The sequence below is a fragment of the Lactuca saligna genome, chromosome 4 (genome assembly GCF_052625555.1).
Source record: "Lactuca saligna cultivar CGN05327 chromosome 4, ASM5262555v1, whole genome shotgun sequence".
Classification (NCBI taxonomy): Eukaryota; Viridiplantae; Streptophyta; class Magnoliopsida; order Asterales; family Asteraceae; genus Lactuca; species Lactuca saligna.
The window spans coordinates 324,885,439-324,957,527 of NC_136420.1; positions in this window are offsets into that span (position 1 = coordinate 324,885,439).

Genomic DNA, 72,089 nt, shown 5'->3' on the forward strand with positions numbered 1-72,089 from the left:
TTTGGTTTCGGTTCCGATTTCTTACTTTATTTTTGAAGAATGAATCTTAGTTACAATTCCAATGGATACTATTCTAGCTTATGTAAAGCTGGAGGGAAGATCAATAATTCCGAAAGTGGTGAATCTGAAAAATACCTTATCTTTGTAATGGAACATTTAAATCATGGTGCATCTTTTGAATTTCTCTGACATCAGCGTGTCTGTTATAACGGTCACTGATAGTAGAATGTTGAGCTGTCATATTTTTATTGGCTAATTTTTTCGCGCTATGGTAATGTGAAATGCTGGTTTCTCTCTCCAGTCATCATCTTTGATATAAAAGCATCTCAAACAGTTTATTTTCTCTTACCGCAAACACTGCCCACAAATTTTCAAGTGAAAACAAAGTTATCTACTATTCATCATCTTCTTCTTCACTATACCATGGTTTCCTCAGAGAATGTTTTTTTGTTGATCAATCTGCCTCTGTGATCATGTTGAACGTCAAACCCAACCAGAATCTTATCATTGACCTTGATGATTCTTTCTACAATGCTCTAATCAGAACTTTGATCACGTGTTTGAAGTTTTCACCATTGATGAAGGCATTGACATTGTCTGAAGCTATTCCTCTTGTTTATCTGTCCAAAGATTTCTCAACTATGATCTACAACAAGTCTAAAAAAGTCATCAATTTTGAAGTTTCAAGCCACAAAACAGCAATCTCGAAAGCCAATTTCTTCAAACATCTAGGGATCGTTTATTTTGATTTAGTTGTTGATCCTAAGTTAATTCCTTCCACAAGCTTGATCGAGATGTTCTTTCAAATGGGCTACACTGGTGAATATCCTTAATGTTGAAGTTCACGAAATCATTTTTACCTCTAATGTGGAATAGATTGTTTACTCTACTATTAAAAAGCTTGTTAGAAAGGGTTCCAGGTTCTGACACTGCAAGAAAGCTCTTCTACACATTGATCTATGGGTTATACGATGGTATCAACTTAGATTTTAGGTCTGTCATTTGGGATCAATTTTTTCAAAGAACTAGTTCATCCACTCGTCATAAGGAGATTTCATGTGCTCGTTTTTCGCTGATCATTTTCAAAAGAGCCCTTCTTCACTATAAGGTTTCTCAGATGAAATATTCTCTTATTGATGAAATTATGACGCTCCAGACTACTACTTTTGTTATGTCGGATCCCAGGAATTTTAACTTTGTTGGATCAATTGTGAAAGTATTGCAGGAGAAAGTTCCATTGGACAATTCCATTATTAGGCCTTTTCGAAAATTTCCCTCTTCTGGTGTTCGCCCAATCCCTACGTAGTTAAAGAAGTCATTGATGAGGGTGATAAACCAAAGCGAGGTAGTAAAAGGAAAGCCAAGGCTGTTCCTTCCGAAAGCATCGCTGTTACAAAGAAATCGAAGAAGCCTATTACCAAACCAAGGTCACCATCTCCGGTGCTTCAAGATGAATATGAAGAACGAGCTATAAAAGAATTTCAGGAGGATAATATTTTTAGAAACGATGAAGAAGATTCAAATCATACTTCCAACCCCCCCTATCAAAACATTTCCGAATCTATCTTCTACTCTATCCTCTTCCGTTCCAGAATCTGATATTTTTGAAATTATCATGAAGGAACCATTTCTGAGTCTCACCACTCCTCCTTCTCCACCTCCATTCAATCCACCAACTTTACCCTTGTCAACCTCGCCCATTACAACTTCCATTCCAATATCATCCATTCCTTACCCACCAATGATGAGTTCTGTTGAAACATCTCAACCAAGATATCTATCCTATTTTCAACTCCCATTTTCACATACTCAACCATTCCTACAACAACCACTATCACAACTTCACCAGATCTTCCTATTATCAAATTTGTTTTAGAGGAGATTAGGACTTCAGGAATCTCTGGTAACACATCTAGAGTGGGGCCAAATGCCAATATTGGTGTGTTATCATAACCATCTTCTTCGGTTCTACCAACTTTTTGTGAGGATGCTAATATTATATTTGGGGATGATCACGAACCTCTTGCCGATTTTGTCTTCCACCCATTCATCGTCAATATTGATAGTGATAATGATGATGCCACTATGAATAAACATCAATTCAAGGAACTGAATAAAAAGATTGTGTGACAATAGTTAATTTCGGGTCAAGTCAAAGTCAAACAAAGTCAACAAGTCAAACCAGATGACTCAATTAGCCCTTGTATATTAGGGTTTACATTGTGTAATTACAAAACAACTCGCTATTTTAATGAGAAAACATCATTTGGAAGATTCGGCTGTTTGAATTTCCATAGCCGTGATACTGCTAAACATTGAACCAAAGCGATAAAACACTATTACACACTCATAGGGAGTGTGTAGGACACTAAAACATGGCTTAATGGGGTTTACGGACCTTGCATTGAGAAGCTGGACACTCAAAAATGCCATAAACGAAACGTCTCTCGATCACTTTGACGGTATCTTTCTCTCTATATTACAAATCTCCCCCAAATCTCTCTCAAAAGTTCCTGTAACTTTTTGTAATCATTCGGGTCATCCTGACCCTTAACCGGGTCAAAAACAGATTGAAATGGGGTCAAAATGAGAAAAATAGGCTCAAGGATCCGAAACCTGAGCCTTAGATCCGAAGCTTAGGCCCCAAAACCGAAGCCCGAAGCCTCTAGCCTCAGATCCGAAGCCCGATGCCCCATAACCGTAGCCCGAAGCCTCTAGCCTTAGATCCGAAGCACGAAGCCTCAGGACCCGAAGCCCAAAGCCTCTAGCCTCAGATCCAAAGCCCGAAGCCTCAGGACCCAAAGCCTCTATGGCCAAATCCGCAGGGCTTCACAGGAGAAACCCATTTTTCCCGGTTTTCGACTACGACTTGATTTTAAGCCTGTTTTTCATCATTTTAAAGTAGGATTTTCACCCAAAACTTTATTTTAAAATATTAAGACCCATATGTCTTAATTAATCACATTTTAATGCAAAACTTATCCAAAAAGAGTGGGGGAAGTGCAAGAGGTGGAGTGTTGATTTTTCTTTAGTTTATGACACAAGCAACCTCCCATACAAATTCCATGACTAACCTACACACCTTCGCACCATACCTTGTCACTACCTTGTACCTTCCCACTTAATTTTCAGCCTCTCCTACATTCTTATATCTGGAAACTCATCCTCTCTCCTCATTCTCACTCACATGCTCTCATTTCACCAAAGATCAAACTCAACTTTTCTCTCTAACTTTCCCCATCAATTTCGAGATTCCAAGGCTGATCATCAAGACTCCTTACACTCTTGGTAAGTATAATTCTTCCTCCTTGTTATAATTACACTTCATTTTACTCAAATCATTGATTGCTTACAAAAACTCCATCATTATTGTGTTAGATTCTTGAATCTTCAAAGTAATCCTTCAAGTGTTCTTGAGTTGAAAACTTCTCTTCTCCAACATCCATTCACCAAAAATCACTCAATGTGAGTTCATACCCCTAAATTTTCATATTTTATTAGGTTTTAAGGGGTGGGGGGGAATACAAGTTAAACCACCAAGAACACAACTAAATGCTTCTAACAGCTTTCCTCAGAAAAGTTGGACTCCCTTCACGGACTGTTTTGGTCAACTAAAACATTTTATTTTCAGAAACTGTACAAGGTAGAAGTAGTTCAAGTTCGTAGCTTTAAAATGGCTACTTGCATATTTGCATACGATGTTTCTACAATTTATGGTGATTTTTACAAAACTGCCTATCATTTGAAGAACCAATCTGGACCAGTCTGTGTTTATGGACGTTTTCACCTAAGTTGAAGGTAACTAAAAATCATGGGAAATTTTATGAACAAACTAGACTCATTTTCCAAGCTCCCAGAATTTATGGATTTTGATTTGGATCTGTTATAAATTTTCTAAGAACAGTAATAGAAACTGTTAATAATAGAAAAATGATAACAATTTCATTTCACCTTGTAACATGTTGAGCAAGGTGTATATCTTTATGTGAATATATATTATTGCAAATAAATGAAATTTTGTCTTGGTATATAGACATGCATCAGTTAATAAATGGATTTTGATATATATATATATATATATATATATATATATATATATATATATATGGAATATAAAGGATAACAAAATTGTTATAATCAAAGTACACCCATTTCATACAAACATTTAAATAAACTATGTTAAATATAGTTTACGTATATTACCACTACTACCCTTGTTTTGATAAACTATAATTGGTATAGTTTATGATACCTTGCATAACACACTGATACAAAAAGGGTACATTTATACGAAAAGGGATTTTCATTACATTACACGTAAATTCGTTAATGACTTTGTGAAACATTCGCTTCACATTTACCAATAAGCCCTGTATTGTAACCAGAGTCTCCTGGAGGGAGAGCGTTATAGTTGTATATAGATCTATATCGGGTTTGACAAATCCACACTTTAACTGCATGCAACAGTTAGACCGGCAGGTCTGGGGTGACAAATGTCATAACATTTCCGACGCCTGAAGAACGTCGTTTCAAGCTAACTAGGTCATAGCATGGTTATTATAACTCACAAAAAGCATTAACAAACATAAGAATTTATGGGAATTTCATTGAAACCAAACGCGTTTATGTCGATTTAAACTTACATTATTTTCTATAAGTAAGAAATGTTACTTATACATTTCGGTCTTTGGATATAAGACTGCATTACAAATTTTAAGGAAAATATTGGATTTTTCTCGAACAAACATGACATTTACAAGAGAAAGGATTTTATCAAGTTTAAAACAAAAGCTTATGAACTCACCAACCTTTGTGTTGACACTTTTTCAAACAACTTGTATTCTCAGGAAATCACTATACAGGTAACCAAGTGCATTTTGAGGATGGGACGTTAAGGCGTCAACATTTCATATTTTGTCAACATATTGTAATTGATTAGGAAATATGTAATTTATACAATTACATAACTCTTTCAATTATATATATGTTGGTGGTGTTTGCTTAAATTACTATTGCAATTGTGGTTATGATACTATACATGAAGTCCTCCACCCCCAAACGTTTCCGCCATCCTTGGTTTGGGGGTGTGATAGATTGAATCCATTATAGAATACTCAAATCCCTTTTCTTCTACCAAATGGGATCTCAAAGGTTCTTGTGCGGTGGATGATCCGATATCAACAATGGCATTATCTTGCTCCACATTAACAATTTGAATGTGAGGATGATGCTCCTCCTGAACTTTTAAACTAGATATGTCAGCATCCACATTGTTTGGAGAGTCAAAGAAGTTGACATTATCTTCATTGTTGTTCAGAATAGGATCAATGTTAGCAAATTGATCTGTTGCATCTTAAAATCCATCAATAATTGATTCGATGATTGAATTACTATTCTCCCCCTTAACCTGAGAAGGCCTAAGTGCATTAGAACCAATCGGAGGAAAGTATGGGGTTGGACCAGAGACATATTGAGATACCGGAGTGGCCGATGAGGACAATCTTGATCGAGATTTTGAATCAAAAGCAGTTTCTATTGGTTAGAGTTTGGAATCAACTTTACATATAATTTGAAGATTCGGAGACCTAACTGGTTGAGCACCAGAATCCATGATATATGTTGTAACATAGTAGCAACTGAGTTTTGAACAAAATTATCATCAAAAGTGTTATCAAAACATTCCTCAATTACACGAGTTCTAAAATTTAGAGCCATGTATGCTTTAGATTTAGTTGAGTATCCCATAAATATGGATTCATTTGATTTAGATTAAAACTTGGTGAGTTGATCAAGATTGTTTTTGATAAATCATCTACATCCAAAAATGCGCAAGAATGTGATACTCGGCTTCCGACCATTCATTGCTTCATATGGTGTTTTGTTAAGATGACGGTTGATGATGCTTCAATTTTGAGTGAACTAGGATGTGGAGATGGCTTTGGCCCAGAGATATACAGGAGGGTTTGCAAAGTTCAACATCGACCAAGCGACTTGAACAGGAGTTTGAATTCTTCTTTCAACAACACCGTTTTCCGAGGAGTGTAGGGATCTGAAAAGTAGTTTTCAATGCCTTTGTCGATAAGTAATTTTTTAATGGTGGCATTTGAGAATTCGGATCCATTGTCACTTCAAATTTTTCTGTCAAGAAGTTTAGTCAAGACTTCAATGCCTTTGATGAAGTTAATGAGCTCGTAGGCAGTTTATGACTTTAGTCTTAAGAAAACCCATGTGAACCTTGTGTAGTCATCAACAATCACAAGAATATATTTTTTGTGATGTAAGTGTCGTATAGTAGATGGTCCATAAGGATCGATGTGAAGAAGTTCAAGTGGTACCGAAATAGATTTTTTAATAAGAATAGGATGTCCTTTCTTTAACTGCTCCTCACAATCACATGCAACACATATGTGATTATTTTCAAATTTGAGGATTGGCAGACCTCAGACTATTTCCACAGAAACTAGATGTTTCTTATATTGGAAGTTGCAATGAGCAAGCCGCCGATGCCATAGCCAACTTACATCAGGAACAACTTCTACGAAAAGACAAAGTTGAGGCCTTTCGATGATCATGTTGATGTCTAAAGGATACATATTCTTGATGCGATTTGATTTGATAAGACATTCTTTCTGGTGTTAGGCCACACTGATAAGATTATGCTAAAGATCAACTACATAAGCCACATTAGAGACATTGAAATTTCCGTTCGTCAAGACATCATAACCTCAAATTTGAGAATTTGAATTGTTGCTATAAGTAACATATTTGTCATTCGGAGCAGTCTTTAGATCACACATAAAATCTTTTTTCCCACTCATGTGTATGGAACAAGCACTATCAGTATACCATATTATACCTTTTTCCATAGCACAAAAGGCTATAAAATCACTGAGTTTTGGAGTTTTTTAGGCTCCGAGTTAGATTTAGGGACTTTAGCATGGGCTTTAAACATGATTTGTGATTTTTGAATAGCTGTTATCTCGAAAAGCTTTATCTAAGATTCTTTTGGAAAGATGCAGAATGCCATGATCTTTTCATTTATCTAAAAATCATATTCAACCATTGGTTGTTTGGGCACTGTTTTCCTTGGAGGAACAATTCTATGAGATGTGGCTTGAAAAATTGTCTTCAGAGGTGTTTCAATTGACTTTTCAAAATTTCTAACTTTCCTTTCAAATTGTTGTTTTGAACCTTTAAAAGGTTTTTGATCAATAGTGTTTTGGTTATCTTTTCCTTTGTTTACTTCATTCATAGGCACATTTGGTTTCGGAAAATTGTTTTAGTTTTAAAAATCATGCCATCCGAGGTAGCAATAAACATAAAAGTAGCTACTTTTCGAGGAGAGTTAGTTTACTTAGATAAAGTCTCAATAGTAGCATTTTTCATACAAGTATTAACGATATGTTATGAACATCTGAGCTAACAGGAATAAAAGGTCTCTTAAGAATCTTAACAGGAATGAAGTTGTTGTGCTTCCTTGAAGTTGGACTGACTATTTGAGGCACTTTCCTCTCAGATCTCTCAAGGAACTTAGAGCATTGGCTAGACCTAGTTTCTTTTTTGAGAGATTTCTTAGCTTCTATCTTTCGGTGAACAATGTCTTTCTTGTTCAACCAAGTTTTCTTCAAAGAGTCAGATGATAACTTGGAAGTTTATCCAATCGATGGATTGTCGAAGGAAGGCATAAATGGCACTATTGTTGAGATTCAAAAACTCTTTGATCGATTAGATCTTTGTAACAGGTAAATAATGAAAGTAAAACAATGAAACAATACTCAAGAATGGATCTAAATGAGTCGAATGATTAGAACGTTCAATCCTCAGCAGAGCTCGATTAAGAACTTCCGATGTAGAGGATTTTAGGGTTACAAAAGAGATCTTCTAAATCACACGTAAAAAACGATCTATCAGTTATGAAAAAGATGCATGCAAGCATCTATTAATACACAAACCCTAACAAAACAAGTCATGGATGGACAGGCCCATACCGGATACAATATGGGCTAAGAGACGAGCCGAAGACGCAACACCAAATACCCAAAAATCTCCCCCTTTGCGTCAATAGGGGCGAGACCTCACTCCAGCTTGCTTACTCCTGCGGCACTGGCTTTCTTCACAGTTTTGAATAGGCAGGGAATGATAGAAAGAAGTGTTTGTCGGAAGTGAATGTACCAATTGATCATATCGTTGAAGTACTTCTTATCACTCTCCGAGTTCTATTGGCATCGATTGATGATACCCAGAACATGCTCCAAGCAGGAAGTGGTGTAAAGATGTTTGTCAGCCAAAGCAAATAAGCATTTCTGACCTTCTGCCCTGGTGAACATGACTGAGTTTTGTTTCGGATCAATATTTCCCATCTTCATTTTGTTTAAATTGCTTGCAGAACCGACTGGAGTGATGATGGGCTTCTTCCTGAGAACATTGGCAACTTCTTGATCCAGCTTAGCAACCTCCAAAATATAACACACCAACATTCTCTTGAAATGGTCTATGATCGGACCATATTCAATTTCATTAACAAGAAAAATGTTGTGCAAGATTATCCAGTCATGAGGGTTTAAGTTGGGAAGATAAGCTAGAGAGATGGAATGCTCGGTTTTGTCAGATCCCCTTAAGACCTTGAAACTGACATTGGTGAAGTTGCCTTCCCGAACAGGTTTGAGAACCTGAACGTTGATGATCTTCTGTGCGCTCCACGTCTGATACTGAGGTTGAGCGGTCCTCAGATAAAAGTCTACAAGCTCGTTATCAACCTTCGGGTGAGGATGAGGAACTTCAGCTATGTGGGCGAATGCATGGAAGATGAAAGCTTTTCTGGTCAGGGGCATGTTAAATTGGGAATCTACCGAATTAATCCAGTCCAAGGAGATCACTGGTTCGAGCCAAAGAGTGCAGGGGGACTCGATAGCTTCTTTGACAAGCACTTCGAGAGTCCAAGGAGGAAATAGAGTTTTTCTGCTTTCAAGGAGATCATGAGCCTCCTTTATCTTCCTCTCCTCGGCTTCAGCCTCTCTGACAATGCGAGCTTTTTCGTCAAGCTCCTTCTCTCTTGCCTGTTTCCTCAGTAGGCTGACAATCGGTTCTTGATCATCACTTTCATCACTGTCATCGATGATATGTTTGTCTTTGCTTTGAACACTCAAACCTGATGCAGGAACAGTTGTTGGTTTGGGTGCTTTCGGAGGGACAAGTGATGAAACTGGAAGTGATTGAGCTTTGGAAATTGGATGGGGTTTTGATTGAGTTGTGGGCTTCCCTTCTCCCCCTTGTTTTAGAAGTTCCTCCTGCTCAGGAATCCCTTCAATGCGGCTAAGCAGGTCAAGGGCAGGAGCGAGCTTCTCTGCAAGAGTACGACTCACCGAATAGTTAAGAATCGGATCATGGGTTTCGATAATGTTGGACAGAGCCCCATGGACATCTGAAACACAACTCCGGACCACAGCTTTCTCAGACCGAAGAGAATCGATCTCCTTCTCGGCTTGGGAGAGCTGATGAGTTGCAAGAGTAAGCTCGGAAGATTTACGAGCAAGCTCGTCCTTGGTAGTAGACTCGGCTGCAAGAGTGGCTTGAAAGGTAAGAAGATGATCCGCAACAGAAGATTGAAAAGACTGATTGTCTTCTTTGAGGTTCTGACGGAAGCTGGCAAAGTGGTCTTTTTCGGTTTCGAAAGAATGGACCAGCTTCTCCACAACGGTGCGAATCTTCTTGGTATTTGTTTCTGATGCTGCCTGCAAAGACTCTAGCCAAATCTGGGCATCTTGAAATAGTTTTTCGACTTTTTCGGTTGCAGCAGTACTAGCCTTGGTCGATTTGTCAATAGCAGCAGCAGCTGAGCTAATGGAGGCTTCATGTGATTTGGAGAGAGATTCCACCATCCCCTGAATGGCAGCCTCCGAAAAGTGAGATTTTGAGGAAGAGGAAGAAGCCACAAGATTATCAATCTTCTCGTGGAGTTCCTTGATGTGCTTTTTGGTAACTGGAGCATCATCGTCATCATCACTTTGGAGTTGGTAGGGGCTGTAGTAGATGGAATCAAAGACCATATCCTCCCCTCCCAAAAAGGTTTCGGTTTCAGCAGATGGAGTGGGAGATAAGGGTGTGGTGGATGGTTCGGTAGTGGAAGTGGGTTCGGGAAAGGAAGTAGGTTCGGGTTGTGAAGTTCGAACCCCGTATCAGATACGTTGGTTGGAATCTCACTGGTGGTGGTTTTGGTGGCTTCTGTGAAGATTGGTGGTGGTATGGAAGTAGTTGTGGGTGAAATGGTAGTAGAGGTAGTTATGGGGGGAATAGAAATAGGGTTAGATATGGAGGGAATGGAAATAGAGGAGTTTATGGTGGGAATGGAGGATATGGGGATAGGAGAAGGGGAAGGAGGTTTTGATGAAACTGGTACCTCATGAGCAGGCGAGTGAGGAGGAGTTTCGCCTCTAGCCGACTCGTCTGAGTCAGATTGGTTATCTTCTGAACCGCTGGATGAAGAAGAGAGAATAAGTTTCCTCTTTGGCTGTGCTTTCTTCTTCTTCGCTGGGGGGGGGGGGAAGATCTGTCTTTGAGGGTTTTTGCTTCTTAGGAGAAGGACCCTTTGCTCCCTTTGCTGCTTTCTTGATCTTCCCTTTCTCGGGTTTCTTCCCTCTAGCAGCTGGTTTATCTGCATCATTAATGGACTAAATCATTTCCTTAGAAAGTTCCCGTGGACCCGAAGGACGAAAGTCCTTGTAGGCCTTCATTATAATGCTATCCTTGGACACACCAGTGGACATGGAATCCGGAATGGATTCGACGAAGGAGAACTTGGTCAGATCAGTAACGATGATCTTGGTGGTGTGGAAGACAATGATGGAGGAGAGGAGGGAATCGGCAACAATTGGAAGATGAAGCTTATCCATGGCCCACTTGGTGATCAGCGTCCAAAATCTGGCATAGGACACTTCAGTGTGGCGAGAAAAGGAGGCTAGGCTCTGAATGAGTTATTGCCAGAGAACTGAGCCGTAGTCGAGGTTGATGCCATTGTATAGACCATAGAGAATGGTCATGAACAATTTACTGGCCCCATCAAAACCAGAACTTCGCTCAGAGAGCCCTTTGAACAGAATGGTGAAGAAGCCATTCCATGGAGGAGGAAGACACGACTTCTTGAACTTGGTGACTGTCGTGAGAGTTTCGATTCTGGGAAAGACATACCATGGGCACAATCTCGACCTTTGAATGGGCTAGAACCAATGGAGAGTATTTGAGACACTCCACCATGGGATACATATAAGTCTCATAGGCTTTAGGGTTTAAATCGATCACCAAACTTTGTTGAGCGCGAATGGGAAGAATGTTGGTGCGGGAAGACGTTTCCTGAACTGAGGAAGAGTTCGCCATTGTTGAATGTTGAAGATGATGAACAGTAGAGTATAAATCGCTTGATTTTGCTGGTTTAATTTTTTTTAGTGTTGTAAGTGTGGAATGAATCAGAAGTGTTCCTTTTATACTGTGGGTAGAGGAGAGAGAAGAATCATCCCCCAAATCTTCTTGATACATGAAACGGTTTCGGATGTGACAGAAGCGCGACGGTTGGCAACCCCAATGATTACGCATGAGAGAGAAAAACTGTTCCGTTTTGCACGCGTGCCCGTCAACTCACTATTGAAGCCGTTACTCTGTCGGCTGAGTCAGCATCTTATCTGTTAAATAGCTGTCATCCAAACACAAGATTATGATAGAACCGAACTAGATTTTTGGAAAATCAAAGATTTTCGTGCATAGAGTTTCAAAGATAAGGAAATAAAGTGATATTTATGTGGGAATTTGTGATGTCAGTATAGACACAAAATAGTTGATCCCGGGCACGAATCACTTTCTTCAAGGTCAAGAGAGACCTTAAAGTGTCTGTATGGATTCACGTTGAATTACGATCAATCACTTATTAAGAAGTGTTGAAAGGCATCTTTTGATAAGGCTTAAAGGGTGGCTTTCGCTTCAGTTTAGAATCCCGGACCTTGACATAAGACCGAGACTAAATGAAGTACCTGTGAGACCGATGTGGTCTGTTGAACAAGTAGGTTGGAATATGTATGTAGTGACTTATTGAAGATGTGTGATTGTGAAATCTCAAAAAAAATTTAAAACTGGATTCTAAGGGAAGAAATGTTAAGGTAAATAACAGTTTCATAAGAATCTCACAACGAAAAGAGATTTCATGTTTACCGTCAATTCATGTTAGGTATTGAATTTAGGGTTTCACTTAGTACGTAGTGACACGAGGTTAAGATCATAAACACAGAGATTGTGTAACCATAAACCTCAGTGGTTAATTCTGAGAGTCTCAAGGGTTACGATATGGGACCGAAATATGATGGAAAAAAAATATTGAGGTGGTGAAGAGAAACTAAAGTACCTCTGCTGAAAATAGTGACCAAGCAGTAAACTCTTAACCCATATGAGAAAAGAGTAAGGTAGCTCAGGACTCGACTAAATGGAGCAGCTTTATTGGGAAGACAAGGTGTGTATATACCTAGTCATTAAGGCTTTTAATCAAAATCAGTTGAGGCTTTGGACAACATGCAGCAGGATGCTGCTAGGGACGCTTAACTAGTATTAAGTGTGAGAACGAAACCTATCCCATCGATATTTAAACAAGAATGAAAGAAAAAGAAAAAAATATCTTTGGAGATTTTAAGTTTTTGAAAAGAGAAAAACCAAACAGAATAAAAAAAATTGAACCGAACCCGAAATGGACCAAACGCTCGGTTCATTTCGGTTCCATTTTTTTTTTTTTTTTTTTTTTTTTTTTTTTTTTTTTTTTTTTGGATTTTTGGAAAACAACTTTTACAAAAGGATACAACCATAGAAAACACCTTTTTGAGATTGAGCGAAAATATGTGCAATGGGACCAAACCCGAAATAGACCGAGCGTTCGGTTCATTTCGGTTCCCATGTGAACCGAACCCGAAATAGACCGAGCGTTCGGTTCATTTCACTTCCAACTTTTAACTTTGAGATGGTGTTTTTGGTACCGATTCTGATTCCATTATTCCTAGTCCTTGAAGGATCTTATTGAAACTTGCTTCAGGTAGGGCTTTGGTGAAAATATCGGCCAGTTGATCAGTGGTTCGAACAAAGTGAATTTCGACATTTCCATCCTCCACAAGATCCTTAATGAAGTGATACCTCAGTGCTATATGCTTGGTCTTAGAGTGTTGCACTGGGTTATGACAGATCCTAATTGCACTTTCTGAATCGCAATATAGTGGGATCTTTTTCATGTTGAGTCCATAATCTCTAAGCTGGCTTTGGATCCAAATGACTTGAGATGTACAAGAAGCGGCTGCGATGTACTCTGCTTCGGCTGTAGAAAGGGAAACGCAGGTTTGCTTCTTTGACTGCCAACTGACCAACTTCCCATCAAGGAATTGGCAACCTCCTATGGTGCTTTTCCTATCTAAACCGCATCCTCCAAGGTCTGCATCTGAGAAGGCTTGAACGAAGAAGCCTGAGTTTGATGGATACCATAGACCGAGAGAGGTGGTTCGCTTCAGATACCTGAGTATATTTTTCACTGCAAGCATATGTGGTTCTCGAGGATTCGCCTAAAACCTAGCACAATAACATACAGAAAACATGATATCAGGCCTGCTAGTAGTAAGATACATTAAGGACCCAATCATCTGGCGGTATAGCGTAATGTCAACTGCGGGTTTCTCCAGGGAAGGTGTGAGTTTGGTGCTGAATGGCATTGGAACTTTGACCTTTGAGTCTCCCATCATACCAAATTTGGCAAGAAGAGTTTTGGTGTATGCTTCCTGGTTGATAAATATGCCTTCGCGTCCCTATCTAATATTTAAACCAAGGAAAAAGTTAATCGGACCCATGGAGCTCATTTCAAATTTAGTCTCCATCAGATTTCTGAATTCAGCTGTTAAGCTGGGATTCGTTGAGCCAAAGATGATATCATCGACATAGATTTGTACAATCATAAGGTGGTTACCTTCCTTCTTACGAAAGAAGGTTGGGTCAACCGATCCTTGTTTGAATTTGGACATCTTTAAAAACTTAGTTAGCGTTTCATACCAGGCCCTAGGTGCTTGTTTCAGGCCGTAAACTGCCTTGTCTAAAATATAGCAGTGATTTGGGAACTTCTCATTGACAAAACCAGGAGGTTGCTCCATGTAGACCATTTCTTTAAGTTCACCATTCAGAAAAGCGCATTTTACGTCCATTTGGTAGACCTCGAAGTTTTTGTGCGCTGCATAGGCAAGAAATATTCGAACAGATTCCAGCCTTGCAACTGGAGCGAATGTCTCTTTGTACTCAATTCCTTCTTCCTACCAGTATCCTTTCACCACTAAACGAGCTTTGTTCCTTATTACATTTCCTTCCTTGTCCATTTTATTTCTAAAGACCCATTTGAGACCAACAACGGAGGCATCTTGAGGAGTTGGAATGAGACGCCAAACTTTATTTCTTTCGAACTCATTAAGTTTGTCTTGCATAGCTTGAACCCAATCAGAGTGATCAAGAGCGGTGTTTACTGTCTTTGGTTCAACCTTTGAGACGAAAGAGTTAAACATGCAGAACACTACTTTGGAAAATAAAGAAGTTTGTTTGCCTTTAGTTGAGATCTGGTCAACACCTTTTCAGAGACATTACCCACAACCTGTGAAACAGGATGATCTCTAGTCCATTTGACAAGAGGAGGGTAATTTGGATCATAGGAAGGATCCAATTCAGCGTTCACCAATTCTTCCAATTCTGATTGACTATCTTTGTCATAAAACGTATCGGCATTCTCCCCCTCGAATGATGAGCTTTCTGATGTAGCAGGGCTTTCAGGTGTAGTTGTGCTCTATGATGGTGTAAAGTTCTCTGACAGTTTTGAGCTTTCAGTTGCTACAGTACTTTCGGGTGCTGTGGAGCATTCAGGTGCTACAGTACCTTCGGGTGCTACACGACTAGATTACTCCCCCTCAACTAGTAAGCTTGACTATTTTGAAGAGGATGAATCCTCCCCCTCAACTGATGCATTGTGCTGAGAATTTTTATTTGGAGCTGATTCTCCGTCACCCAGTCGTTTGGCGGCTTCATCGACGATTTGCTTTAGATGGTTGATTTTGTTGTCTGCTGCCTTGGCTTCCGAGAGAGTAGCTGCCTCAGGTGCATCGAATAACTCCCCAAACAGCTCAAACAAATTGGCAATCGAGGCCGTAACATGACCTGTTTGAGTGAAAATTTCTCCAATTGCTTCTTCTGTAGCCTTTATCCTTTTGACGAAGCTGTCATCGAAAGTCACATAATATGTCTCCTCAATCTTCCTTGAACGCTTGTTTAAGACCCGATATGCTTTTGAAGTTAGAGAGTATCCCAGAAAAATCCCTTCATCGGCTTTTACGTCGAACTTGTTACGATGTTCTTTAGAATTGAAGATAAAGCATCGTGAGCCGAACATGTGGAAGAATTTGACATTTGGTTTTCTGTTGTTGATGATCTCATAAGGGGTGAGAGTGAAACGCTTATTGAGATAGGACCTGTTCTGCATAAAACAAGCTTCAGAAATAGCATCAGCCCAGAAATATAATGGTAAGGAAGCGAAACTTAACATGGTTCTGTCCGTCTCACACAAAGATTGGTTTCGTCTTTTGACAATTCCATTTTGTTGAGGGGTGTAGGGAGCTGAGAAGTTTTGACTGGTTCCTTTTTCCGCTAGAAAGTCTTCAAATTCTTTATTTTTGAACTCCAACCCGTTGTCGCTTCTGATGTTGTGTACAACTTGCCTCAGCTGCACTTCAACTTGCTTAATAAACAGCTTCAGCTTGAGAGTTGCCTCAGATTTGTGCTTCAGAAAGAACACCCATGTAAAACGTGAAAAGTCATCGACAATAACAAGAATATACTTGCTACTGCCTATGCTTTCAATAGAAGATGGACCACACAAGTCAATGTGAATTAACTCAAGTGGTTCAACAACCTTTGTGTTTATGATGGATGGGTGACTTTGACGACTTTGCTTCCCCATTTCACACGCAGCACACAAATGTTTCCTCTCAATCTCAAACCTATCAAAGGAAACCTAGTTATTTGTCTGTTATCCAGAGCACATTCTGATGAAAGCTGGTTGTGGCACCGAAGGCTCTCCCATCTCAATTTCAAGGATATTAATAAACTCGTCAAAGGAGGTCATGTTAATTGAGAGGAAACATTTCGCCTTTGCGCTACAATTTGAGAAATACCCTTTTTGTCTTCTTCAGTAAAATTTCCGAACCCTCATCATCAAATGAAACTTTAAGACCGGTACCTCCAACAAGCTGAGACACATTGATGAGATTGTGTTGCAGTCCTTCAACGTATGCAACCTTTCTAATTGTGAAGTCTCAATTCGTTATCATCCCATAACCTTTAATCATGCCATACGAGTTGTTCCCAAACTTGACATTCCCACCATTTGAAAGTGATCGAAATTCCCTCAGCTCTTCTTTCCTTCCTGTCATGTGACGCGAGCAGCCACTGTCAATATACCATTCTTCGTCGAACTTCTCGTCACTGATAACCTGCAAAAGTTAAGCAGATTTAGGAACCCAAAGTTTCTTGGGTCCACGTGAGCCTTTCACAGGAATAGGAATAGTGAGAGAAATATCAACGAAATATGTTCTTTTTATTAACGTTGTTTCATCTTTCTTCTGAATGGTGTAAACTTTAATTTTATTGGGATTTTTTGCAGTTGGTTTGAATTCAGGTTCAGGTGTTTGGACTTTGGAATTCTTTTGATCACCCTTGACCGAGGAAATCTTCGATTTTCCTTTCAAATCTGTTGAAGATTTTGGATTTTGAGTTTGAACAGAATTGGATTCAGAATGGGGTTGAGAAGAATTAGAATGAGAGAATTTAGATTGAGAAGTTTCCTTGACTTGATATTCTAGGTGACCCTTTTGGTGGTAGTCATGGGAGAGACCGAACCTTGAACCTTGGTAACCTGTACTCTTGGAACCGAACCTATGCTTTCGGTAGCTTGTATGCTCTGAACCGAACCTATGCTTTCGGTTTCTTGTGTGATCTAAGCCGAACCTATGCTTTCGGTAGCTTGTGTGCTCTGAACCGAACCTATGCTTTCGGTTGCTTGTGTGCTCTGAGCCGAACCTATGCTTTCGGTTGCTTGTGTGCTCTGAGCCGAACCTATGCTTTCGGTTGTTAATACCTTCTTGCGGTCTGACTTCCCTTTTTTTTTCTGACTTCCTATTATGATCAGAAAAACAAGCGTTTTGGATTGCCAGAACTGTTTTCGCTCTGAGAGATTCTTCTTGTATCTCAGATTCCTCTTTTTCTTTTGGTTTTTCACTTGTTTGGGTTGCCTGTGAATATTCGCCTTTTGTTTTGGCTTTTGAACAATAGGTTCGCTTGTTGTAGATGAGGTTTCGGTTGTGGAGGTGACTTCATCTAATGGAATTTCTTTAGTGCCACTAGTACTTGGCACGTCAAAGTTATCAGGCTTGTTCAGCGGCTCTGGAATATATCTTCCTTTTGTTTTCCATGATGTTCGCTCTGATAAACCAACTGTTTCATCAGCATTGTCGATAGTGGCAGACCAGAAAAACTCATCACAACCATCAACATTATCTTCGTTTACAATGGCTGTGAGTTCGGCTGTCTGCTGTTCGGTTACACCTGTGACCTTATACACCTGATTTGGAGTTGTCCTTACCTTTTGGTATACAACAGCCTTTTCTTCAAGGATCGGGGACTTTTTTTGGGACAGACGAGAAAACCTCACAAAATTTTCTGAATTAAGATTTTTGTGATTTTTGGGTTCGCTCTTGACAAACTCAGAACAGTCAACTTCATCCTCTACAGAAATTTCACTCATATCATCATCCTCATTAAGCTCAGATGCATTTTCAGCATTAATTTTATTTTCTGAGCTCAAGTTGGCATTCAATGAGACAAACTTTTAAATGGTTTTGGTCCTTAGATTCAGTTTATCATTTTCATCCAAAAGATTTTTCAGCATGTCCTAATGGTCCTTGGACTTTATCAAAGATTCGATTTTGTCTAGGCCATACAGATAAGTCGGATTTACATCCTCAGACGAAACTACACTTTCGCAATTGTATGCTTCAGCGTCGATTTCATCTTCCTGAAAATCAAGGAAGGGCAAAATCATGGGATGAATTTTCTGTCCTATTTCGCAGTTAAGATGAAGTTGAGTAATGTTAGAATAAAGACGCTTAGTAATCAAACAAAACACATTTCTTTGTTTCAAAAGTTTTAAATTGTCTCTTTGTAAATAAATGTTTTCGTCTTTGGATTTGATCAGCTCCGACTCCTTCAGCTCTATCCACATCCTCTGTTCCTCACTCTTTGAAGACACCCTGCTTATTTGGTCAGTTAGGTTAGAATTGGTGACCCGTGTTTGAGTTAAACTGCTATCTAGATGAGAGATTCTTGAATTTACATTTTTTAATTCTTTTTCATATGAGTTTTGTGGGACTTTGAATGAAATAAAAATAGATTGTACCTTCTTGATTAATTCATCAAGCTCATTAAATTGCACGCTGAGAGGTTTTGCTGTGAAACACAAGTCCTCTCGCTCCTTCGTGTCTCTATTCCCACTGTCTGTGTTGCATCCCCTCATTTGAGATACATCCGACACCATCAAGCACTTTCCACCGCTTCCTTCATCTTTTGCAACATAAGCCTTTCCATGAGATGGCTTCCTAACTTCATCATCCTCAGAGTCGGTTGACCAAACCTCCATGCCACCGAACTCATCATCCGCTACCAAACCCTGTACTATTAAAGCATTCATTGAAGGGTTAGTGATAGTTTTCTTTCTCTTTATCTCTTCCAGCTTTTTCATTAACATAGCTTCTTCATCTTTCTCCTCATCCTTTTCTGCCATTTTCTTTAGGACACAGTGTTTGGCATAGTGGTTCTTTCCTCCACAATAGTAGCAGTTCACTCCCGAATCTCCTTCAGCTTTTGGTTCTTTCTTTGGTTCTTCTGCCTTTGGTTCTTCCCTGACCTTTTTAAAACTATAACTTCCCTGCCAATTTCGGTTCTTATTGGTAGGGAACCTTTTCTTGATGAACCTCTTCGGGTTTGACACCATCATTGCATAGTCTTCAGAGGTAAGGTCGTAGTCTACTAAGTTAAGGTCTTCATCTTCCACCACACCTTTGCTTTTGGATAGAAGGGCCAATGATCCCAAGCTCGAAACCACATTTTTCTCCTACAAGACAATCTTTTCTTGGGATTTCAAAATCCCTACCAGCTTTGCCAATGAGTAAGATTTGAATTGCTCATGTGCTTTAACAGTGGACACAACCGCTCTCCACTCAGATCTAAGACCGTTTAAAAATGTAACCTTTTTTTTCAATCAACTTCCTTTCAATATCGTGTTTAATCATCTTACTAAGAAGATGATTGAAGAGATCGAACGTCTGAGTAACAGTTTCTTTAGGATTCTGCTTAAATTCACCAAACTCTGACAAAAGTAAGGTTTGAATTGAATGCTCGAGATCTTCCTCTGTGGAATATAGCTCTCACAGCCTATCCCATATTTCTTTAGCAGTGCTGCACGAACTCACTAGCCTGAAAGTATCAGATTGAAGAGCGAATCTGATTAGTCTCAATGCTTTAATATTGCACTGAAATTTATCCTTTTCGTCTTGGGCAATATCTTTTATGTCTTTCAACAGATCATTATACTCTTTCTGAGTTTTAATGATTCTTGACGTTGCTGAATGAGCGAATGGTCCACACACGATTGCTTCCCAAATAGCATATCCATTGTCTTCAGATCCAATGACATAATCTTCAAAGTGATGTGCCCAGACTTCGTAATCCTGGGTGTAAAGGATAGGAATCTTTGTTGTTGATCCAATACTGTTTGAGATGTTGATAGGATTTGATTGAGAATCGTCCATGCTTGATCGTTTAACCTGTTTGAAAGATCAGACTTGTAATATATAACATTAGGGTAAAACGAATAAGTAATGAGATACGTCAATTATGGAGTGACAGCTCAATAAATATCAGTTAATGGGGAATAAACCCTAATAACTTCTTTCACAGAAGAGATGTGTATGAATTACACAACCTCCTGCTCCGATACCAATTGTTGAGATTCAAAAACTCTTTGATCGATTAGATCTTTGTAATAGGTAGATAATGAAAGTAAACCAATGAAACAATACTCAAGAATGGATTTGAATGAGTCGAATGATTAGAACGTTCAATCCTCAGCAGAGCTCGATTAAGAACTTCCGCTGTAGAGGATTTTAGGGTTACAAAAGATATCTTCTAAATCACACGTAAAAATGATCTATCAGTTATGAAAAAGATGCATGCAAGAATCTATAAATACACAAACCCTAACAAAACAACTCACGGATGGACAGGCCCATACCGGATACAAAATGGGCTAAGAGACGAGCCCAAGACGCAACACCAAATACCCAACAGAGTCGATTTAGAAATCACATTACAGTTGGAGACATAGGAATGAGAAGATGTTTCACCATCACTCTTAAGTTCTATATAACTATCAAGAGACGCCAAAAATGAATTGGATTGGTTTGAGTCATTTCTATTTGTTTCAGGAATGATTTCCTCAATAACCATATTGTTTGGAGGACCAGAGTTCAAAATGACAAATCCAATACTACCTATGCTAAGTGAAAGTTCCAAAGATAGATTCAAGTCCAAGGATATTAGAGGCAGAAGTTGTATGGAATAAGGACATGTAACAATGTTTGGTTTGAACTCAGGAGTTAAGGATTGATATTTGTCTGAGGTATCTTGAAGGGAGGAAAATGGTGAGACTGGGTATCCGAAGAAGTGTGGTTCGGAACACCTCCCATGAACGTTAAGTTTTGAAGTTCCTTGAAGGGACGAGAAAAAGGTTTCATAAACTCGCTTCCGAGACCTGGTTCTATGGACCAAGGGTGATGAAAATTATGTGTCATTCTTTCATTAGCTTCAAGAACATCAATCAAATTATGCAAAGCATCAATTTAGGCATTAAGAAGTTTTTTATCTGTTACCAGAATGTTTCTTTCACTAATTGAAATTTCACATTTGTCATTTAGAATGATATATTCATCTGTATCCATTACAAGTTCTCTTTTTAATGATTTTATCTTAAGCTTGCAGTCTTCAAATCGCAATTTAAGATAGGTCAACTCACTATCCAACTTCTCACTAACTTTTATAGAAGACTCATAGGCTTTATGAATAACTATCATATATGATTAAATTTGAGTTAGACAAGGTTCATAAAAAGACAAATAAAAACTATTGTTAGTGATCATGGATTTTACCTACTGGATGATGGTTAGGCAAGGTTGATCATTTGTTGCCATTTAGCAATAGTTTGGCTTAGCATCGTCACCAGTAGCTTCCAAACCAGAAGATCGGTAACCTTGATCATACTTAATTGATTGTCTAGCCATAACACACATGTTCTTGTAAAATTTTCTTTACCCTCATCACTAGATGACCAATACCCATAAGCATTCCTTGAAACCATGGTGACAAAAGTCTTTTCACTTCAAGAAAGTTCTTGTGCTCTATGAGTATAGTAGGAAGAGTCTTTCACCTTTGGGTTTTAGGGAACTTCATCCAAACAATACTTCGCAAAGTGGTTTTTGAGACCATATTTGTGATATACAATCTTGGGCTTGGTAGGGTTCGAAACTTCCTGAGATTCCGAGGAGCGATTCGGAATGTTGGGTCGATATGCTGGTGGATTCTTGGCAGGTTTAGGATAAGGTTGAGGATCTCTTGGGTGAGGTGCTTAAAATCTGTTTTGCGAAGGTTTTTGATTTAGATTCCAAGGATGTTTGTAGTTTCTAGATAGAAGTGTATACTCTTGCTAGAAATGATGTTTGGAATCAACTGCTTCTAGATCAAAGTCTTGATCGTACGTGTATCAAAATTGGAGGAACAAGCGCGACAGGTGGGGTGGGTCCTGTAGGTTGAATAAATGCAATGGCTCCAAAAGAGTCCAAAATTGATGGATTCGAAATCATTGGATTGACCGAGTTTAATAATTCGAGAGGACCTCTAGAAATTTAAATCAAAGTACGAGCAATGTTGGATTCATGACCTTGTAGTTCGTCAAACAACTAATAAATCTTATTTTTCTTTAGAGATCCATTACTCCGAAGGAAATACTTAACATTTCCTCATCCTTTTCCAAGAATGTTGATGAACTTGAGATTATACTTAAATGGTATTTAGACTACTCCATGTGTTGTCATGTTGTTCACCATGATCCTATAATGATTTGATGAAGAGGCTACAAATTCCCCAACAGTTGTCGTGAAGGTGTCAAGGTCATTTACAATAGATGTCAAACAATTATCCTTCATGTTATTTGACCCTTCGAACAAGTCTTGAAGTGTATCCTAAATCTTTTTGGCATATTTGCATAACTTAATGTGCTCAAAGAGAGAAGGGGAATACGGAACAGCATTTATGAGAAAGTGATTTGATATGCATAAAGTTTCTTAATTTGGGTTGCAATTATTGGTGTAGTTCGAGTCTCTTCTTGAACCATGAAAGTTGAAACAACATCTCTAACAACTTATCTTATAGGAACATGATGACCCTCTTTCAATGACTTCCATTATTCTTCACCTTTTTCCTTACTAAGAAAAAATCTCTCCATTCTAACTTTCCAGTGATCATACTCTTCAATAACTAGCGATTGGGCACAAGTTGTGCAACACATGTTATTTGTTATTTGCATTAAATACATTTGTTGAGAATGATTATAAGTAGCCGTTGAAGTTAAGATATTAGAGCTGAAATGGTATATAGAAGAAATTTTATCTTGAAAATAGAAATTATTGAGATACCAAGGTAATCTTCAAACAACTATAATTTGTGCTTATGGATTCAAAGGGAAACCGCTTAGGCTTCGATACCAACTGTGAATGCTTAAAAAAGATATGAGGACAAGTTTTAAGAACTCAAACCTTGAAATAACTTAAGATCAATGTCTACTAATCATAAGGATCAATTCAAGTATGGCAAACCAATCTTGTCTCAGAGTTAAGATATTCAACAGAGTGCTCAAACTGAATATAATAATAAGTATGAATAATGTAAAGTGATTCAAGAACAATAAGAATGTTGTAGATAATGATTCACTGAATGATTCTTGATATTATTGAAAAAGTGTGTGTCCCACTTACTTAATACAAAAGTGATAGCTCCATAAATAATCTAAGGACTAACTAAAAGACAAACAGAAAAAGTAAGCATGGACTATCAGACATCTGACGATCAATAGGCCGACACAATTGTTGTTCTTGATCTTTTCTACTATACTACAATAAAAAACAATAGAAATAATACAAAATAGTACTTGTATTAATAATTGCGCATTATAGAATCAAAATACTTCAACACAAAGACGCTTCTCGAAATGATCTTTGACTTCGGAACAGACACCACTTCAGAATGCTCTCACCTCAAACATGTTTCATCTTGGATTGCTAAAGGATCACTTTTCATATATTAACACGTAGCGGTAGGCAAGAGTACATGATATGGGCACAAGTTTCATCACCTATAGGTTATAAACACTCTTGTTTTCCACGAGAATGTCATCAAATAGTCCAGTGGTCGTCACATATACTCTGTTAGGTAACTACATCATTGGTACACTAGTACCGTTTCCACCTCATGAGTACACTAGTACCATTAAAATCGTGACATCCTATTGGCATCTTCATCATTCATCATACTATGGAATGTTATTAGCCTCATCTCTCATCATAATATGGCATCTTAACCCTCCTTAATCTTCTCATTACCCTTTATTAACCAATGTAATATATTTATTAAAATAAATATACAAAATAATTCATATAAAATTTATATTTATAATATTTCATCTATCACATAAAATTCTTTGGACATAAGCACATATATAATTAATATATCTAAATACTTCATATCTATGTATAAGATGAAACTAACTATGCACTCCGTTGTTAAAGTGGATGACCAAAAAGCTGGACAGTGCTTAGTTTCATTAGTTAGTTATTCCTTCGATATATCCTAGGTTCATATCACTTTGTCTAAGTATTATATAACTGGCGACTAATGATACTCTAGATTCCTCAAAAATCCCAATGTCTACATTAAGATCTATCAAGTAAAGAAGAACCATGTAAGATCATATGACATGTAGGTTATGTTTAGTACATAGGGTATGCTATTTGGAAATCCCACTTTAAACACTTCACGAAATCCAGCCTAGACATCATCCCCATAAGTAGATCAATCAATATAATGACCTGCAAACACTGATAAATTTTATTTATAGGTTCATAATAACGACTACAAACATAAATATAAGTTACAAGTGAAATAAAATACGTGTAGCTGAACTTACACATATTTTAATGAAAACCTAGAAATTTCATGGACAAAATCACGACCTGAATAATTCTTTTGGTAGGGCTCATAACTACTCCATAGCAATGCTAAAAAGTTCGGGAGTTTAGAAAAATCAGACTCAAAGTATGCTATGCAAGAAGACTAGAAATATATGGGTTTGAGTTTTGGGAATATGAAACCGGAAGCGAACAAATTTATAGGCCTGGGGAGTATGCACTCCATACACAGTATTCAAAGAGGTGACATGGCAGATTCTTGGCCTGACACGTTTCAAAAACTTGTGGTATGTCGGAGGCATGTCGTGCACCTTGAGTGCACGCCCCTTTGCACGTGAAAAATTATATTTTGCTTAACAATTGTTATTTTTTCCATACAAGATCTGTTATCAAAGTATTTTATATCCTTGGGTAGCTATCAACGAGATCTACAAGTTTTATTTAGACTTCATTGGATAATTTTGACTTTATTTTTGAAGTTATATTTTAACAAGCTTAGACTATTAAAAGGCTATTAAAAAATCATAACTCTCTTGTCCGACATCCGTTATTGAATTTTTTTTTATGTGTGTGCTCTCTGTTTTTATATGTGCCCATGCTAATAACCATCTATCAAAAATTTACTTTTTACGACATGCATAGTCATGTTGGTTTAATGGCGAAACTTCGAAGAAGTTTACGTTCTTCATACGAAGTCAAATTTCAACGCTCTTTTTATGTATGGAATCCTTGTCATATATATTACCACTTTGTTTAATATTATTTATCTAAAATAATCTTCTAACAAAAAGTTGTTTTGTTACTTTTTATATATTAGTCGTCCAGCCCAAATCTGCGAACGTTACAAGTACTAGGACATTGATCCTTATTCAATATTATCCCATGTTTCATGCATAGAAACCGTTTCTTGAAATCTTTCATCCTGAACCCCTTCAGCATCTTATAAAAGTATGTTCTTTGGATAACTTCTATTAGACACTTAGATCTATATCTATAGATCTTTATACAAAGTATGTATGCACCATGTCCAAGATCCGTCATAACAAAACAATTCCCTAGACAAGTCTTCACACTTTACAATGTTGGGATGTTGTTTCCTATAAGATGTATCTCATTAACATACAATAGTACTATTACTATAATACCCCCACTAGATTTGACATAAACATATGACTTGACTTTACCTTTTGAAAATCCAAACTCTTTGACCTTTTCATGGAAGAGAAGATTCTAGCTATGTAATGTTTGTTTCAATCCATAGATAGACCCCTCAAGCTTACACACTCTATTTGGATATTTAGGATCTATGAAACCGTCATTATGTACGATATACGCATCCTCTATGAGTCATCTGTTAAGGAAACTCTTCATCACATTCATTTACCATACTTCATAATCATAGTAAGAAACTCTGGTAAGTAACATCCTCAAAGACTTAATCTTAGCTATTGATGAGAAGGTTTACTCATGATCAACCCCTTGTGTTTGAGTATAACCCTTTATCACTAGCCTAGCCTTGAATTAGTACTTTCTTATGAAAGCATGACTATAGTTTAGGGCTTACTCTGTTAGGTTTAGGTATATCCCTTAGCCTATAATAAAAAAGTATTATTAATTATTCTACTGAAGGACTACTTACGGGAGCCGTGACAGAATAGACATGTCGATTTGGGTTGTTGGATTTCAGAACGGCTATATGCTAAAATGATCCTGCCCTTTGACTGTCCTGACTGGCCGGTGCCTTATCAGCTAGACATGAAGTAACAAACAATAATTCATAGAGCATGAATACAACAAATAATAAATATAGAATCATGTATGAAGACTCAGACCCGCGATGAGAATGCACCTAATGAGAGAGTAGTTAGATACCCGCGATGGGTATAGTTGCTTGAGTTCGGTGATATCTTTTCAGTGTGAGTAGAGCAAGTGGAGTTGTAACCTAGAGTGGTTTTACGTGTTGGTATAGATTACTCGATGCCCAAATGCTGCTTCCTTCATGCTTTGTAGAACTCTTAATGATGGGAGTCAGCTACCAAGTGAATATGATGATATTCAGTAGGTAGATGGCTGGTGTCATAAGGAGTTCTTCAGCAACTGATGGTAGAGAAGTGAGAGAACCTAGGACGAGCCTAGGGGTGACCTTAGTCAGTTGAGTATGCTGATAGAGTAGAGTAGTTGCTGGGGAGCATCCGGGTTTAACGTGATTGGTGATCGAGAAGGTTGGATAGCTACATAGGAAATCTAGGACAATCCATTTGGAAAGTATGGTTAGATGTGGCAGGTAGTATGGGCCCGTACTACTAAAAGCAGAGGACAGGTACTCGAGACAGGCAGAATTCCAGAGGTTCTTAGTAGCAGATTGAGAGGAATTAACATGGCTCGAATACCATGATTCGTAGTAGATTGAAAGGAGATAACATGATTCGAGTACCATGATTTGTAGCAGATTGAGAGGTGATCACATGGTTCGAGTACCATGGTTCGTGTCGGTTAGTGCTTTTAGTTCTACCAGTTATCCCGTTGGGATTGATTAGATTGATATCAGGTGTGATAGAGTGTGGGGCCAGAGGGCCCTCTTGAACGAGTTTCAATGGAGCATACCTTGAGAGGGAAAAATCAAGTTGGTTTCTGAGAGATTTTTCGGTGCGATGCCAGATGGAGTCGCAAGACTTAAGGATGAGTGGAGATGATGCTTATTGGAGGATCGCGGTCAGAGTTGAGAAATTGATCGGTAGATAAGACATGACATTATGTGACAAGAGTGGTGTTGTCCCCGTTTTCTGGGAGAAGCAAAAGAGATAACGAGTTTCCAGTTTTAGAGTTTAGAGGTAAACCCTATGGGGTAGCATAGGGTTGCAACCTTTTCGCTAGAGTATTTGGGTAGTATGTTTGCTGCAAGGTATTTTCATACCATGAGCGAGTCATTAGTAGGACTAAGATAGAAGAGAACAAGGAGGTGTAACGTCGGCGGAAACACCGGGCGGTGTAACGTCATTTTTCGTATCATAGTTATCAACATCCTAAAAACACATGCATTTTAAAATACATCAACAGAAAGTTCGTGAGTCCACAGGTTTTGTCTCCATATAAAAATAATACATTTTCCATGTTGAAAAGTATAGTTTTGAAAGTATTATTTTGATTTTCCAATGTTTAGTATATATGTCCTAGGTATAAAAATTTACTTACCAAATAAGTAGTTTACCTATAACTCTCATATGCTATGAATATAAGTGTCTGTAATTCCATACAAACGAAAGTTGTTACGTATAAATCTTATTTCAATTCTTTACGAGTAAAACCGCTATGTATAAATCTATTTCAATTCTATACGAGTATGTGTGTTAGGTATAATTATCTACTTAATATACAAGTAGTATACCTACCAGTTTCTTGTACCTAGAGTATAAATGTTTGGGAAACTTATACTTAACATTAATACTTGTATAACAACAAAGTATTATGCTTCTAACAAGTTGATACTATGAGTCTGTAGCCGTGGCTATATGACTAGTTTCAAACCTCTGCTTGATGCTACAAGTTTCGCATCTTGAGATAGGTTCCACATGCTTCATCAACGTCGGAAAAATAAACAAACAAAAGGATAGTTCATCACTCGCACACGTTTTGTTGTAGCTAGCAACCACGAGTGGGGTTGTCAACTCGTATCTTATTCATACACGACTTTCTCGCTCACACGGGATTAACGGTTACAGGTTAGAGGATTTTCCCTAAGATTTCCAATCTTAGTTGATAAATACAATAGCTCATGTAGACTTGTCGAGTTCCATTATTTCTAGTAGTAAAATCATATCCGTGTCTAAAACCCTAAGTTATTAGACTATGCTTTTAACATTACTCCTAATATTTATAATACGTAGGTAGTACAACAACTATAATTAGAATTAAAACCAGGTTTTATCTTGACATAAAATCAATAATAGCAACATATAATGTTCCTAGTTTTATCCTGACATAAAACTATCCATAACAATATATAACATACTAAGTTTTATCTTGACATAAAACTAACAATAACAGCATATAACATACCAAGTTTTATCTAATAGCAACATACTTTATAACTTAACATATAGAACTTCCGAATCTAACTTCGGAACTATATCGCACACAAAATATATATAGAATCCTAAGTCTAACTCAAGATCTACATTAGTATGACAATAACGTGCTAACAACTTTACGGTAGTTGTATACTTTCAAATACAAAATAACTATATCCCGGTTATTATAACTATCTATGTTGATAATAATATATACTATCATATAGACATTATAATAACATTTATATAATATTTAGCATGCGTTTTCCCCCGAAATATTAGAAAGTGGGGCCGTGAAACTCACCTTAATATCGTGTTTTGATAGAATCTAACTAAAACAGTCTACAGTTCGCGATCATCGGGCTTGGGAAGCGTAACGGCTTCGACAAACGAGAGAGAAAGAAAGTAGAAATGGTGTAATGAGCCTTGGTGTCGAAATGGCTATTTATAGGCTGATTTTTGGTCCTCATGATGTGTGAAATGATAGGTTCACGTCATTAGTTATGGCAAGAGTCATCCCATAACTTTAACGCGTGTTTTCTAGCCTTAAATAGTGTCCTGCAGCGTCCTCACGTCGTGAGAAAACCAAGCTCACGCTGTGAGCTTTTGGGTTATCGTTCTGTAGACTTCTAGATGAAAAATGAGGTGGTTTGACTCCTAACTTCGTGAGTTTTTAGGCTCACATCATGAGTCCAGTTAGATTAGGGATTGTGACACGTGTCGTGCACTTAGACAACTGTAACTTCGGAAGGTCGTAACTTTTGCATACGAACTCCATTTTTGACGTTCTTTATATCCACGCATAGGTATTTACAAGCTCTAAAACTCTAATTTAGACTCAAATAGCTAATTCTGAGCCTACTTAAAATTCTTTATCTTATAGAGATTTATAGTGTTCGGTTTATCATAACTTCTTCATGCAAAGTCAGATTTAGATGTTCTCTATATTTTTGGAATCGTATGGATGTATACTTTGATTTATACCATAAAGTATGTATGAAAGTTCATATTTATATTAGAATTATCATGAAATAAATAGTGAGTCTAATACATTACTAGTTTAACAAAATCACATTACATGATTGGTATAATCACATGTGATTGTTATTGACCTATTTTGACTAGTGTTACAAATGCACTCACAAGTTCCAAGAACGAAGGATTAGGGTTTTAAAGGGTTTATTAACTGAGGATGTTGGCTAGGAATGAGGCCATCTCATTCTTTATATAGGGACACATGCAAAATTAGGGTTTCTACTCTATGCCTAGTACACCCAGTGTACCCCCTGGTACGCCCAGTGTACTAGGTGGCTCCGTTTAGAAATCACGCACAAGAGTACGTTGAGCGTACACACATATATGCCCAATGTACTTAGCTGTCACCTTTCTCAAATAAGGGACTTATCCCACAACAACTTCAAACTTCCATCGCTTCCTTTGGATTGGAAGAGGGTACAACATAACCAACTTTGGGTCCAACTGAAGAGGATCCATCTAGAGACTATCCCGTGGGACTCTGGGAAGAACCCTTCCTCTTCATTCCCTTCACATGTCCAATTGCCAAGACAGGGGCAGTTTCAGTTGGAGTAGACACATAATTTTGCCTTATAGACTACTTTCATCATTCCTCAAAAGTCCTTGAAGCTTGCTTGGAGTCACCTCCTCCTTGTTCATATGATAGGTCATACGAAAATGATCATAACAAGGAGGTAAAGAATGTAGAATGATATCTAGAAAGAAAGAAAAACTTTATATTAGATAAGGATCCTTAATATAACACCCAAAATAAAATATTAAGGCTAGGATCCAACATAATATTTCAAAATTCGAAAGAGGAATGTCGTGATCAATTTAAATATTTGAAGGTAGGTAAATGACAATTTACCAATTTCCACCATGAAAAACAAAATAGATTATTAAGTTTTAAATGAAATGAAATTCCTACATTATTTTGAGATTCATTGAACTTTATCAATGGCATGTTTAAATCTCGATTATTCTCTTTAAGTTTGTGATTGGGATACCGAGGATCCGAAACAAGGTGTGAATAACGATCCAAAATATGCTTGGTATTCTCAATCTTATAAATCACCTAATCAATGTGTCGATAAACAACACACGCTCCATTGATCCATGATTAACACCAAGCTACCATTTGCCACTCTTTTCAGTCCCAAATTAGCGTGTCGGTTACCCACACACGCTCTACTAATGACTTAACAAGGCACCAAGTGCAATTTCATGGAATAGCACCATTTTCACATTTTCCTACACTAAGATTAGGAATTTATAAAAGTTTAGTTACTTTTTAATTTCATTATACTTATTAATGAGGATTAGTTTCATATCCTACCCATTCAACTAATGACCCTCCACTAGTCAAGAGTGCGGTGGGCAAGAGTATATACCCAATGGAAATCATTTTATAAGCCGCTTCCTTAAACACCCCTTATAGACTAGCTTTGTGAATGAGACTTACTAACGTTAAGACTAAATTGTCTTATATATATATATATATATATATATATATATATATATATATATATATATATATATATATATATATGTGTGTGTGTGTGTGTGTGTGTATGTGTGTGTGTGTAAGTATTATACTTTAACATTATAATAATATAGGGTTGAATTTTAAAAATTTAAAATTCTTGGGTTTGGAATTAAAGTTTCATAATCTAAATTTTCAAGTTCCAAAACTTGAGGGAAAGTTTTGTAACTTGTCAAAACTTTTGAAGTCCATAACTTATGTACTTTTATCTTCCATGAATGCAACCTTTCAAATTCCAAACTTGTGTACAAGTTATGAAACCTTTAAAGACTCTTGAATTCTATAACTTACATGAGTTAATGGTTTCATAAATAATGAATTTTCATATTCCATAACTTGAGGACAAGTTATTCAACTTTTAAAGAAACACATAAATATTAACTAATCCAATTATCATATAATTTATCAATTACCAATTTGACCTAATTTGATTCATACCACGTGATAATTTCAAAATTTACAAATAACTATTTTTTTTTTACAAAATCAAGTAATTATCTTAAAATTTGACAAGGATCATGTTATTGGATGGGTATAAGCATTACCAAATCATTAAAATCAAATTTTCTGAACCAATCAGTTTGTGGTAATGATCCTGTTCCAAAACCGGCGAAAAACTCGAGAATTCTATCATTTGAAGATCCAACTCATCGAGTACCACTATGGACTCGTCGAGTTCAAATATGGACTTGGCGAGTTGGCCCTGTCATATTCCCGAAATGCAGTTTTTCAGCTTTAAAAATTTACACAATTGCATCAATACAATAGAAAACTCCCAAGGCTCTGATACCAATTTTGGGTTCTATGTACTCTAACATTCCTATGGTGTACATACAACTCTAATGCTTTAGATATAAGTTTTCTCTAAGTATACATACAACATTGGTTCCAAAGCATGAAGCCTAGACTAGTATACAAAATTTCATATATGAATCATAAAACAAGTTAGAATATTACCTTTTGATGTAGCTAGTAAGACTTTATCCTTGTGAGAACTTAACACCCAAATTGTTGTGCCTCGAATAAGTCACAAACACCAATAAACAACTAAATGGATATGAGAGAGGCTAAGGATACTCAAAATCGAATTCTCTTGTTGGAAAACAAGTAGTGGTCGATGCACTTGATCCATGCACTTGATCCAAGAGTTACATGTAACCCTAATCCACACATATAAGCTTATGATCCACACACTTGATTTGGACTAACACTTCATAAGCTTAACCCATCACGAATCAATCATGGATTATTAGCCCAATCGATATGTATCAATTTTAATTAGTCTCTTTTGATCACTAAATTAATTCTAAATTAATTCTTGATCAATACTAATTAAATAATATTATTTATCAATTAATATATTATACTTATAATATATTAATAACTCATAAATAACCTCTTCTCAAATATCCATCTATCAAATTGTTCTGGAGAAGACAACCCGAAATGGACCATGCTACTATTGGATCAAGTACATACCAATAATCGTTATGGGCTTAGAAACCTAATCCAACACAAAAAGACTACTCATCTTCCTCAAATGTTTAGTCCATGGTCTTATGACTCAAATTGTTTATATAGTGTTTCATGAGATTGTTTTGACTTATTTAAATGTAGAATGTTTTACATGTTTTTTTAGATAAAGTCAAATCATGAAATCTATGAAACTATTATTGTAACAATAGTTCAATGTTGATTCGAATACATCCAAAAGGGATTGGATGAAATCTATTTGCAGAGTCATTATTTAAGTCATATAAATAAGAGATGCATTAATAAGTATCTATTTGGATAAGATTTTGGAAATCATTTTACCATATGTCTTATAACAAATGAAAATCTTATTTATCAAGATAAGATAATGAATACATCATTTGGTGATGTGAATCTCTATTGGAATTAATTAAAACTAATGGACCATACAAATTAATCATAATTCATGGTAAGACTAGCTTCAATACCTTAAAAAGGTATAGACATATCTATATGAATAAATATAAGTGTGTAACCTTTCAAGTGTTCAAAACTCTCATAAAACATATTTAATTGGGCAATTGGATGACATACTCATATCCAATATGGATACTAACAATTTTAGTGAAAACATTAATGATCACCTAAGGAATTATGAAACAATTTTTCAATTTTTCTTCACCCAAAACACTATGATAAACAGTGTAGTTAGATAATGAAACAAATAATTTTTTGATTTGGTACTTGATTAATCATACTGTGCTTAAAAACGACTCACTGATTGTACCATGAATAGTCTTACAAGAATCCTAGATCTTTCACTGCTAAGAAGGTTTATTAAACACTTTCTAAAATGTGGAGTGGAGTTTATTTCTCAGTAACACATATGAAAGTCTATGATTATGAGGATTATGCTCATCAAAAAGTGCTCGACAATATTGAACCTAGAATAGTGTAACAACCCGAAATTTCCATATCATTTATTGTAACTCTTTCGTAGTACAATTCGCGCAACCGATCTTCGTTCCGATTTCAATTTCTGATCTTCCGTATAATTAAGTGATTATCTGGTACACATTTAAAATGACTTAATGGGTGTCTTAATATATTTAAAAATCATTTTAACACTTAACTTTAGTGATCGGAATATTTCTAGATATTACCATATCGGGTTACGGTAACTTAATCGGGTACGACCAAAAACCCCGTCTAACGCCGGTATCGGGTAGAATTCCACCGTGTCCAAAACTTAAACACTATATAAATGTGTTTAAGACTTCATTTGAAGCCTTTTGGCAAGTTTCTCACTAAACTCTCACAACCTCTCTCCTCAAGCTAGAATTAAGGTCCAAATCTCAAGTTTAAGGCTTCAAATCTTTAAGGTAACCTCCCTAGCATGTTATTCAGCATCTTTAACCTTCAAATTGATGAAATAATTGAGTTTTAGGTCCAAGAACATGAGTTTACGGCCAAGGAACAAGCTTGGGCCGTAAACTCCATTAAATGGGGTTTTAAGCCCTTAAACTCCTTCCTAAACTCAATTGGACTCTAGATATGGCTATCGGACTTCAAGATTTGGACTCTAAACATTTAAAACATAGATTTTGAGCCATTTGAAGGAGTTTACAGCCAAGGAACATTCTTGGGCCGTAAACTCATATAATTAGGGTTTTCATGCCCTTAAACCCTTCCAAATCACTTCTATGGCTTAGATATGAATTATAGGACCTTGGTTTTAGCATTTGGACACTTGAAACATGAATTTTATGGGACTTATGTGAGTTTACGGCCAATGAGAGTGCTTAGGCCATAAACTCCCCAAAACGTGACATAAATCCAATTCTAAGGTGTTAGAAAGCCATCCAACACCACCAAAAGCCTTGGAATAAATCAAGGGACCAACCAAAAATACTTTAAGGGCCTAAAACACATCATTTGTGGGATTTATAAGAGTTTACGGCCAAGGCTTGTTCTTGGGCCGTAAACTCCAAAACTTTTGGTGTTAGAATGCAAACTAAACACCCCTAAAGCCTTTAGATGAATTTTAGAAGCCCTTCTATACAAGTTTTAGACCTTGAAACACTTTGTATGACCCTACATAAGAGTTTACGGCCATGAGGAGGGTCTCATGGGCCATAAACTCCATAACACCCCTCAAATATCCCATAAAACTCATGTAAGGTCTTGGAATAATTCTAGTAATCACATGTGATTTGTTTTAACAACATTAAACATCATTTTCATGAAGATTAAGGAGTTTACGGCCAGGAACCTATATTGGGCCGTAAACTCCCATAAAATAATCATTTTTGATGATTTAAACTCATTCCAAGTGTTCCAAGGCAATTTAGATAATCCATTCTAGCAACCCCTATGTCCATTTGAGCCCATAAACCATCAAAACCACACCTATATGAGTTTACGGCCGTAAACTCATGTATGTGTGTGTTCCATAGTTGTAAACTCATTTAAATGTTTACTTATGGAGAGTAAATTCAAGTCCCAAGTCCATAGTGCCATTACAAGCCCGAAGATGTCACCCGGGTCACTCCAAAAGCTCGTTTTGAGGTGTTTAACCTCATTGGAGTGTAATGTTCCATATGATTAGTGAATGTATCTCTAATTGTATATATATGGACATTATATCATTTTACATAGGGTCATTGCGAGTAATCAAACCCCGAACCGACGTATAGCATTCAAAACCGACACGTTTCCGAGTCCGGTGAGTTCATACCCCTACCCTTTTTCACTGTTTTCCACTGTTTTCAGGGGGGAACACAAGCAAAGTACAAGGGAATTCTTGTACTCAAAACATGTTTTCAAATGTGTGTTTCATATTCTTATGCTTTTATAACTGATATTACAACTGATAACAGATCGAACATACAGATCACGTAACATATATTTGTGAAATAAGTCTTTAAACTAGTATGTTTTACATGAATTTCACAAATGGTTTTCCACATTATATCAGTTAAAAGCACGACATTAAAACATTTGAACATAATACCGGTACACTGTTTTGTTCTCGGTAACACTCCCCACACATATACGAGTGGAGGACTATCATATTATTACTAGTAAATTTGTTATTCCTGTATGATTGGAGACACGTCCTCGGAGAACACTCCATCCAGATTATGCGAGTGGAGGACTACACCCATAACCAGAATCTCTGGTATTTAGAGAGTGTGACTTGAGTGTATAGATCTATACGGGGCTGACTACCCCACACCTGGCTGCTAGCTACAGCCGAACCAAAACGATTCAAGGGTGACGAAAGTCATAAGTATGTGGACGACTTATTGCCACATGTGGACTACTTATTGCCACAGGTTTCAGTCTATTGTATGGTTATGGAACTCGCAATTAGGATAACAGAGATTTACTTACAGTAATAATGGATTACTTTATACATCGTTTACATCTTTGACATCTTTTACATCTTTTACTTACTGTAACCAACATTCAGGAAGGTACGTGACTTTCCTGGGGAAAACATAGAACCTAATCACGATTACATCTTTTTTTCATCTTTAACATCGTTTACATTAGATACATACATGCAGGAAAGCATGGGGCCTTCCTGGGTAATATTTACATAACTAGAAAGAGTAACAAACTGGATAACATTACATCTTTTACAATTTGTAACATACAATAAGGAAAGTATGGGACTTTCCTGGTAACATATGATAATTAAACAGAACAGTTCAACCAGTCAGATAACCAACTATACATTTTCACACGAATAAACATATTTTCAGTGTACAAACTTACTATACTTTACATTTGTGGAACAAAAACAAATGTTAAGAAAATACGGGATTTTCTTGGTGAACATAACATTTCAGATACAGAAAGGAAACCGATACATTTTCATAAAACAAAACCGCTTATGAACTCACCAGCTTTATGCTGATTTTCAAACCGCTTGTGTTCTCAGGTCAGCGTTAGAGCAGGTACCCGAAGATCCTTTTGCTTGAAGACGGTGTACATGAAGACCCGTTACATTTTGTCTATATATACTATGTATCACAACTGTACAAGCTTTACTTTTGAAACAACTGTAAAACTTTTATTATGTAATGTAATGGTTGCTTTACTTTACTTACTATGTACATTGGATTTGATACTCAACGTGGTAGTCAACCCCGGAAATGTTTTCCGCCTTCGGTTTTCGGGGTGTGACAAATAGAGATGTGTTATGTCATTGGATATGCCAATAAGCCTTTTGGGTGCTTGTTTAATGAACCCTCTAGGAATAAAGTGTTTGTTGCTCTAATGGATATATTATGAGATAGGGAGCTGATATCGAAAAAGGGCTAGTGGAAGCTATATTGACCTTGATAAGTTCTAGACTCCACCGAAAAAATGAACCTAAATTTTTCCCTAGCATTAAATTTGAGGTTGAAAGATGTATTGAGGAAACTAACATAACTCCACCTCATCCTTATAAATTTTGTAGAGGTTATCACTAGTAATTAACCATAAAAGTACACCGACTATAAGAAGCTATGGCAGGCCCAAAAGCCTACAAAATGAAAGGATGCCAAGGAGAGTAGGATCCAATCTATTTATGTTTGAAACGATGTTGATCAAACACTTGACCTTGAAACTATTAAGTTAGTAGATATTTAAGAAGATGACAAGCGTGGATAGGAATAAACATATATTCCAATGAAAATAGCTTGTTAAGGATGTGTAAGCAAATCAAGTTCATTTGTGGATTGAAACAAGCATCTAGAAATTGGAATCTTTGTTTTAAAGAGTTTGAATTTTGAGAAACAAAGGTAAGCCATATATATGTCAAAGCTAGTGGCATCAATGTTGATACCCTTTTACCATATATGGATAATGTAGGATGCAAAGGGACTGATGTATTCACTTTGGAAAAGCTTCTCTTGGACAATATGTTTCTACAAAACACATAGGAGAAGTAGCATAGATAATGAATGCAAGGATCTATGGAGTTAAATCTGAGATTTCATTGGATTAAGCCAAAGTAAATATAATATTAAGGAAACTCATGATATAGAACTACAGAAGAGTTCGTTCTTATAAATCATTACATGAAATTGAGAAATGATAATGTCTTAGTTCTAGTGTAAAGCTAGAGGAAATAAGTCAAGTCCTACATGCCTTTACCATGTGAGCTATCATATATGCCATGACATGTACTTGATCTAATGACTCATATGCCTTGAGCATGGTAGGTTGTCTCAGAGTAATTTGGAACAAATTGATAAATAAAAATCAAGTACATTAATAAGTGTCCTAAGAGGACAAAGGATATGCTCTTGTTAATATATAAGATATCAACGTAAAATTTAAATGATGCGAAGTTCCACGCTAACATAGATGGCTCCATTCGTAGCCGAAAATCATGTATTTAATGAATGGTGAAGTAATATCTTTGAAGAGTACCAAGTAATACACCATAGTAGTTTTAACAACAAACTTAGAGTATTTTGAAGCTAGTTAGACTGCAAAGGAAAACTATATAACTAAAAGAGATTCATTAGTGGCCTTAGTGTTGAATTCAATATGTGTTGGCCCTTTTGAAGTTTCTTGTGACTATAATGGTGATTTACCTTGAGTAAGGATATCAAGTCACACATGATTACATGGTAAGTACTATCATATTAATAGTTAGTTTAATGTAAAAACATCATAGTCAATGGAGTCATATCAGAAGAAAATTTTGTCGATCCATTTCCTAAGGTAATGTCACTGACCAAGTATAATCCTCATACAAATCCAAAAACACATTAGATTTGGAGATGAATTAGCTTGAGCATATTTATTTTAGTTTAGTTTAAATTTAGGAACTTAAGCAGTATAAGTCTTTATCTGATTTGACGATTATTAAGTGGATATCTTAATATATGATGGAGAATAGTCATTTCATTCATTTATTATTGTGATTCGTTTTGCATGTTTGGAAGTCACTAATCGATTATGAATTTACTCAAACCTACACAGTTGGTCATACTCACAGAAGTAAATATGGATTTAAGACTATCATGGAGTGTTTATAGATTGATCATTGTGATTGGACATAACATTGAGACTTTGACTAACACGCGTGGGTACTTAATGAAGAATTAAGTATTAGAGTAACCCATACTTAGAGATTACTTCATGGATAAAGTCATGAGTAATTCTAAGATGATAATATGTCTTATTCTTTAGAAAGTGAAACATGAGGTTTTTTCTCTACAGTTTTGTTTGGAATGTTTACTCCAATGGTATCTGTAACTGGTAGTAATTTAGAGTATGTCTATATGTAACATTATGAGTGGACAGAAAGTATATAGTTGAAGTTTATTTGATCCTTCTTCCATAATAGGAGAATTAATATATATGATTCCCTTGATGATTTGGTGCTAACATATATTTGTTTTGTCGAGCCCAAACTAAATTGATGTGTTCAATTGAGTAGTTTGATTTGGTCGTCATTAATCTATATCGAGAAATATAATCTTGAACATTCATATTGACCATTTTACATGTCTTAGTTTCATAAGCATATCTTGTTGAACAAAGGAATATTTTATCTTTTATTTGAGGGTTGTCTCTTGATTTCATTATAGTTTGGTAGTTACATTGGATGGCACAATATCGGTTGATTATTTGAAAGTATTAAATCTCATATAGTTGATGACATATCAAAATGGCAACTGTTTAAAGAAGTGTCCAAGTTCATAACTATTGGTAACATTTCTAATAATAACATGGTCTTTTTGGGTTACTCTTAAGATAAAATTGAATAATTAAAAGACAAAAGGAATTTGGGAGAAATTAGTTTATTAATTTGAAATCATATGATAAATTAATCAGAAGCTAATTTGGAATTAATCAGAATTGATTAATTACAATTACCAAATGTTAAATATTTAAAAGGTTTAACTAATTGGAACAATCTATAGGCAAATTTTGCAAAAGGTTTGTTTCTTAGGCATGAAGCAACTAGATATCTATAAATAGGGAGCTACGAATCAAACACTAGATGCACCTCCTGTTGCTCTTAAACCATCCCACTATTTCTGTTGCCTTCGTAGTTGGTGACAAAACATAAACCTTTTGGTTTGTGTTTCGTGATTTTCTCCCTCTCCAAGAAGTTTTCTTGTTGCTCGGTTGGTGTTCTTAGGTATGATTCCATTAAAGGGGTTCCAGTTTGGATCCATGTCATCTAATCAAAGTGACAGGAAAAAGATTGCAAACAAGGAAATATTTGGCCAACAAAGAGGTATGTAATTCTAACATTAGTGTACCTGTAATAATAGTATGAACATAGGATCCTTGTAGATTTAGAGTGAACATTTGACTAGAAAATTATAATTTGCTTTTGTTGCCATATGTTATGTTTTAGTGTATTCATAACCTTTCTAAAAGAATATTTGAAGGGTAACACGTACCTATCCTATGCATCATTTAGTAATTGGATTTTATTACTAGATTAGGTGTCTAAGCCCATAACTATAACTTGTATATATTTGAGTTGATAGTAGCACAGTCCTTTTGGGTTACCCTTAAAACTAGCAACTAGACAGATGGTTTTAGAGAGAGATGTTGAATTTATGATTTGATTAATAAATTGAAATAAATGATTTGTTAATAGATTATGAGAATAATATATTAATTAAAAATAGTAATATTTAATTAATATTTAATCAGAAATTAATTGGAGTTAATTTCGGGATTAAAAGAATTAATTAAAAGTGCAGGGATTGAATTGTAAATGTTCAATAGTTGATCAAGAGAAATATAGAACCCTCCATAGGCTATGGACAGTTTTTGATAATTTCTTAATGCCTAAGGGTTTCTAGAATAATCCCTAATGGATAATCAGGAAAGTGGATAATTACCCGATTATAGATAATCTTCGGTTTGGGCTTATCTTGGGTTTCCTGACTACACTATAAATAGGGATATAACATATGGATTTTAGCCATCCTCATTTTTGGAAGACCTAGTCGGAATTTTGAAGCTCTCTGCTATTTCTGAATTATTCTTACTTGCTAGTGTTGGGTATGAACCATTAGAGGCACGACATTTGTGGCGCTTGCTCTTAAAGCTTCAACAACACAAGGTTTTCATTGTTATTACTACATAACAATTGAGTTATGATTTCTATATCCTTCATTTTGTATTTTATTTATATACTATTGTACTAGGGTTTCCACTTTTTTGTTTAATTTGTATGTTCAATTAGAGAGAACATAGATCAAATTATTTAGGGCTGCTTGAACACATAGGATTGCTTATTATGCCCAAAACCTATCGTTTTTCTTGGTAGCTTGAAAAATGAAAGAAATTTTCATTCATGTTACGGATTGTTAGAAAAATTGGTTTAACCAATTCTCGAAGAATGCGGTTTTCCAATTCTTTAACACGAACATGGAACCCTAAACATTATTACATCAGATAAACATTTATAATTTTTTGTTCTCCTTGGTGTTACCTTTATTTTAATATATTATATGACAAAAATGAGATTTAGATTAACAAGAAATTAATCGTTGAATTGTATAGTTGGATGGAAATGACGAAAAGTATCACTGGGTTAATGCCAGGTTTGTAAAAATTATGACTTGACCCCCATTAATCTTTGATTCATACCTAAGCGGTATGTGACCGACTAGGGGGTGCTTGATTATCTAGACAATTAGTGACATTATCAAAGCCGGGGAATTTTTATCATCTTGAAGAAGTTTTATCTGAGTAAAAACTATTTGAGTGAGTATTAGTGTGCTATTACTCATAATAACTTAGTTATGATATAAGTATTTTTCTTAATTAACTAATTGCAATTTAGGGCCCTTAACTAATCACCGGCTAATCCCCAACTAGGTCAACTAGTCTCTAGTTTCTAGTTTGCTGACTTAGTTCTAGCAAACAACTTTTACAACCTTGGTTAAAACCGTACCACATAGGTGGGAGGAGGAAAAATAAGTAACTACATAAGTACAAAGGCTTCTATGCATTGTGCGACTTAGAGAACCAAGGTTCCCTCTTGCATGTACATGGGGGTGCAAGTGCGAACCAAAATGGTTTGGTTAACTAAACTTGCGTGCCAGCGCATGTTTACAGGAACTTTAATCTTACAGAAACGAATGAACCACTTGTCAACAATGAAAGTTCAAGGTCTTTTTAGTAAATATATATATTTTTTTACTACAATTTTTCAGAATTTTAGTTTCTGAACTTCTATTAAACACATAATAAAGTACAAATTTTGATAATTTATGTCATCAATTCTTCCATTACATATTTGATGTCAACATGGTGATTTCAAATTTTCCTAAGTATAAATGTTTTACTCTATGTAATACACAATAAACTACCAAAATCTCTCTTGTTCTCACATTTTTCTTGTGTTTAAAGTAAAATTTGAGTTTTGCTAAGTTCCGACAGGTTTACCGCTTAGTGAATTGATCTTAAGGTCGCTCTGCTAAACATAAGCCTCAAAAAATTCTATTTTTTTTCGTACATTACCAAAATACTTTTCCTACATTTACTTGAATGGTGGGAGTCCTAATTGGAGAGATCACATGCACGCACGTAACTGTGGGTACGGTTCATGAGTGATGCGTGAAGGTCTATTTTTCACTTCGTAAGTATGCAACTAATTATTTAAATATCGTGAGTATGCAACTAATTACATCAGATAAACATTTTCAGACATTAATTTTGTAACACCCAAAGTCAGGAAGGCCAAGAAAATATGAAAACCCTAATTCGAAGGGGTCAACTCGCCGAGTCCACTGCGAAACTCGGCGAGTCCGAGCGGTATCCGGGTTCAGGAGTTAGTGACCGACTCGGCGAGTCAGCTAAGGGGACCCGACGAGTCTGGTCTGAACGAGGAAAACCCTAATCCCAGGAGTTGTATCCTAAATAATGGTTGTTATGTCCCTCCCTCAGCCTCCTTATCATCCTAGAGAACCTGTAAACCTTAGATTTCGTGTGAGCTTCCATCATTTGAGAGAAATAGCTTTGGAGGAAGGAAACTTTGGAAAGGAACTGGAAGATCAAGAAGGTTGCTTCAAAGGGGAGGTAATATCCTGGATCTACTTCAGTTTGTGTTCATCTTCGAGGTAATAAGTTTCTATCTTCCCTCCTTTGCATCTAGATCTACTTTTGTTATGACATTTGGGGGTTTTATGGTTGTTGTAGAGCCAATTCGAGTTTGGGGCCTAGATATGTTGTTGCCACTTCAGATCTAGTGTTGGGATGGTCCAATATGTCATAAAGCATTAGATGATGAGTAGTTGGTGAAGCTCTTTTGTCCCTAAACCTAGTCCTAGAGTGTTTTGAGCCTAGATCTCTTTAGTTATACGTAAAGTTTTCAACTTTATATGAGGATTGAGCTTTGGGAGTTTGGATTTATGAGTTGGAGCCGCTGCATGGCTCGAAAAGTCACTATATGGATTAAGAACTGGAGCAACTCCGTGAGTCACATGGGTGGACTCGGCGAGTTGGATGAAGTTGGGCAGGAACTCGGCGAGTTGGAAGAACAACTCGACGAGTCTGTTGAAGATTGCCTTGAACTCGGCAAGTCTGTTCTTGGACTCGGTGAGTCAAGTCGCGAAAACCCACACCATTTCAAGTTAAGACTCGGATCAAAGAGTTGAGTGGGGACTCAGTGAGTTGGACAGGTCAGGACTCAAAAATCGGTGAACTCGGCGAGTCAGCTGGCAGACTCGGCAAGTAAGGTTGACCTGGAAGGTTGACCTTGACCACGGCTTGACTGTGACCAGAGTTGACTTAGTTAACTTTTGGGAGATAGTTAGACTAAGTATTGCATTGATATTGGCAGCTCAGGGAGCTAGTGGAATAGGAGTTCAAAGAGTTGTCGGGCAGTAGCTAGAGGGGTTATCAGCAAGTTCAGAAAGAGTAGGTGAGTTTCCCTTTGTGTGAATGGGTCTATGACCACAATGCCGGCCCATGTAGATACAAGTAGGAAGACCCGGGGGTTAGCCCTAAGCACAGTATGCTAATATGATATTCAGGACGAGGTCCAATGATAGCGGGCGGGTGCCCAAGGAATGGTTTATATGTTAGTTTGTACTTGTTGCCTGTGTGATACATGTATGTGCCTGGTAGGGAGGTGAGTGTGGGCGAGGTCCCGTATCTCACCAATAGTAGAGTGTGGATGGTGTTCCACATCTTATTAGCAGCAGAACAGGGGTGAGGCCCGAGTTAGGGAAAGAGTGAACATGGGTTGGGCGCGTATCTCACTATCAGTAAGGGTGTGGACGGGGTTCCATGACTCATCAGTAGCAGGGAAAGGGCGAGGCCCAAGATAGGCGATGCCTCAGGACAGGATTTGTGAGTATAGGTTAGCATATGTGCTACTATATGTTAGCAGGCAGGGCCTAGTGAAAAGTGAGGCCTAAGTTAGACAGATCGGTATCCGAGTAGGGCTCGAAGCCAGGCGGGGCCTGGAGTGGTGGTGCCGTTGTAGCGGGCGAGGCCCAGAATAGCAGGCGTGACCCAGTATGTGGTTATGCATGGTATGTGGTAGGGTGGGGAACTCACTAAGCTTCGTGCTTACAGTTTTCAGTTTTGGTTTCAGGTACTTCTGGTAGCGGAGGGAAGAGCTCAGGGTGATCGCATGACACACACCATAGATTAGACAGCCTGGGAATGTTTTACTCTGATACTGAACATGTGTTTTGGAAATTAATACTTTGGTTATGACATGGATTGATAATTATGTTTAATAAAAGAAATTTTTAGTCTTGAATTTTGGGTCGTTACAAGTTGGTATCAGAGCCTTGGTTTGAAGGATTCGGACATGTTCTCGGGTGTGTCTGAACTCAAACTGAGGAATTGGTATAAAGTTTTTCAAAATGAAAAGAAAGATTGTAAAAAGAAAGTTTTGAGAAAGAAAACATTTTTAGAAAAGCAAAAACAATTCAGAAGGAAAAGAATTTTGATAAGAGAAAAGGGTGTGGTGCATGCAATCAGCCGAGCTCAAGTAAGTACCCAAAAATACCCATACAAGTTTATGTTATAGAACAGCATGCTAGATTAGGGCTAAGGATCTAGGGAGGATGCCTTATGTGCCTGTTATATGTACTTTGAGCTGCATGATAGTGCTGATTAGATAGTAGTAGGATAGCCTGTTTAGGTTACGCCTAATATTATGAGTTTGTGTTGCATGCTAGTACCGATTCTTGGTATGATATTATGATTGCTTGAGTATGTTATGGTTAGATTTTTCCCCTTTTCTGAATGTTGCTTGCTTTGTGCATTGTAGGATTCCGAGTGATGGGAGTCAATCATTAGGTGGATACGTCACATCACATGTGACCAGCGTTGAATAATCTTAGAGTGCTGGATTTGGCCCTATTGCGTAACTCTTGTCTGAGTCCAACCATTGTAGGGACGAGTGTAACAACTCGTAGTTTATTCCGTCACTATAAACCGTTCCCAGTAAATAAAACCGTTCGTATTCAAATTTTTCCGTTAACCTTAGAGTTAAATTAAATTAATCGTGACTTTTAATTCGGTTTCATAAGTGTCGGAATGCGTTAAAAACATTAAAATATTTTTCCATATTTATTTGGAAAATTATTAGTTTCATTTAAGTCATGATTACGGCAATTTATCGGGTATGACCAAAAGCACCGTCTAACGGCAGTATCGGGTAGAATTCCACCAGGCTATAAACTCAACCCCTATATAAGGGAGTGAGTGACATCATTTTGAAGCTTTTTCTCTCTCTCTCTAAACACTTTCTCTCACTACTCTGTCTCTAGAATTCGAAATTCATCCAAAAACCCCATTTCAAGCTTCAATTTGGTAAGTACTTCATCCTAGCTTGTTGTTTAACTTGTTTGGCATGCAAATTCATGTTTGAAACTTCCAAAAACACACAAGAACAAGTGTTTACGGTCTATGGACCCTCCCAAAACCGTGAACACCCCTTGAGAGGGTTTTTAAGCCCTAAAACCCCTCCAAACCCATTCTAGTGCTTAGATATGGCTTAGAAACTTGCATGCATGAACTTAGGACCCCAAATTCGTACCATTTGAGTATTGGACATAAGTTTACGGTCCAAGAACATGCTAGGACCGAAAACCCACATTCATGGACCATAAAATCCTTTTAAAGTGTCGAAATGCCCTTAAACACTTCCAAATGCTTCCATGAGAGTGTAGAACCTTATAAACCTTCAAGTGATGCACCAAAACATATGTAAATGGATCAAACTTGATTTTACGGTCCAAGAACATTCTTAGACCATAAAATCATATCCTTGGACCATAAATTCATCTTCTTGGACCATAAACTCTTCAAATGGGTGTTAAAGTGCCTTTAACACCTTGTATGGCTTGGAATAGAACCTAGAACCTTGTATGCTTAACCTTCAACCACAAAAACGCATGATTCATGGAAAAATATGAGTTTAAGGTAGTAAACTCATGTGTTTAAGGTAGTAAACTCCCCAAGAGAATCTTCATAAATCGTAAACTCCTTTTCCAAGGCCCTTTCAAGTCCCAATCACTTCTTAAGCCATAGAATCAACCCTAGAACATTCCTTTGTGCATTGTAAGAACATTTAGCATCCAAGAACACACCACCCATGAGTTTACGGCCGTAAACTCATGGTAAAATGGTCATAGAACCGTAAACCCTCTTATGAGTTTACTCTTGAGGAGTAAACTCCATATCCGAGCCTTATACGTCCCTAGATGTCACCCGGGGCACTCCAAACACTTGATTTGAAGTGTTTTCGCGTCTTGGAGTGTATAATCATATCTAATTAGTGATTTAAAGTCTAATTAGTTACATTTGCATATAATTTCATATTACATAGGAACCTCACGCGTTATCAAGCCTCGAACCGATACTTAGCATCCAATTCAACACGCTTCTCGACCGATGAGTTCATACCCCTACCCGTTTTCAATGGTTTTTAAATGTTTTCAGGGGGAATACAAGCAAAAGTACAAGGATATCTTGCACTTAAATTCATTATTTCATTTTAAATGGCTTCATAATTCTCACACTTTTAAGAATTGAAACTTACTAACAAACTGTTTTAACTCGCAGAGTTGTTTGTTCAAACCGATTTTCAATTCTTATTATATACTGTTATGTTGTATACTTTACAATTGATTGTTCACACTTATACTGATTGAGATTATAAACCATATGTAAAGTCTGTAATAAAATACCCTAGGCACGAGTATAAAAGACAGACACCACAGAAAACATAAATCAATCGTAATGTCCTTAATAACACACCTAGGCTCGAGTGTAAAGGACAGACACCTTTAGAATACATAAAACATTGTAATTTCCTTAATAAAACACCTAGGATCGAGTGTAAAGGACATGATCCATTAGAACTTAGATACTCATAGATACTACTTCCCTAGGCACGTGAAGTAAAGGGAAATCTTAAAGATTGGAGACACGTCCTCTGTAACACTTCCTTGGCTCGAGATAGTGGAGGATTACCCCTGTAACCAGAATCTCCGAACGTAGGAGAGCGTGGCTTGAGTGTATAGATCTATACGGGACTGACAATCCCACACCTGGCTGCTAGCTACAGCCGAACCGAAAGGTTCAAGGGTGACGAAAGTCATAGAGTGGATACTGGCCACGACCCGAGTCATATCTAGTCTGAAGTATGGTTAAGGACTCGCAATCAAGATTATTAACACTTTTCACTTATTTATTAGTTTTATGTACGTAATAAAACTAATGTACATTTAAGGATAATCGGACTTTCAGGAGACTTCACACACATTCAGGAAAACATGGGGTTTTCCTGGGGATAACATTGAACATAATCGGAATCGGTAATAGTTCGCACACACAGAATCGGTAACAGTTCACACACACACACACATTCAGGAAAACATGGGGTTTTCCTGGGGATAACATTGAACATAATCGGAATCGGTAATAGTTCGCACACACATAATCGGTAACGGTTCACACACACACACATTCAGGAAAACATGGGGTTTTCTTGGGGATAACATTGAACATAATCGGAATCGGTAATAGTTTGCACACACAGAATCGGTAACAGATCACACACACACATGTAGGAAAATATAGGATTTTCCTGACTAACAGTAGTACGTAACCACAAAAGTGTAACAAGTTAGATAACTAAACTTTACAATTTACAAGAACAATTATGATTTCAGTGTACATCTTTTACATTACAATTTGGAATTGGTAAACTTTACTTTTAAGAAAATATGGGATTTTCTTGGATAACCGCTATTTCAGGAAACCAAAGGAACTCGTGCATTTTCAAAAAACAAACCGCTTATGAACTCACCAGCTTTTTGCTGATTTTTAAAATGCTTGTATTCTCAGGTTCTACTTAGATAGGTACCCCGCATCCTTTTGCAGAAGACGGAGCGAATGGAAGTCACGTCTTTATTTTGTTTAAATTATGTATCTATGAAACTTGTACTACTTTACTTTTCAACTGATGTAACGAAATCTATGTAATGTAATGTAATGTTTTGTGTTTTACTTCGCTTACTATGTACATTGGTTATGATATTCACATGATGTCACCTCCGCCCCGGAATGTTTCCGCCTTCGGTTTCGGGGTGTGACAGATTGGTATCAGAGCCCTTGTTTATAGTGAACTGAGTATACCAAACCTTACATGGTATAAGACTATAAACATTAAGGGGCCTAAGTGCTCTGAACTAAAAGTATACTTCAAAATATAAGTATTTTCAAAAACATACAAGTATACCTAACCGCCGAGATCCATAACTACAAGTAGAACAAAACATAAGTAAATGGGTGTTCTATGCTACGGTTAAACCTTGGCAGTTATGTAGTCGTGTCTAGGGTTAATATAGCCTGATCAACTATATTCATTCGATACACAGCCAACATGTGCCTGGGAGTGATTGTGGTGTTCAACATGCCTCAAACTTACCCAAATATCCCAAACATCGAGCAATCGTCGCAGTGAATCATGAAATACTATGGGAGTATTTCTAGATCTCTCTTTGTTGTAGAAAATCCTCATTCAAGCGTTGCCCCTCGATCATTCCTTTAGCGATAGTTTATCTGCCTTGACAATTCATTCCTGCTCTATCGCTTAATAAAGTTATATGTCTGTAATAAAGAGATATCCCTGTTTCATATCTCTTGATTTAATGCAGAGGATTTACCATCCTCTTTTTCCTAATCACTTTAGATCGAAATGTCTTCAAAGAAAGGATCCAGTTCAAGTAACAACAACCCTCTGTCGCCACCTCCTTCTCGATTCGACCCAGTGATGATCCAGTTGGTTGTTTCTGCCACTATGACTGCCATAGTGACATACTTGTACTCTAACAGGTTCAGTGGACCAGGAAGTATCACCAACCCCCAAAACCATGAAAATGTTTAGGAGCATCAAAACGAGCGTAAAAAGAGTAAGAAGGCTTTTTGGAAAAAGCGAAAGGGTCAGAGTTCAAAAGGACCCTCCAAGAGGCATGAAGCTATGGCAGTTCAAGCTGCCGCTACTCCTGTTGCTGTGTCTATAGTTCGAGGTACCGCTACTCCAGTTGTTGCGCCTACAGCTCAAGCACCTACTACTAGATATGCAGGTAACCTCCCTTGGTGCAATAGGTGCAGTTATGACCATCGTATCCCTGGACCATGTCACGAAAAACTCTGTAACAACTGTGGCAAGAAGGGCCACCTTACTCGAACCTGTAGAAAACCATCCCCACTAATCAATCAAGCTTCTGGAACGAGTACTATTCAAGCCTGCTATGGTTGTGGAGAAATTGGGCATTTCAAGCGAAACTGCCCAAAAGCAACAACCACAAACAACATCAACAATGCCGAGATGGTTTTAGCTATAAGGCAAGAGGAGGCAACCGCTGATCCCACCACCACCACGGGTATATTTCTTCTAGACAATTCTTATGCTCGCATTCTTTTCGAATCTAGTGTCAAGAAAGTTTTATTACTCATTCATTCAATTATCTTCATAAACATAGTCCTCGTCTAATAATGCGAAACATTTGTCGTCAATATGATTACCAGTGAGAATGAATGCACTAACGACTTATCCCCAAGTTGTATCCTTACCTTGAACAATCATTCTTTCTTCATTGATATGATGTCATTTTCAATAAAGAGCTTTGATGTTATCTTTGGCATGTATCATTTGAGTCCTGATCATACTGATACACTTTGTTACGAAAAAGCTATTCGTCTCAATTTCCTCTCTGACCGAAACCGCGTGATATATGATGTCAAACTTAGCCCACATCTTCGCATCATTTTCTGTATCAATGCTCGAAAAAGTTATGCAAAAAGGAGTATTAGGTATTCCTAGTCCATGCAATCACCAAGAAACAATAAGTTAAAGACCTCTAGAGCGTCCCCGAAAACTGTAGTATTCCTGAAGAGCTCCCGAGAATTCCTCCCAAATGCCAAATCGAGTCTCGTATCAATCTAATCCCTGGAACTACTTTCGCAGCCAAATCTCCATACCATTTTGCCCCAGCAGAAATGCAGGAGTTATCCAGTCGACTTAATGAGTTGACAGCCAAAACCGATATCCTCTTTCCCGAGTAGATGACTTCTTCGATAGAATTCAGGAGCTACCTACTCCTCAAAGATAGACCATAGGTCAAGACATCATCAGCTACAAGCTTGCAAGGATAATGCTTCCAAGACAGTCTTCAGTACTCGATATGATCACTAAGAGTTCGTATTGATACCCTTTGGTCAAACCATTTTCCCTTGGTTATATAGTGAGCAATGAAAACATACACGTGGATCCTCATAAGGTCAAAGCAATAGAGAATTGGTCGGCACCAAAGACACTCATAGAAAACCTGTCAATTCTTGGGTTTCGCTGGGTAGTATTGCAGACCCATTCAGAAAATTCTTCTAGACTCACCAAACCCTTAACCACTATGACACGAAAAGGTGTACCCTTTTGTTGGAGTAAAAAGTGCAGATTCGCTTGTGTTAGGTCAAGGTAGAAGACACGCAGCTAGCCAAGAGTCAATTCCCCGGTTGTACCCACACTGGTTCTGAAACCATCCGCGAAATCATCAAGAAGATCATCTGGACCCGAGAACAATTGAAAACTTCACTACATCGATAGAAGAATTCCGTCAACGTACAATGGAAACCTCTAGAATTTCAGGTTGGAGATCATGTCTTGTTAAATGGTCTCACCCTGGAAAGACATGACACACTATGGAAAGCACAGAAAGCTTAACTAATGGTACATTAGACCCTTCGATATCCTCATTAGGATCAACCCCGTAGCCTTCAAACTCCGAGTACGTTCAGAACTTAGCAACATCCATCCTATCTTCCATGTCCCAAATCTTTAGAGGTTCCTATCCGGTGAAACCTTAGTAATCTCTCTTCGACAAAGCCACGTCCCGTTAGTGAAGGTTCGCTAGAATTCCAAGCGAGAACCTGAATTCACTTGGGAGCGCGAACACCCGATACAGCAGACACATCCACATCCTTTTCCATAACTTATCTCTTAATTCTTGAATTTCATGACGAAATTCCCTCTAACGGGGGGATAATGTAACAACTCGTAGTTTATTCCGCCACTATAAACTGTTCCCGGTAAATAAAACCGTTCGTATTCAAAATTTTCCGTTAACCTTAGAGTTAAATTAAATTAATCGCGACTTTTAATTTGGTTTCATAAGTGTCGGAATGCGTTAAAAACATTAAAATATTTTTCCATATTTATTTGGAAAATTATTAGTTTCATTTAAGTCGTGATTACGGCAATTTATCGGGTACGACCAAAAGCACCGTCTAACGGTAGTATCGGGTAGAATTCCAACAGGGCATAAACTCAACCCCTATATAAGGGAGTGAGTGACATCATTTTGAAGCTTTTTCTCTCTCTCTAAACACTTTCTCTCACTACTCTCTCTCTAGAATTCGAAATTCATCAAAAAAACCCCATTTCAAGCTTCAATTTGGTAAGTACTTCATCCTAGCTTGTTGTTTAACTTTTTTGGCATGAAAATTCATGTTTGAAACTTCCAAAAACACCCAAGAACAAGTATTTACGGTCTAGGGACCCTCCCAATACCGTGAACACCCCTTGAGAGGGTTTTTAAGCCCTAAAACCCCTCCAAATCCATTCTAGTGCTTAGATATGGCTTAGAAACTTGCATGCATGAACTTAGGACCCCAAATTCGTACCATTTGAGTATTGGACATAATTTTACAGTCCAAGAACATGCTAGGACCACAAACCCACATTCATGGACCATAAACTCCTTTTAAAGTGTCAAAATGCCCTTAAACACTTCCAGATGCTTCCATGAGAGTGTAGAACCTTATAATCCTTCAAGTGATGCACCAAAACATATGTAAATGGATCAAACTTGAGTTTACGGTCCAAGAACATTCTTAGACCATAAACTCATATCCTTGGACCATAAATTCATCTTCTTGGACCATAAACTCTTCAAATGGGTGTTAAAGTGCCTTTAACACCTTGTATGGCTTGGAATTGAAACTAGAACCTTGTATGCTTAACGTTCAACCACAAAAACGCATGATTCATGGACAAATATGAGTTTAAGGTAGTAAACTCATGTGTTTAAGGTAGTAAACTCCCCAAGAGAATCTTCATAAATCGTAAACTCCTTTTCCAAGGCCCTTTCAAGTCCCAATCACTTCTTAAGCCATAGAATCAACCCTAGAACTTTCCTTTGTGCATTGTAAGAACAATTAGCATCCAAGAACACACCACCAATGAGTTTACGGCCGTAAAATCATGGTAATATGGTCATAGAACCGTAAACCCTCTTATGAGTTTACTCTTGAGGAGTAAACTCCATATCCGAGCCTTATACGTCCCTAGATGTCACCCGGGTCACTCCAAACACTTGATTTGAAGTGTTTTTGCGTATTGGAGTGTATAATCATATCTAATTAGTGATTTAAAGTCTAATTAGGTACATTTGCATATCATTTCATATTACATTGGAACCTCACGCGTTATTAAGCCCCGAACCGATACTTAGCATCCAATTCGACACGATTCTCAACCGGTGGGTTCATACCCCTACCCCTTTTCAATGGTTTTTAAATGTTTTCAGAGGGGGGGGGGGATACAAGCAAAAGTACAAGGATATCTTGTACTTAAATTCATTATTTAATTTTAAATGGTTTCATAATTCTCACACTTTTAAGAATTGAAAACTTACTAACAAACTGTTTTAACTCGCACAGTTGTTTGTTCAAACCGATTTTCAATTCTTATTATATACTGTTATGTTGTATACGTTACAATTGATCGTTCACACTTATATTGATTGAGATTATAAATCATATGTAAAGTCTGTAATAAAATACCCTAGGCATGAGTATAAAAGACAGACACCATTAGAAAACATAAATCAATCGTAATGTCCTTAATAACACACCTAGGCTCGAGTGTAAAGGACAGACACCTTTAGAATACATAAAACATTGTAATGTCCTTAATAAAACACCTAGGCTCGAGTGTAAAGGACATGATCCATTAGAACTTAGATAGTCATAGATACTACTTCCCTAGGCACGTGAAGTAAAGGGAAATCTTAAAGATTGGAGACACGTCCTCTGTAACACTTCCTTGGCTCGAGATAGTGGAGGACTACCCCTGTAACCAGAATCTCTGAGCGTAAGAGAGCGTGGCTTGAGTGTATAGATCTATACGGGACTGACAATCCCACACCTGGCTGCTAGCTACAGCCGAACCGAAAGGTTCAAGGGTGACGAAAGTCATAGAGAGGATACTGGCCACGACCCGAGTCATATCTAGTCTGAAGTATGGTTAAGGACTCGCAATCAAGATTATTAACACTTTCACTTATTTATTAGTTTTATGTACGTAATAAAACTAATGTACATTTAAGGATAATCGGACTTTCAGGAGACTTCACACACATTCAGGAAAACATGGGGTTTTCCTGGGGATAACATTGAACATAATCGGAATTGGTAATAGTTCGCACACACAGAATCGGTAATAGTTCACACACACACATTTAGGAAAACATGGGGTTTTCCTGGGGATAACATTAAACATAATCGGAATCGGTAATAGTTCGCACACACAGAATTGGTAACAGTTCACACAGACACACACATTCAGGAAAACATGGGGTTTTCCTGGGGATAAGATTGAACATAATCGGAATTGTTAATAGTTCGCACACACAGAATCGGTAACAGATCACACACACACATGTAGGAAAATATAGGATTTTCCTGAGTAACAGTAGTACGTAACCACAAAAGTGTAACAAGTTAGATAACTAAAATTTACAATTCACAAGAACAATTATGATTTCAGTGTACATCTTTTACATTACAATTTGGAATTGGTAAACCTTACTTTTAAGAAAATATGGGATTTTCTTGGATAACCGCTTTTTCAGGAAACCAAAGGAACTCATGCATTTTCATAAAAACAAACCGCTTATGAACTCACCATCTTTATGCTGATTTTTAAAATGCTTGTATTCTCAGGTTCTACTTAGATAGGTACCCCGCATCCTTTTGCAGAAGACGGAGCGAATGGAAGTCACGTCCTTCTTTTGTTTAAACTACGTATCTATGAAACTTGTACTAATTTACTTTTCAACTGATGTAATGAAATCTATGTAATGTAATGTAATGTTTTGTGTTTTACTTCGCTTACTATATACATTGGTTATGATATTCACATGAAGTCACCTCCGCCCCGGAACGTTTCTGCCTTTGGTTTCGCGGTGTGACAATGAGTCTTTTACTCGAAGGATTATCTAAGCTTCGTCACATGTGATGGTATCCAGGTAATGGCTAATTGGCATCATAAGGAGTCCTTCAGCAGCTGACGACTGGTTTGGTTTGAGTTAGAGGTTTCCTTAGGGAAAGCCTAGGATGAGGTAGTGTTGGGAGCAGTAGTAGTAGAAAAGGGACCTGGTGGAGTCGAAGCAGTTCTTGAGGAAAGTACGGATAGATGTGGAAGGTAGTATGGGCCCGTACTACTGAAAGTAGAGGATCCGTACTTGATTCAGGAAAGGCCGAGACAAGATCGGGAACCTAGTAGTGCGTGTGTTTGGTCTCGCAGCAGTGATAAATATTCTAATAGTGGTTGTGTTATATTTTTAGCATGGTGACATTGCGAGAGAGATCAGTGGGCAGATCAGGAGCCAGAGAGGGATCATGCTTGGGTTCAGGAGCCGAGCAGCTCGAGGAGTGAATGAGGGAGTTGATATCAACTGAGGTTACGCACAACATACTAGACCAGACTCCTGCGATCTTTGGCACGGTCAAGGAGGGTATGTTGCGGATTTTAATGAGAGGCTGGGAGCAATCCGTACCGAGATGATGGCTTTGATGGGAGCATGTACTTTGACATTTCGAGAGTTCAGGGCTTGCGGGGCACCCGATTATCATGGGGCTAGGGACCCCATCGCTAGCAGTAGATGGTTGGCTGATGTTGCCAACGCATTCCGTACGATCCGGTGTCCCGAGGGGGACAAGGTCAGCCTCGTTTCCTGTCTTCTAAAGGACAGAACGAGGGATTGGTGGGAAGAGATTGGTCATGCTTTGGGTGATGATGTCGCGTTGGACGCGATGACATGGGGTGATGTTTCAGCCAGGTTCAGGGCGGAGTTTTCACCAATTATTGAGGTGCAGCAGTTGGGACGGGAGTTTTAGGATTTGACGCAGACCATTGAGACTGTGGTGGAGATCACCGCCAAGTTTAGGGAGAGGGCCCTTCTTGTTCTGCAGTATGTCACAGATGAGGAGATGAGGAAGGCCCGATACCATGAGATGTTGAGGGATGACATCAGGCAGTTTGTGAGCAGGTCCAGCTGTATAACGTTGAAGGATATGATCGCGCAAGCTAGAGAGAGAGAGAGAGAGATTGATTTGGAGAAGATCCGAAAGAGGAAGCCGGATGAGATTCAGACAGTTTCGGGTTCGGGCAAAAGGCCCAAGGGATCGGATTCGAGATCGAGGGATTATCAGGACCGCAGCCGGTGCGGGAAGTGTGGCAGGGCGCACCAGGGCGCATGCAGGAGTGGTAGCAGTGGTGAGTCTGGCTGCTTCAAGTGTGGTCAGATTGGTCATTTTAGCAGCGATTGTACTGCTACCACAACACAGGGATCCGATTTGTTATGTTTTCACTGCAACCAGCAGGGCCACAAGAAGACCCAGTGCCCCATTTTGTTTTCGGCAGGACGGGTGATGGCACCTGTCCCTGCAACTTTGAGGATCACAGATGGCTGTCAGGGCCGCGCGGAGACGCCTGCGGTAGGAGGCAGGGCTTTTCATATGACTACGCTGGAGACGCGAGCAGCGCCGGACATTGCAGGTTGCACTCACTTGATAAGGTGGTGATTCCAACTTGGACAACACTTCGCTTTGACGAAACCGAGAGTTTTGCTTGTAAACCAGACTCTGTAGTGGCAGATTTTCGAGCCAAAAAAACTCTTTTTCTTGGACCTTTTAGCACTCCAGGGCTTTCTTCTAGTGCTAGGGAAGCTTCCTAGGCTCGGGGGCGGGGGGGGGGGGGGGGAGTTTAGAGTGAGAGTAGAGAGAAGAATAATGGGTTTTGGTATAAAAAAATAAAGGAATTCTCAGGTGCTATATATAGGCTGGAAAAGTGGTGAACTCGTCGAGTTTATGGCCCAACTCGTTGAGTTTCTAGCCCCTAACTCATCGAATTTCTTGCCAAACTCTTCGAGTTGGTTCCACTTGTCACAATTCTCGTGGAGGGCATGTAGTGGCCTATATTGTGCCACATCACCCCATTTTTAGTAGCAACCTAGCGACTGCTATACCCCGTAATTTTCGCATACGAGTTCCATTTATGAATTTATTTATATCTACATGTAGATATTAACAAGATCTACAACTTTTCTTTTGACTCCATTGGTTAATTCTCGACCAATTTTAAATTTAGTAGTATGAGAAGATTACACTGTTAAACGACCGTGTAGAATTCATAACATCTACACACAGACTCTATTTTCGTCTCTCTTTTTATCATTGAACTCTTATTAATGAGATCTTCAATTCCCATTTAGATTGTATCGGCTAAAAATCGCTCAATCTAAAATTCGAACACCAGGTTGTTCACTGCTATACTAAATCTTAAAAAAGTCATAACTTTCTTATACGAAGTCAGATTTGGACATTCTTTTTATGCACGTTCTCAGTTTAACGTATACTACGAATTTTGTTTTGATTGATAAGGATAAAAAGTAATTATCAAAAGTTCACTTTTATGTTACACGGTGTCGTGCTGCTTTTGCCGTAAAACTTCGACAGGTCATAACTTCTTCGATATAACTCAGATTCTAGTGTTCTTTATATCTCCAGAATCCTTATCACGACTACTACAACTTTCTTCATAGATATTGGGTTTATCCATATTTTAATTTTTGGCGCTTATTTTCATTCTTAAGTTATTATATCTTATAAATAAGTATATTGCTTATAAAATCACATAATCCACATAATATTCAAATAATTAATCTTTATTACGTCAAAATAAGTTACATTCGTTGACTCTAACAATTACATCATCATATTAATGATTAGCCTCGAAACATGGGTGTTACATTATGGCTATCGTTGGAGTTCACATTCTTTCTTTCCGTGAGTTTCATGTTTGTGAAGCTCCTACATTCCATGAGGGGAGGGACCCCGTCATCGGCAGGAGGTGGATAGACTGATGGATAACATGTTCTGGTCAAGTGCATTCTATGGAGGGTCTCTGGAAGAGACCCAAGACTTCTGATCGGGGTTTTAGAGGTCAACAGGGATGGGGTTAGTGTAGTAAATGTGGGAAACTACATGATGGAGTGTTCGATCCATGTGGGGTCCATGGGAAAGTACACAATTGAGTTTTCGTTCCATGTGGGGTCCATGTACCGTCAGGTGATTTTGCAGTCATGCTAGCTTTTGCATTCTTCTCATTTATTCTCAATTTTCATGATGCTTGGGAGTTTATATTGATTTGGGTAGGAATATCTTCAATTTGTTTCTTTGTTATCATTGTAGTAGATTTTCGATAGTCGAGTTATATCTTTTGCATGCCATGAATCATTAGTGGGAAATCGAAAGGGTTGTATCTTGTGTAGCGGGTTCCAATGTATTAAGTTGATATTCTAGGTTTGGGGGAGATCAGTTCAAGGATTATGTGGAATGTCTATGGCTAAGCCTCAACGAGCTAGGTATTTAGTAAATGCCAAGGCTTGGTGGTTGTATTATTTGATTGGTAGGAGAGGAGTTTCTTATGGAAGAACTTTTGGGTTCAAGCATTGTCATTGCTAGGAAAGGAGCGGTAGTAAGGAGATGGTGGTGTCAGTTGCATGAATTATTTGGTCATCGGAAATGTTAGAGGAGCTTTATATTCGCATGGGTTGCAGTCAGTTAGAATCCAATAATTCTTTGGAATTGGAAGGGGATAAGATCTATTGGTCAAGGAAATGATTATATTTTTAGCATCCAGCGTAAGAGATCAGGGAATTGGTATGCTATCATGAGAGGAGAATTGGACTATCTGATTGGTTAAGATTTCAAGATCATCCTTCAGGATTTCGAAAGCTGGATGATCAATGAGACCCTATTCGAGACCAGGTAGGGGAGATGTTCAGTGGTTGTTGAGATTAAGGTTGTGTTACTGGGGCCTCATGGAACTCCCGAGCGCAGGTCGACATCTCCATTTTTGTTCATTTTAGGCAGTGTAAGTTGAATGTGTAACCAAACTTCTGGTTGGTTATAGGGTTTAGCTCAGAATGCATGGCACTTAGATGTCAGACCATGTGGGGGAGCCCATGGCATTCAGGGGCAACGCCATGGTTGGTTGTAAATTTTGTAAGACTGTGATGGGATCGTAGCTTTCAACCACTCGAGGTAGACTATTTAAAATGAATGGTAATGAGCATGGAAGAGGAATCAATTCGTGCCTTGGGCACGTCATTCTGGGTTGTCAAGGAATATTCTCTGTTTTGGGTTGAGGACCATTAGGGTCCGGGTTGGTTCGGGTCATATAGCTCTAGAATAGTAGCACAATGGGAGAGGCCCGTGTGATTATGGTGGATAAGGCGGGTCCTGGTAGAGACTATTTTATCCAGGTATGAGATCTTAAGTTGCAGGGTCATGTGGAGGAACAGTGTGTGACGTAGAGAGGATTTAGGCTAGGTAGCCTTACTGTTTGGATTCTTGGTTATCTGGTGGTTGGACCATGTGCGAGACTAGTAGTCTCAGAAATGGTTTGGGGGTAATTATTTATCCGTTTATTGAGGGTTTATCAAGAATCAGAAAATTATGGTGTGGAATGCAAGTCTGGATTCGTGAATCTCGGGTTATGAGTGAAGGATTTAATTGATTTGGGTAAGATCTTGAGTCGCGCATCAATCTTAGGGTTTGAGGGCAATGAATGAGTTTAGTTTTGATAGAAATTGAGCCGTTATGTGGTGTTTTGGATTTATTCTGACTTTGAGAGGACATCAGTGTGCTTGGAATCAGGAGAAGGTAGGTCGTTGAAGACTGGGAATGTTATGAGATTGCGGTTGGTCTCGCAACATTCTTTTAACAGTAGGTTTGGTGTCTATATGATTTGGGGTATCATCACCAGATAAGGTTTCTCTAATATGTCGTGTGGGACTACTGTGTGATTGTATGTCTTTTGCCTCAACAATCAGGTAGGAGTTCGGTGATTCAATTAGAGGGCAAGTATGTTGTGACCAGGGAGGTCTCAACTGCCATGGGGAAGCAGATAGGTGGCAATAAGATGAGTCGGGATGGTTTCAGTGTTTGGACCTTCCTATGATGAGTCGCTTGTATTTCCAGATATATATTAAGTCGCTCGTGGTTGGATTAAATAAACTCATAGTGGTTGATTGGACCCTGTTGCGCAACTCTCGTATGAGTTTAAGCGTTGCAGGGATGAATCTTTTACTCGAAAGATTATATGAGCCATTTGTCAAGCGTAAATATTATCCAGATGTATCTGATCATTGGTTTTGTTCCTGTGGAATTATCAAGATAGTCAGGGTTGGGAGAATTTTTTTTAGTATGGTGTTTATGAGGTCATGGTACGATAGTGGCTTAAGTGTGGGCGGTTTGTCAAGAAGTTAGATCAATTTGAAGTTTTGATTCTCGGGAAAGATGGAGGTGGCGTTCTACAAGGGTTTAAGGTTCGTTCCTTTCAGTTTTGGTAAGTTCTTCCAGAGTTGGTTTCAGTTACCTTGGGAAGGCTGTAGTATTCCTGGGTTATGGGGGTATTTACTATATTGTTGGATATGCTAGGAAAGGTAAGGACGAATTTCAAGGATGAAATCTAATTTAAGTGGGGAGATGTAACACCGTAAAAATTCAAACAATTTTTCACTTTTTCAAACCATATAAATTCATTCATAATCACTTTCAAGAAAACAATGTATCAACATTATCTTAATACAAATCCCCAAGATCATAACATATCAATAAGACTCTATGCGTGTCTCTGTACTGATCATGTCGGCGCCTTCCCGCGATACTCACTAGAACCTGAAACACATAACACAAAACATTGTAAGCACGAAGCTTAGTAAGTTCCCCAATATACCACACATAACACATACTAGCCACTCAAGTCTATAACTATGCGGGCCCTTGGGCCCTAACTCTGTGGACCCACTGGTTCTAGCTCTGTGAGCCTTCCGGTTCTAACTCAGGTAAACTCTGATATACACACGACATAAATTTACATAGAAATAATGTATTGCAACACATCATATAAATAGCATTCAATAATTCTATCACATAACTCTAATTACCACTCAAGGTAAAGTATAGTGAGAGGACTCACCTCGGATGTCTCGGTAATATCTCGCTCGCGTAACACTGATCTAGCCTCTGCCTAAACATATAAACGACCATCCCAATTAATAACGGCTCTCCATGCTTAGACTAAATCCTCACACGTCGTCTAAGAAGGCTAAAAGACCATTTTACCCTTCACACAGTTCACAAGGCCAATTGTTGATCATACCCTAAAAGTCAACAAAGTTAACGGTCAACCCCTTGACCAGACTCGCCGAGTGCACAATTGTGACTCGGCAAGTTCAGTCATGACCTCACGTCTTCAAAATCCCCAATGACTCACTGAGTCACTTCCCCAACTCAGTGAGTTACAATCTGTATGATTCATGGGGAAAAACTATCCTACTCGCCGAGGTCAAGCCATGCTCAACGTAAAATGACCTCCTGAGGTCAGATCCGTTCGTCTAACCCATAGATCTAGCCTTCTTAAGCAAGTTAAACATGTAAAGTTTGAACCTTGATGCCCATGCAAAGACCTAATGGCTCTATTTGAAGAAATGGCCTCAATATGCCATCCTAAGCTCATATCTCCTAATGACACCCATAAGGATCGAGGAGTTAAGGCCTCTGGGCCACTTTGGATCCAGATCCAAAGTATCAACACAAGAAGGGACCAATTACACCACAATCCATACTCTAAAGCGGTTGGAAACCCTAACTCACAAAGATTAACACCAAACTGAAGAAGGATCGAAATGTATACCTCACTATGAAGTCTCTAGACTCTAAAATCGACAGAATAGCACCCCCTTTAGTTCCCTCTTGACTTGGCCACCTTCATCTTGTAAAAACACCCACACAAGGATCAATATGACCTCTTCTTCCTCACGAACACTCTAGATCTCTTAGGGTTCCTCTCAGGGGTTTGGTAGCCGCAAATGGTGGCTATAAGCCCTTTTAAATAGGTCCCAAACCCCGGGAGTTAGGGTTTCTTTAAACAGCGTGGACTTGCCGAGTCCGTTATTAAATCAGTCTGACCATCCGCAATACTACTCAGTGAGTCTGAGCACCTACTCGCCGAGCCTCTCTCCAAAAACTCAATATAAATGCATAAAATATGATACCTAGGAATCCGGATGTTACAATTCTCCCCCACTAGCATCAGACTTCATCCTCGAAGTCTCATTCCGCAAACAACTCTGGATGCTGCTCACGCATCTCTCGCTCCGGCTACCAAATCAGCTCGGACCCTTTTTTGATGGTGCCACTGGACCTGCACCAGGGGAACTTCCTTGTTCCTCAAAACCTTAATCTTCAGATCCATAATCGCAACCGGTCTCTCAACGTAGTTCAGGCTCGCATCCACCTGGACCTCTCGTAACCAGAAATCACACTTGTAGAATTTGGCATAAAGCCTCTCTGATCTCAAAATATGAAAAATATCTCTCAAATGCTCCTCATGCTGCTATCTGGATCTCGAATACACCAATATGTCGTTGATGAACACGATCTCCGAGCGATTCATCATAGGCCTGCACACTCTGTTCATGAGATCCATGAACACCGCCGGTGCATTGGTGAGCCCAAAAGGCATCACCACGAACTCATAATATCTGTAACGAGTCCTAAACGTTGTCTTCTGGATATCCTCGTCTCGCACCCTCAGATGCTGATATCCAGACCTCAAATCGATCTTTGAGAACCAAGATGCTCCCTGTAATTGATCGAACAAATCGTCGATCCTCGACAATTGGTAACGGTTGTTGACTGTCAACTTCTGTAACTCCTGGTAATCAATGCACATCTGGTGCGAACCATCCTTTTTCTTGACAAAAACGATAGGCGCTCCCCACGGCTAGCTGCTCGACTGAATAAACCACTTCCCCAGAAGCTCTTGAAACTGCGAGGATAACTCCTGCATCTCTGGAGGCGCAAGGCGATAGGGCGCCTTGGCGATAGGCGTAGCCCCCAGAACCAAATCGATACGGAACTCTGCCTGCCTCTCGGGAGGCACACCCTGAAACTCCTCTAGAAATACATCCGGGAACTCACGCACTATCAGAAACTCATCAACTGACCTTGGTCTCTTGGTATCAATCCTCATATCCATCACATACGCCACAAACCCTTTACAGCCCTAATGTAGACTCTGTCTTGCTCTAGCGGCCGAAAAAAATGACGACCCAGAACGTGTACCCTCGTCGTACACCATAGGAGCTCCCCTACTAGGGTCTCGTATGGTCACCAGCTGTCACTCGCAGTCAATAACCGCTCCGAATATGCTCAACCACTCCATGCCCACGGCAACATAGACGTCCCCCATCACAATCAGAACCAAATCAATAGGAAACTCAATGCCGAAGATCTCGAGTATACATCCTCGAATCACCTCAGTAGCGTACACCGATCTCTCGTCAGTTATGGAAACTCTCAGAGGTTGACTCAACGCCTCTCGACTAATACTGATGTGCTGACTAAAGGCTAAAGATACAAAAGAACGACTCGCACCAGAGTCAAATAACACCAAAGCATGCACAGAACATATAAGAAATGTACCTACGCATATCATAATATAAGCATATCATCAAAAACTCAAAATAAATAAGAGAAAGAATTCATACCAGCCACAACATTGGGAGCAGCGCGAGCCTCCTACGCGGTTAACTGGAAGGCTCTCCCTCATGCCTTCGGTGCCTCGGCCTTCACCGACCGACTCTCTGTAGCTCTGATAGCAGTAGGGGTAGATCCCTGAGATGCTCCTTGCACCGACCCTCGCAACTGTGGGCACTCTGCCTTCCGATGTCCGGTCTGGTTGCAGTGGAAATAGACTGCAATCCCCTTGGGGCAATCCATGGCCATATGCCCCTCCTTGCCGCATTTGTAGCAAGACCCTGCTCTGCACACCCCGTCATGACTCTTTCCGCACTTTCCACAAGTGTGACCCTTTTGATTCCTTGTCCTCGAATCGGTGGGCTTAGCCCACTTAGCTGTCGGCTGAGACTGTGCCGGTCGCCTGTCACTCCCCTAGGACTACGCCTCCTCCCTAGCCTGAGTCTCCAGCTCCATCTCCTTGTTCCGAGCATTTTCCTGAAGCTCGGAAAATGTCTGGTATGTTTATTTTGAGACAAACTCTCGTATATACCTCCTCAACACACTCAGATATCAGCTCATACGTGCCTGCTCATAGGAAACATGCTTTGGGCTGAACATCGCCCTCTCATGGAACATCCGTGTAATTGCTGTAACCTACTCGGTACCCTGATTGAGAGTTAGAAACTCCTATGCCAACCGCTCTCTCTCCACCTAGGGAAAGTACTTATCTCGGAACATAGCAGTAAACCTCAACCAGGTCACTACAGAAAGCTCAGCAGGCATATAGTGGGCCGTCACACTTCCACTAGTCCTTCGCTCCCATGCAAAGCTTGTTCAACGTGACCAGCCTCTCAAATGCTCTAGAGATGAGCAAGTAAAGAAACACCCCTCTATGTTTGATATCCACGTCATCGCTGCAATCGGATCCTGGGTCCCATCAAACTCTGGTGGTTTTGTGTTGCTGAACTCTCGGAACAACAATGCATCAACACCCTGCGGCGTAGTCGCAACTATAGTTGCAGTGGCTGCAGCAACCGCAACCTCAGAAAGAGCAACATATTTCTCGTCAAATGTCTCTATCATTGTGGTCTTGATAGACCTGAACATCTCTAGTATCTCTTCCCGGATATCCGCAGCCACCTCCTCATGGATGATCCTACGGATCTCAACGTCACTCGTATCGCTACTCTCTGGTGTGTGGCATGTCCCAACCATGATCTCCCTCTGAAATACAACATAAGAATATTAGAGACTCGCTCGAGTATACCCACACTCGATAACTCCACCCTACTTGTTCCTTAGTACTCTAAGGATTCGTACTTGGATCGCGCACTGACCCGATGTCTTTAGTAGTACAAGCCCAATACTACCATCGACACCACATCAGCATTCATCCCAAGTCCTCCTCCCAGAGTCCAAAATCCCAAGTACCCTACTCTCTTTCATCATATGCTACTTGCTAGCAGATCTCTCATAAGCTCCTCACGGCTATCCAAACATTCTCAAACATCTCTAGCAGCAAAACTGCTAGACTAAGGCATCATAGATTAGGCCACTCTAGTCCTAATAAGAATACCTAGTCTACACTAGCATGCATTAACATAACTCAACATATATCATAGCATAATATATCTCATAACAACTATTACAGGGGTATTTTGGGAAATCACCGTCCGGGCGCTGGCTGATCGTACACACGACTCTGCTCTATTTGTCTCAAAACTCTTTTTTTTAAATTGTTTTGTTATCAAAATTTTTCTCAAATCCTCAGTTTGAGTTCAGATACGCCAGAAGATGCATCCGAATCCCTCAAACCAACGCTCTGATACCAACTTGTAACACCGTAAATATTCAAACAATTTTTCACTTTTTAAAACCATATAAATACATTCATAATCACTTTCAAGAAAACAATGTATCAACATTATCTTATTACAAATCCCCAAGATCATAACATATCAATAAGACTCCGCGTGTGTGTGTGTAACTACAACCTGAAATACATAACACAAAACACTGTAAGCACGAAGCTTAGTGAGTTCCCCAATATACCACACATAACACATACTAGCCGCTCAAGGCTATAACTATGCGGGCCCTTGGGCCCTAACTCTGTGGAGCTATTGGTCCTAGCTCTGTGAACCTTCCGGTTCTAACTCTGGTATACTCTGGTATACACACGACATACATTTACATAGAAATAATGCAGTGCAACACATCATATAAATAGCATGCAATAACGCAATCACCTAACTCTAATTACCACTCAAGGTAAAGTATAGTGAAAAAACTCACCTCAGATGTCTCGGTAATATCTTGCTCGTGTAACACTGATCTAGCCCCTACCTAAAAGCATAAACGATCATCCCAATTAATAACAGCTCTCCAGGCTCAGACTAAATCCTCACATGTCCTCTAAAAAAGCTAAAAGACCATTTTACCCTTCACATAGTTCACAAGTCCAATTGTTGACCAAACCCTAAAAGTCAACAAAGTCAACGGTCAACCCCTTAACCGGACTCGCCGAGTGCACAATTGTGACTCGACGAGTTCATTCATGAACTCACATCCTCAAAATCCCCAATGACTCATTGAGTCACTTCCCCAACTCAGTAAGTTACCATCTGTGTGATTCATGGGGAAAAACTATCTTACTCGCTGAGTCTGTTCTTGGACTCGGCAAGTTCAAGCAATGCTCAAACTCAAATGACCTCCTAAGGTCAGATCCGTTCCTCTAACCCATAGATCTGGCCTCCTAAAGCATGATAAACATAGAAAGTTTGGATCTTGATGCCCATGCAAAGACCTAATGGCTCTATTTGAAGAAATGGCCTCAATATGCCATCCCAAGCTCATATCTCCCAATGACACCTATAAAGATCAAGGAGTTAAGGCCTCTAGACTACTTTGGATATAGATCCGAAGTCACAACACAAGAAGGGACCAATTGCACCACAATCCATACTCTAAAGGGGCTAGAAACCCTAACTTAACACCAAACTGAAGAAGGATCGAAATGTATACCTCAGTATGAAGTCTCTAGACTCTGAAATCCACAGAATATCATTCTTTTTAGTTCCCTCTTCCCTTGGCCACCTTCTTCTTGTAAAAACACCCACACAAGGATCAAAATGATGTCTTCTTCCTTACAAACGCTCTAGATCTCTTAGGGTTTGTCTCAGGGGTCTGGTAGCCACAAATGGTGGCTATAAGCCCATTTGAATATGTCCCAAACCCCGAGAACTAAGGTTTCATTAAATAGCATGGACTCGCCGAGTCCATGAATGGAGTCGCCGAGTCCGTCATTAAATCAGTCTGACCATCCGCGATCCTACCCGGTGAGTCTAAGCGCCTACTCGCCGAGTCTCTCTCCAAAAACTTAATATAAATGCATAAAATATGATACCTGGGAATCCAGATGTTACAGGAGAGTTGTAACATCCTGTTCTTATTAAACCCATTTTCGATTGGATGATCAAAGGGCTGGGTATTAATAGGCTTCAGACCCACGAGAGGTTAGGTTCTGGACCTAGTTGAAGTGCGTAAGGTATTTCGGGTAGTTCTAGTATTTGGTTTGTGTTTTAGAATGAAAGGGGCATTTTTGTAATTTTCCAGCTTAGGTTTTTTATTGAAAGAGAATGTCCGTTAAGGATATCTTAGGGTGAGTATGAATTGGTATCAGTATTGAGCGTATCGGTCCCTTTATTTGGACATAAGGATCTTCAGAATCGGAGTGGTACCGAGAGAATTACGATCTTCGAAATAATTAGGGTTTGGGGAAAACCCTAGTATATGAAGCATACCAAGAAGGTACACAAGGCGTACTGATGCAAAGTCGGTTACTCAAGTTGTAGCATTGAGAATGCATAGCATAGAAGCGAATTTGGGTCTGGGTGTGAGTCCTCATACGTTGGGCATATGAGGTGGTACGCGGTCCATATGAGTGGCAGATTGAAAAAACATAATCATAGGGTTGAACCCTATATAAGCATAATTTTAGCCTCTTTCTTCATTTCCTAAGTTATCCTCCACCCTCTAAAACCCTAGAATTCGTCCTTAAGTCTTCATGGTGGCATCTTGAGCTTATTGTGTCCATTTTTTGGTGTATTTGGTCCATTCTATAAAGATGGAGCTTGGTGCAAGGATGGGGATAAAGGAAGAGCTTATAGATGTGGCTTATGTGACTCATTTCTATCTTGTTAGAGGTATAAAGCTTTGAACTTGTTCTTTGATGTCTTAGATGTAACATTTATGAGTTTTCGTTCATTTTGGTCCCAAATATGAGATCTAGTGGTCTTGATTTCATTCTAGGAGATTTGAGTTGCCCCTCTTAGTTTTTATGAGGTTTAAGGTCCATAAAGTTGGGCACACAAGACAGTACATGCAACATATAAGACATTAAGCGAGTACACACATCGTACTGCTGAGTACGCCCTGCGTACTCAGTAAAAATGGACTTTGTAAATATGGACCTCGGGTTGGGCCATTTGTTGGACTAAGTTGCAGTAGGCCTTTGTGCAAATTTGGAAAACAGGTTTTTCGACCAAGGAAATTATTGAGCTTTAGGATAAGGACCATTGGAGAGGTTTTGGCCCAATTTGGAAAACTGGGCCATGAATGGACCATATTTGGGCTTTGAATGGTTATGGGCTAATGGGCCATCAGAATGCCAAGTGTTTTGGACTAGAAAGATAGTTAGGCCATAAGGTAAGGCCATGTAGAGGTTTAGGCCCAATTTGGAAAATTAGGCCATTAATTAATCAATTAGCCTTTTAGGCCTTTCAAATTGCAGTTTGGGCCATAGTTTTAGTCAAGGCTAGGCTAGGGGTAGAGTGGACTTTTTACCGTAGGTTTGAAGTTATGATTATGGGTTAGGATCCAATTGTTAATTGGGTATTATTTTATTATTGGTAGTTAAGGATCTACCAACCAGCAGCCAAGGGTTTTATGTATGTTTCAGCAGTGCGAGGTGAGTCTTCTCACTATATCCATGTGTCGACGGCACCAATGCCGACCTATTATAGGTTATGGCGTATGCTAGTTGTTTCTGTGATATGTGGTATGTTAGTTGTCTTTGTGATACTTACATGGAAGACCCCGGGGGAAGCCCCATGGTACTTGGATATCAGACCTTGTGGGGGAGCCCATGACATTCCAGAAAAGACCATATGGGGAGCCCATGGCACTTGGTTATCAGACCATGTGGGGTAGCCCATGGCATTCCAGGTCAATCCAATGGGGTAACCCGTGGCAACTCTATGTATGTTGGATGATATTCAATGGTTATATGTTATATAGTATTTTGGGGGACTCACTAAGTTTTGTGCTTACGGTTATCATTTTATGTTTCAGGTACTTTAGTTTTCAATTAGTAGGGCTCGGGACAATTCATGTTTATGTTTTTTATGAAGTACTCTGATTTGTCAATGCTATGTTAGATATTAATTTACCCTGGTTTTTATGGGAAGGGCATGTTCTACGATTTATTTACCTAAAAAAATTTACGTCTTGATTTTTCGGGCGTTACACACAAACCCTATGGCTTTCTTCAGCCACATCATGTCCTAAGCCACATACAAGATAAAATCTCGATGGTTTTCATTACACCTCTACCACTCTCCAATGGAAAACAGCCATTTGAGTCATTGTCGATCGCCTCACAAAGCTTTCACAATTCCTAATGTAACATCTTGAGAATTATAAGTTTCATATTGCAGGCATGGGCTTGGTCTAGTTAAGTGAGGAGGCTTTTTCAAACCTATAACCTTTAATTTCTTGCTTGGTGTCAGAGTCAAGGTTTCAATGTGGGGCATTCATATCTTGAACGCTTAACATTCAGTGAATGAAGTTGGACGTGGAGGCCAAGTCGAACACGGGGTGTTCCAGGGAGGAACATAGGGCGTCCGTCGTCCACACTCAAAAACACTAAGTGTGCACTATTTTAACAACTTAAGACCCAAAGGTCTTCCTTCTTTCATCCTCCACTATACCTTAAGCCTCATTTCGAAACCCTAACCCTAATTGTGAGTGTGTGAACTTAGAAGACCATCTTTGAGTGTATTTAGGTGTTCTTGAAGGAGAGTGATCACCTTGGTGTCTCATTGATCAAGGAAGAGCTTTTGGATCCAGGATCTCCAACTCATTTGCAAGTCTCGAAAGTTATAAAGTTTCTATCTTGCTAACTTATAGCTTAAGATCTAGATAAGGGCTTGTTTTGTGCTTCTTATGATCATGTGGAAGCTCTTTAGGAGTTTGAGCCACTCTAAAAGCCTAGGATTGTAGATCCACACATTTTTATGTTTTTAGGGTCATATCTTGATGGTTGTGGACAAGCCATGCAATGGTTTTGGGTCTTGATTTATGGATTGGAAGCTTTAATGGATGTTTGGGTCCAATTTGGGTCATGCAAAGGTGTCAAGATGATGACTTTATGGATTAAGACTCTGATAGGAAGCTATTTTGAAAATTTGAACTTTGCACTTAAGGTGTTAAGACATGAATGTAATTTTTGGTCCTTGGACGAGCACGAAGCGCGTTAATCTTTGGAACGTAGTGCGTTCCGGTGTAGAGTCGCGATCAGCGGTCAGGCAACGAACTATGACAACCTGAATTTTTTTGCTTTGAAAGCTCAGTCAGTCAACTCAAATGAGTTTCAGACTCATTTCAAATTAGTTCTATCCTTTTTAAAGTCATTCTAAGGAGTTTTAGCGTAGTACACTTAAGGAATGAGTGTTAGACTGTACCTTCTAGAGACACTGTTCAACAAATCAAGACTTAAACTCTTGAAAAAGAGTTCACGGCCACAACACTTGAGTTTACGGCCGTAAACTCAAGGTGGGCCGTAAACTCATTCCTTAAGTCTCATATTCCTTCACTTATCATTCATTATCTCATTCCAACCTCAAGAACACTCCATTTCTCTCTCAACTATCATCCCAATCTTCATTCTAGATCTTCAAAAGTTGTAAGTATTCTTCTTTCAATTTTTGATACATTTCATTATCTAGTATCATTCCATGATTCCATCCATGAAATCATTCCATTTCCTAGATCTTCAAGTTTCAAGAAGAACAAAAAGAACACACACTTGTTCTTGGTGACCAAAAACTCCTCAAAGGCACTCCAAAGTGTGAGTATTCCATCTATCATCTAGTAATGCATGCTAAACACTAGATTATGTCCTTGAATCAACATAAAACTCCACATCAAAGAGAGTTTACGGCCATGGCTTTACACCCTGGCCGTAAACCCTTACAATTGGGTTGTTTTGAGCCCTAAACTCTGCTAGACCATTTCCAAAACTTAGAACACTTAAAGCTTTGAAACTCCTCACCTTTATGAACAAAAATGAGACCATTTGGGGAGTTTACAGCCATAGGGTTTACACAATGGCCTTAAATGTTGGATAAGGTGTCTAAGTCCATAACTATTTCTGGTAAGTACTTGATCCGACCCGACATGGTCCATTTGCCTTGCATTGCACCATGCAATTGGATAGACTAAATGAGAGAAATAACACTTGTGATTATTAATATATTATAAGTTCTAATATATTAATAATATTATTTAATTAGTTTGATCATGAATTAATTTAGAATTAATTAAGTGATCAAAAGGTAACTAATTAAACATACGTGTTAATTATGTAAATCATCCATATCTTGTATAGTTGGCTAAGAGGCTCCATGGATAATCAAGTTGGGTTAAACCCATTGGATGCTCCATGGAGGCTCCATGGGAGTTACAAACCCATGGGTCATGGAAATGAAGAGTCATGACACATTAGGGTTTACATGGTGTAACCCTAGATGTGTCAACACTATATAAAGCTTATGTTTCTCCCAAAAATCGGTTAGACAAGAAACAAGAGGGCTAGAGCCGATTTTTAGAGTGTTATACTTTCTCTCCAAGTCAACTCCATAGCATTTGGTGTTGTGTGAAGCATTTGAGGCATCACACTTGGGATGCTAGGCTCACAAGGTTTCAAGGATCAAAAGCAACAACAAGGTATGTAGTTCTATCTTTTATTCAAGTTAAAATTGTTCCCCATGTATGCTAGATAGGATCATAACCTTGGAAATCAACTTTGCATGATAATTAGACAAACATAGATCCACGGTTATTACGGTTGGATATTTGTGCAAACTGTTTAAAAAGTCATCCATGATAATTACACAATGGCCTTAAATGTTGGATAGAATCGTCATTCACCTACCTTTCAAATATGTTATAACATGGATTACGACATCCCTCTTCTAGGTTATAATATATTGTGATTGGATCCTAGCCTTAATATTACATTTGAGTGTTTTATTGAGGACTATCCCTATATCTAAACTAAACTTACTTTTTTCCTTTCAGATGTCTTCCAACAATTCTACTCCTGGCTCAAACCCTACTGGCTCCTTCTCTCTCATGAACCTTTGTGGGAGAGTCATCTTTGATGGATCCAACTTTACTGACTGGATCAGAAACATCAGGATGGTCACTCGTTACAAGAACAAGGAATATGTTCTTGACAAGGAGCTCAAGGTGCCTGAGCCAACTGCTACTCCGGAGGAGCTTGCTGAATATGAGGTTCATGAAAGAGATGCTACCAAATTGGCATGCATCATGATGGCCACCATGACAGCCGAGCTCCAAAATCCCTATGAGGACTACTATCCTTTTGAGATGCACTAGGAATTGATGGACTGCTACCATCAGAGTGCTCGTCAATAGCGATATGAAATCATCTCCTCTATGATCATAACCCACATGCAGAAAATGCAAAGGTATGTGGATCGATTGATGCAGTTGAATGTGAACTTCCCTGAGGAGTTAACAATAGATATTATTTTGCACTCCTTACCTTCGTGTTATGATCAATTCCGCATGACATACAACATGAATAAGGAGGAAGTTACACTTAGCAATCTTCCGGGACTCCTAAAGACCGCATAATCATGTCTTAAAGGTTAGTCGGTTGTGACCACTCTTACTTCTACTCCAAACTCAGCACTTGTCCTAGAAATCGGGAAAGGTAGAGGGAAGAAGAGAAAGAACCCTTCGAAGGGTACCAAGGGTAAGAACCTTGATGGCTCCTCTTCTAGCGGAACCAAGAAAGGTTCCGTTCCCAAAGAGGCTGAATCCTTCTATTGCCACGAAAGGGCGCACTGGAAGCATAACTATCCAAAGTACCAATGTAACAGCCCGTTATTTCAAGTCAGTAAA